Source organism: Choloepus didactylus, chromosome 21, assembly GCF_015220235.1.
Source record: "Choloepus didactylus isolate mChoDid1 chromosome 21, mChoDid1.pri, whole genome shotgun sequence".
NCBI classification, from domain to species: Eukaryota; Metazoa; Chordata; class Mammalia; order Pilosa; family Megalonychidae; genus Choloepus; species Choloepus didactylus.
In genome coordinates, this window is record NC_051327.1 from 9,336,707 (window position 1) to 9,408,453 (window position 71,747).

Consider the following 71,747-nt stretch of genomic DNA (forward strand, 5'->3'; position numbering starts at 1 on the left):
GATGGAGCCAGTGGTAGTCTTCCCATCCCCTTGGTGCTTAGTAAGACACTCTACTTGTTGGAGTGCAGAATGTAATTGGGGTATACTGAGGACCCCCCTCCCCTGCCACAATTGCCAGAGCAGTAACTTCAACCCTGAGTTGCTTCCTCTGGGAATGGAGGGGAAGATGGGGTTGCTCATGCTTGGCCTGTGAAGGACACCTTGTTCCCTGGCTGTTTCCTTAGGATTTCTTTCAAAGCAGATTCATCAGGATGAGCAGCCAGGCCCCACCCAGGCTTCTGGAACTGGCCAGTCAGAGCCTGCTAATGGACAAGGCCTTGGCCATCACAGCACTGGAGGAGCTGCCAACAGAGCTCTTCCTGCCACTGTTCATGGTAGCCTTCACCGGGAGACACTGTGAGGCACTGAAGGCCATGGCACAGGCCTGGCCCTTCGTCTGCCTCCCACTGGGAGCCTTAGTGAAGGGACAGTGGATTCACCGGGAGACCTTACATGCTGTGTTTGATGGGATCAATGGCCTGCTTGCCCAGAAGCCTCGCCCCAGGTAAGGGTGATGAGGTCACCTAGTAGGGCCAGGGGAGTCAGAGCAAGAAACAGGTGGGATCAGGGAGAATCAGGGAGGTCCAAAGGGTTGAGCAGAGACTTTGAGGATGCCATGAGGAAGTTAGGGGAGCCCTGGAGACATTGCAAGTCTCACTTAGGGAAAGGGCTTCTGGAAATGGAAGCAAATTGATATGCAGAGGTCACAGGAGGAACATGTACTCCCTTTCTCTCAGGGATACTTAAAGGTTCACAAAACGGGAATGTGGAAGGATCCCAGAGAGAAGCAGGAAGGGGAACAGCTGCTGTCTGGCTGGTCCTTGTCTATATCCTGACCCTATTAGTGTTCTATGTGGATCTGAGTGTCTCAGCCTATCCCCCATTTTTCTCACAGGAGACGGAAACTACAAGTGCTGGATTTATGGAAGCATGCTCATCAGGACTTCTGCAATGTTTGGTCTGGATCTGCAACCCGTGAGTTCTCATTGACTGAGCCAGGGGCAGCCAATTCTGTGAATAAGAGGCAAAAAGTAGAGGGTTCCAGGGTGGAGGAGGAGCAGCCCTCAGCTCCCCTGGTGGTGATCCTGAACCTTTGCCTCCGAGAGGGCACCACAGATGAACTCCTCACCTACCTCATTAAGAAGGTCAAGCAAAGAAAAGATTTGCTACAACTGTGCTGTAAGAAACTCAAGATTTTTGCCATACCAATCCAAAATATTAGAAATATCTTGAAGATGGTGCAGCTGGAGTCAATCCAGAATTTGGAAGTGAATTGCACCTGGAAACTGTCCACCCTGGGGAGGTTTGCTCCTCACCTGGGCCAGATGGTTAATCTGCGCAGGCTCCTCCTCTCCCACATCCGCATTTCTTCTGATATTTCTCCAGCAAAGGAGGAGCAGTATGTTGGCCAGTTCACCTCCCAGTTCTTCCATCTGCAGCAACTCCAGGTGCTCCATTTGAACTCTGTTCCCTTTCTGGAAGGTCGCTTGGACCAGGTGCTCAGGTGAGGAGTGGCAAGGCTTCTCTGCAGACCAAAGCCAGGCCATCTTCATTTCTTTAAGCAATATTCTGTATTGACTGTGTGCCACCTGCCAGTGATGTAAAGTTTAGGAAACATTTTCTCCACGTTGTCTTCAGTATTGTCTATAAAGTGGGATAGTTGCTTCAAGGACAGGCACTGTTAGGAAACTCTATGATGGGGCATTTGGGCCTAGGGAGGGCAGACTTGAGAATTCTGCTTTAGGAATTGATGTCTAAGTTAAGATGAAAATAACTGAGAGAAGAGGGCATTGGTGAAGGGAGAAAGCCCATCAAATGAGAGGTGTCAAAATATAAGCTCTGCACTCACCAGCTCTGTGAACATGAGCTGCCTCCTCCAAGCCTCCCTGTCTGTAAATGGGTTGCTTTGTGCTCCCAGTAAGTTATTAAGTAGGAAATACATGGTTCTGCAGGTCTGGGTGAAGATGCAAGAGCAGAAAATTGTAAAACTTAATAGTTGCTTTGCCCGTGACAAAGGGATATAGGTGAACCGCTGCAGGCTGGCAAGCATAGATGATTTGGCCAGAGTTGCACAGGTTTCCCTTTTATGCATGTCTCGTAGGAAACTCATCTGTCACAGATAGAGATGGTTGTGGCCCAAGCAGTGGCCCTAAGATAGCTGTGTTAGAAGTACTTTTATTCCTGTCTCCCAGGAGTAAAATTCACTGATGTTGACTGTTGATTGACACATCATGTCAGAGTGTTCTCTCAGCATGTTCCATTGTTATTGTGATTCATTCTTTGGACAAGTAAGAGGGGTAAGAGGAATAGATACATTGCACTGTTCTTGAGAGCTGAGGAAAGGTATGAGTAGAGATTTCATTCACTTGACTCAGTCATGAGATAATTAAAGTGATAGACACATCTCCACCTTGAATCAGACTGCCATAAATGCCCACCCTCACCATGTGGTATGCTGAGTGTTGACTATCATAAGGTGATGAGAATGGCCTTGGGCTTGGGTTAAACCAGTGTTTCCTCCCCTGTGCTGATTTGGATCTATTATGTCCCCCAAAAAAACCATGTTCTTTAAAGCAATCTCGAGGGGGGCTGACTTATTAATCTTTTGATTAGATTGGGACTTTTTGATTAGGTTGTTTCCATGGAGATGTGACTCACCCAACTGTGGGAGAGAACTTTTGATTGGATAATTCTATGGAGATATGACCCAGCCCATTCAGGGTGGGTCTTAATTAGATCACTGGAGTACTTTAAGAGGGCCCACTGATACAAAGAGCTCAGAGAAGTTGAGACATTTGGAGAGAAGCTAAGATATGTAATGAAGAGTTTGCCTCTGGAGAAATTAAGAGCCAACAGAGACCCAGATGCTTGGAGACACTGGGAGATGCAGGCATAAGGACATTTGGAGATGCTAAGCTAAGGTGAAGCCCAGAATTTGTCCTGGAGAAGCTAAGAGAGGACCCCCAGATGCTTAGTTACACAGGGGCTGAAGAAGCTAAGAGAGGCAGAAGCCCAGAGACATTTTGAAGAAAGCCATTTTGAAATGCAACCCAGGAGCAAAAGACCATCAGATGCCAGCCATGTGCCTTCCCCACTGACAGAGGTGTTCCAGACATTATTGGCCTTTCCTCAGTAAAGGTATCCTCCTGTTGATGCCTTAGTTTGGAGACTTTTATGGCCTTTGGACTGTAAATTTGTAACCTAATAACCCCCCTTTATAAAAGCCAATCAATTTCTGGTATTTTGCATAACAGCAGCATTAGCAAACTGGAACACCCGCCATGAAACCTGGGTCTTTCCCCACCACCCTCTACCTACCATGTCCATTCCCCAAAACTAACTGCTCTGTGTCTTCCCAGGTGCCTGAAGACCCCCTTGGAGACCCTCTCCATCACTAATTGCCTGCTTTTGGACTCAGACCTGATGCATCTGTCCCTGTGCCCAAATGTCAGTCAGTTGAAGGATTTGAGTCTGAGTGGTATCAGCTTGACCAACCTTAATCTTGGGCCCCTGAAGATTCTTCTCGAGAGACTCACAGCCACCCTCCAGGATCTGGATCTAGATGAGTGTGGAATCATGGATTCCCAATTCAGCATTCTCCTCCCCACCTTGGGCCACTGCTCTCAATTGAGGACCCTCAGCTTCAGTGGAAACCTCATCTCCATAGCTGTCCTGGAGAACCTGCTGAGGCTCGCGGTTGGGCTGAAGAAGTTAAACCACGTGCTGTATCCTGCTCCTGTGGAGAGCTACGAAGGCACCGATGGGACTCCCCACCCGGGGATACTTGCCCAGCTCCATGCCAATGTGAGGTAGATGCTACAGGAAGCAGGGTGGCCTGGCATGATCTGGTCCTGGCCCAACTCCTGTCCTCGCTGTGGCAACAGGACTTTTGATGACCCAGGACCCCTCTTATGCCCCTTTTGTATGCCAGTCTAGTTTGAGTGCATACACCAAAGGCATGATTCTTAGAACTAAAATCTAGGACATAAGTTCATCATAAAGAAACAGAGGCTGCAGTTTCAGACAATCATTCCATGGGAACAAGAAAAGAAACAGTGATTGGGGTGGGGTGGGGCTGTTGTGTTTGATGGGGCTTTCCAGGGACATGTGTCCCATAGCTAGAAATATGAATCTGACCTAGAGAGGGATTGGGGTTTGAGGCATACATCTGTGAGTTATCTTTCCATGGATGTTTATAAAGAAACACATAAAAATAAAGGTAATTTCATTGTAAACCATCTGGTATTCACCAATCTATATTTACCTGTTTTTCCAGTTTAAGAACCTCAGGAATCTCCAGTTACTGAATAAATGAAAGGGCACTGCATATCTATGATGTTTAGAAATTCAAAGTGCTCAAAAAGATTTGGTCCAGGAGCTCACAACATCTTCCTTCCCTCATGTTTGTTTCTTCTGTCTGAGGCATCTCTTACCTCAGTTTATTTTTGTGGTTATGTAATAGATCAGTGCATGCAAGGTACATACTTGGGATTCTGGAACATACTTGAGGAGCAGTGCAGTGAAGTGTTCTTTGCAAGGGCCCTTGGCACTTATTCCACTGAGACCCTGGACCTGAACACTCACCAGGGTTCAGCAGTGTATCCATGAGCCTCAGTCCCTGGCTGTGGCCTGAAAATGCCTGAGCTGGGTTTTATATAAGCCATGGTAGGGTCCAGCAGATGCTACATCTGTTGGGCCTCTGCCAGGTCCCCTCTCTCCTGTCCCTGATAAGCAACTGCATAACTTTACTCTAGTGCACAGCCTATCCAATTATATAATTTCCTTTGATAAGGTGGATCGGTTATCATTTTACCTCTGAGTCAATATGCATGAGCTCCATTTGCTTTCATCCTCTTAGGTCACCTCCCCTAGGGTTTTAGTTGAGGATTAGGGGATTGTTTCCACACAACACTTAAAGGGCCACAAATCAATCAGGACAGGGATGAAGCCTGATTTACCTATAATTGCTTCTTCTTTTCAAGCCTCCTGTTAAAGAGGAACTCTTGCTGCAAATTCGGTTTCTTGTTGCTGGGTAATAGCCCATAGGAAATAGAAAGATGAATCAGGGATGGGAAGTATGCTGGTTTATTTCTACAAAGGTTTGTTAACTATTTTCAACATGCAAGATACTGTGCAGGGTGCTGGGTGTTCCTAGGATGTAATATGGTTACCTCCCTCCCAGAACTGGAGAGTACATAAGGGCCTCGGGAAGAGATCATGGTGAGGGCTGAACATGGGTTGTGTTTATGAGTCTCATAGATTGAAACACATGAATGAGTTGATTCCTCATACATCTCATTTTCCTGGGGCCTTCTAATTTCAGTAATTTCTGGGGAAAAAAAAAAACATGTAGAGCCCATGGGATTAGAAGAAAGCTGAGATTATAGCTTCTTCATTCCATAAATTTTAATGTGTAAGAATAGATACCATTTATTGAACATAAATTCCTTTAATCCTTAGTATTTCCACTTGACAGACTCAAGGGTCTCAGAGAACCAGTACATGTAGGTGCTCTCGGCATTTTGGCCATCCTGGTTGAATATACTCTCTCCAGATGATCCCACTATATGCCCTCTCAGATACCAAGTGTAGTTTTGCTCAGATCCCAACTGGATGATAGTGGTTTCCATTTCACTCTTTAGCTATTCAGCACTACAGACTGTTGCTTCATATTGCAAAATGATTGGGTGTTATAAATACTCAACCATTCACCACTGACTTCATTCTCTGAGAATAGAATCAAGTATTGGAAGGAGCCAAACTCCTGCTGATCAAGATGATACCCAAAAATTCACCTTTCTTAAGATAAACAGGTTTATCATGCTGTAAAGAGATGTTTGGACCTGTAAGTGAAAAATTAGGCCTGACTATAGTGTATATTACTGAGCTTTGCAAGTTGAATAGTGTTCTGGTTTCCTAATGCTGCCAGAATGCAAAACACCAAAAATCAATTGGCTTTTATAAAAGGGGGTTTATTTGGTTACACATTTACAGTCTTAAGGGCATAAAGTGTTCAAGTTAAGGCATCAACAGTTGGGTACTTTCACTGAAGGATGACCAATGGTGTCTGGGAAAGCTTTGTTAGCTGGGAAGTCACATGGCTGGCATCTGCTCCGGAGTTCTGGTTTCAAAATGGCTTAGTCCCAGGACATTCCTCTCTAGGCTGCATCTCCTCTTCAAAATGTCACTCTTAGTTGCTCTGAGGTCCCTCTGTGAGCTCTTTTGATAGAACTCCAAGTAATAATCAAGACCCACCATGAATGGCTGGGGTCACATTTCTATGGAAACATTCAATCAAGAGGTCACACACTAATCAAAATTGTCACTCATAGTTGGGTGGGTCACATCTCCATGGAAACACTCAATCAGAAGGTTCCAACTTAATCAACACTAATACATCTGCCCCCACAAGAGTGCATTAAGGCATATGGCTTTTTCTGGGGGACATAATATATACAAACCAGCACAAAACTATAGTTGAAATTCTGGTAATGATATTTGCTAGAATTATTTGGATATTTCATGAACTCTGTTGGGACTTAATAGACATTTCTCCAGTGAAGATTAACAATTGGTCCATAAGCACATGAATAATAGCTCAACATCATTATTCTTTAGGGAAATGCAAATCCAAACCAATGGGTTTGCATATCCACTTCAGCCCTGCTAGGATGGATTTTATTTAAAACAAAACAAAACTGTTGGTAATAGTATGGAGAAGTTTGAACCCTCTTGCATTGCTGGTGGGAATATAAAATGGTGCTGTGGAAACAGTTGGGAAGTTCCTCAAAATGTTAAACATAGAATACTATGTGACCCAGCAATTCCACTTCTAGGTATAAACCCAAAGAATTAGCAGCAGGGACTGAAAGAGATACTTGCACACCAATGTTCATAGCAGAATTGTTCACAATAGCCAAAAGGTGGAAAGAATCTTAAGTGTCTATTAATAGATGAATGAATAAACAAATGTGGTGTATCCATACATGGAATATTACTCAGCCATAGAAAGGAATTAAGTTCTATTATATGCTACAACATGGATGTATCTTGAAAACTTGCTAAGTGAAATAAGCCAGACAGAAAAGGACAAGTATTGCATGATTCTACTTACATGAAATATGTATAATATGGAAATTCACAGAGACAGAAAGCAGATTACAGGTTATCAGGAGCTGGGGGAAAGGGAGAATGGGAAGTTATTGCTAAATGGGTACAGAGTTTCTGTTTGGGGTAATGAAAATTTCTGGAAATAGTGGTGTTGATTACACATTGTGAATGTAATTAATGCCACTGGATTGTACACTTAACAATGGTTAAAATGGTACATTTTGAGTTATGTATATTTTACCATAATAAGAAAATGAAAAAACTCTGAAGGGAACTTTCCTCCTCTACAGCCAACTTAATTCAGTGGGAGAAAAAACAGTTTAATATATAGAATTTTGTTTTCTTCACCAGTGCACTGGCAGGATGATAAAATATAAATATATGGTAATGTTCTACTAATAATTAAGTACCAACTATAAAAAAACACAGCTTTATAATTTAGTTGGTTTGAAACAGTATGTGCCCCCAGAAAACCAAGTTCTGAAATCTAATCCTTTCCTGTAGGTGTGAACCAACTATAAGTAGGTTCTTTTGATGAGGCTACTTCAGTTAATGTGTGAACTACCCCATTCAGGATGAGTCTCAATCCTCTTCCTGGAGTCCTTTACAAATGGAATGAATGAATACAGAGAGAGAAAGCAAAGCCAGAAGCTGAAACAATGAAACCCAGAAAGGGAGAGATCAGCAGATGCCACCATGTGCCTTGCCATATGACAGAGTAGCCAAAGATCACTGGCAGCCGGTCTTTGGGAAGAAAGCATCACCTTGATGATGCCTTGATTTGGAGATATTCTGGGCTTCAAACCACAAACTAATAAATTCCCACTGCTTAAGCCAACCCAGTCATAGAGTCTGCTTAAGGCAGCCTAGAAAACTAAAACAGTTATCTATTGCCATATTAAAAAATTACTCCAATGCTTAGTGGCAAAAAACATAAGCATTTAACATTTCACTGTTACTTTGGTTTAGCTGATTGGTTGTGGCTCTAGAGGCTCTCATAAGGTTACCCTCAAAAATTTTCACTGCAGTTGCTTAAAATGGGTCTGGAGGGTCTCTCATTTGGAAGAAGGCCTCAGTTCCCTGCTGACTGCATTCATGGATCCCAGAGACAATTTGAAAGTCCACGTGCAACCTCCTTGACTGCTATTCAGAGGGGCTCTGGCCATGGAATACCCATGGGAGTAAGGGGAGGGAGCAGGTAATTTCTTGAGCTGGGCCTCCTGTCAGAGAACATCCCCATGTTGGCTTGGGGGTGGAAGCCCCCATGGCTACAGGCTTTGATGAGGTCGAGCCTAGACATTACTCACTGGCTCCAGGGAGCTCCTGTCCTCACGGCTCATATTATGGAGGCTTCTTCAGGTGGAGAGGTCTGAGGACATTATATTCCCCCTTCCTGGTCCTCTTCTGGCTCATATTTCATTACTGACTGTATGCCCATATTCTTTCTGATAAGTTTGTTTTCTCTCAACCCATCTGCAAATGTACCTTGTCCCTCTCCATGGAAAGTACCTTGGGTAAGTACCACTTGCCCTAGCAGACCTTCCCAGCATGCCTCTGCATTTGTGTCAGGAATCACCTGGGAGCTAAGCTACCACCTACACAGTCCCTACCTGTCCTGGAGGGAGCCACCCCACTGGCTACTCATTGAGTTGAGCAAAATATTGCTCTGGTTTTGGGGGTGATGGCGAGAGCTTCACTGGTAGGACTTTACCTTGGGAATGCTAAGCAGAGATGTTACCCACTTACAGCATTGGCTTTCCATCCCGGTTAGCCATCTGAAGTACCTGGCAGTTTTAATAACACTGACTCCACCCCTGCAGAGACTGATTCAATTGGTGTGGGGGAGGGCCAGTATATGAGTATTTTTACAAGTTCCCTAGCCCTTGCAGCTCAAAATCTGGTTACAGTTGAGCTACATGGGATCACCTTGGAGCTTGTTGGAAATTCAGACTTTTGGGCCCAGGATCAGAACCACTCTACCAGAATGTGCACTTTCACAAAACTCACAGGCAGTTCACTTCATTCATTGAAGCTTAAGACTCAGGGCCTAGGTGACTCAAAAGTGCAGTCACAAGTGAGAAGTACAGACCCAGATCCCTGGCTTTGCTTGTATTTCCCAACCTCCCTCAACATTTCAGGACATCACACTCTCCTGAAAAGTGATGGTGGAGGTCCTGGAAACTATGAGGTAGAATAACTGAATTCCTCTGAAGAATTGAATTTCCTAGGTGTGAATTTCCTAGAGTCTGTATATTTAACAAATGTCCCAGGTCATTCTAATACTTGATGAACTTTCAGAAACATGGTCTAAAACTTTAGTGGTCACATTTTTTCCTTCTGATTCTCTAAATTATTTTTGCAAAGCTATGTTCATTATCAAACAGTTTTAAGTTGACATCCAAAATTTTTTATCTTGTAACTATAAACCCTGGAAAGGATGTCATTTCTGGCATTCTCTAAAAATTGACACTAAATAAAACGATTACAATCACTCATTTAAATGTATCCAAAGTCTGTAAATAACCTAGGGTTTTAATACCATCATGTTTTTTTACAAAACAAATTCACCAATGAGCTCTTATAAAACTTTTATTCTGTTGCTTTAAATCCATCAACTCTTGTTTCTAGTCTACTTCCCCCACAGGATTTCATGATATTGTGATGAAATTTATGCATTAAAATCTCTCCTTAATTACTCTCTCATATCTCTATACACAAAATCATATTTATAACTTGAAATTTAAGTTTTAAAAATAATTTCCTGGGAGCATAGGCTCAAAAGTTTTTATTGTTCTCACTAAAATTATTAATATATAACTGATAAAGTAACAAAAATATATCACAAGTTTTTATGTAACTTTTAAACAGAAATGTAAAATTTTGTTGGAAATAGAGATCTTCTTACCTGTGTAAAGGGAAAAAAAAGAAAAAAAATTAAGAGTATTCAGTTATCAGCACCTGTCTTAGTTTTATTACAAAGTTGCTGCAAGTGGAAAGTCATAGGCAGCCAAAACCAAGCCAAGTCAAACAGAAGATTTACTCTTGGTAGGGACATGTTGTAGAAAAACAGAAAGCTTAGTAATCATTTCACTAAATAAAAAAATAATAAAAATAATAAAAAAAAGAAAAGAAAGGGAAAGGCAAATAACTCCACTGAGTGTCACTGGAAGGAAGAAGTTGCTAGTTTTCAAATCTAAATCTAAATCCCATTAAAGTTCATCAGATAATTGTCTAAGCACTATTGTCAGAAATGCTTACTTCTTCATAGAAGGATGTTACCAAAAAAGCCATACAGACTAAGTATGGAACAGTTTAAACAACAACAACAACAAAAAAAAACATGGCTCTCCAAAGAAGCAGAACTGACAAAGAAGATAAATACTATCTATATAAATGTTTACAGGAATTGGCTCTTGCAACCATGGGGATTGGCTGGTCCAAAGTCTGTAAGACAGGCTGCAATTTGGGAACTCTGTAGAAAGTGACATTTACTTCTCCAGGAGATGTGGGCTGTCTCAAGTAGAAATACTCTTATTTCTTGTAGCTAAAATTCTCTATTCTCACTTTCAGGCCTCTAACTGATGGGATGAGGGAATTCCTCTCATTGCTGAAGTCACTCTCCCTGTTGATAGTAGATGCAATCAGCCATAAATGCAATCAACTAAGGATTTAAATCCATCTGTGAAATACCCTAGCAATTACAATCAGGCCACTGATGGCTTTAACAAACACCTGGATACCATAACCTAGTCAAAGTTGCAGGTTGACACATGAAATTAACCATCAAAACTCAACCAGGGTTTCTTAACCTTGGCACTATTGATACTTTAGGCCAGAAATTTCCTTGTTCTGGGGGGCTGCCCTGTGTGTTGTAGGATGTATGCATGGCATTTATCCAATAAATGCCAGTAGCATCCTCCAGTTGTGACAATCAAAAGTATCTCCAATCATTGCCAGATGTCTGCTAGGAGGAAAAATTGTCCCAAATGAGAACCATTGCTCTAGAAGGAGGCAGGGTTCAGCATTGATTCTGTTTTTAATTTTTCTAGGTGATAATACTGAGAAATATATAATAAATAAGTCAATAGGAATGGAGAGAATTTTGTTAAAAGCAGCTTTATATGTTTCTTTGTACATCTGAGTTATTTGCAAAAAACTGAAAGGCTAATTACCTTGTCATTAGAAACATTCATGTTCTCAAGAATATTTCAATCATCCCATTGTTTGGTGCCCTGGGAGGGTTTTGCACCCTGGCCATCTAACCAAGAAAGATTCAGCCTTTCCCCATCAAGGGTCCCACCACTAGCCTTTTCTCAGGTGGAGTGTTCATGGATGTTGAGGATCTGGAAAGAGATTCCCCTCGATTCTAATTTAACAGATGTGGTTTTGTGCTGGCCATTGGTGTTCCTAAAAGCCACTCAGACATGTCCAATGAGGGGGCACAGCAAGAGCCACAGACTTAAGCATCCTGTATTAGATGGCTTGTAAAAATGGCTTGATGACTACTTAGGGTAGGAGGTAGAAGATGGGGTATTTAATACTGAGTTACCAGAACTGCTGGAGGTCCTTCTGTGGAGCATGAGGGATTGCATCATGCCACAGCAATCTTCCATCAAGTCACTGATCCTTAAGTTCTGAAAGTAGTGAATTGTAAAAATATATCTCTCTTAAACCACAGATTGTTAATCTGCAATCCACAGGCCAAGTTAACATGCTGATAGCTTTATCGTATTTTTAAATTATTAACATGTTTTAACATTACTAATATTTTAAAAATGTGAGACAACATAAAAATTCAGGTTTTCATCTTTGTTGTGGAATTGATCAACAACACTGGTGTTGCCACCCAGCAGAGAAAAAATGAAATCAAGTAGCATCTTTTGGATGGCTCCTCAGTGAATCTGTTTTCTTAGGGCCCCCTTTCTCCTGTACTTGATCATCGCCTTGCAATATGTGCTTCCTGCTTGGCTCTTACAGACATTTGAGTTTAGGAATCCTCATCTGAATACTTCATTGACTTATAAAAATATGAAATATGTTAGGGAAACTCCAACTGGGAAACGCTGTATAGGACACTTTCAGAACAGCCCCACTTTACAGAAAAGTCTAGTGATTAAGTTAAAGCTTATCATTATCATATTACATGGTTTTCAAAAGATTGCTTCAATCATTAATTCAATCACATTTAGTATTTGTTATTGACCAATCATTTATTCATTCTAGGGACAGAATAAGAAGAGTGGATTGAGGGTCATGGAAAGACAGAGATGACTCACATCCACCATACTATGTAAAATGAAACAGACAGAAGCCTGAAAATTAAATTTGGAAGCTGCAGTGAGATGTCCAATCAAATGGACTCAGAGTTGGGACTGCTGTTTTGAGACAGTAATGCCAAAGGAAAGAATGAAGGAGAGAAGGGAGGAACAGAAGGTGGAAACCAGGAAATGAGTCTTCGAGACAGAAGAAAGGCCCAGAGGCACAGACATTCCTTGGCCTATAAAAAACTACAAAGCAATACAAAAATATCCAACACCCAGCAAGATATTATTCATAATATCTGGCAGCTACTAAAAAATGAACAAACAGGCAAGGAAAAAGGGAAGTATAATTCTTAATGAGAAAAAATAATCAATAGAAATAGGCTCAGAAACACCACAGATGTTAGGATTAGTGGAGAAGGCAATAAAAGCAGCTATTTTAACATTAGTATAACTATACTCCATAGGTTAAAAGAAGGTAGAGGCAAGATTGAGCATGTTAAGTAGAGACATATCAGATACAAAATAAAGTCTCAAATCAAACTTGTAGAGATGAAAACCACAATATCAAAGGCAGGCAAGGAGGGAACATTGGGATGCAGATATATGAGCTGGAGGCTGGCTTGGCCATGCTGGAGTCACTGCAGCTCCTGGAGATGCCTGAGCCTGCCCCCAGCAGGCCCCGAGCCCCGGGTAGCATGTGACAGTTGGCCTTCAAGGACCCACATTCCAGCAGCGGGCACAAGCTGTGGGCAGCTTGGCATTGGTGGTGGGGGGGACACCAGGGAGGGACCTAGTGGCCCTGGAAGGGCTGATCTAGGCTCAGCACCTTCTCCATCACCGTGGTTGGAGCTGGGTCAGGAGGGTGTGCAGCGCTTGGTTCTAAAGCATGGAGAGATTCTGTCCAAGTGGAGGAACTAGCTCACAGGTGGCCAGCCTCTTTGATTTGTTTTAGAGAATGGAATCCTATCCTACAATGATTCACAGGAGGATGTTTGCAAATGGAGCAGAGGCAGTATAATGATGGCAGATTGTGAAATTAAAGTCTATTCAGCAGACAACACAACAATGGAATTAATCATTCCAGAAGAGCAACATTTCCATATGAACGCTGCGAATGCAGCTGAAAGACAGAGGTTGCTGGTTGCTCTGGGGAGCTCCAAAGCCTGCCTGACTGATACTATGACTAAAAAAGAAAAAAGAAATAAGTGAAACCAGTGAATCTCTGAAAGCGAAACTGCCTGAACTTGGCTCTACTATAATCTCCTAATGCAGCAAGTCCATACAATGCAAGAATTTGATCACCATGATGAGAGCATTCACCTTCCAGCTTAGGGCCACCTGTAATACCTTAACCACAGTACTTGAGGAAGGTGTGAAGACAGAGAATGCCAAGTTTAAACCTGAGATGTTTCTCCTGCCCATCCAGATCCCATAGTTTCTCCTGTGTCACCTTCTGTTCAGATGATGAAATGTTCTGTTAGCCACACAGGTTCCTGCATTTCAGAAACAAGGAGCCACTGTGCAGAAGAACCAGGGTCCACACACTGATTATCCCAGAAACACCAGAGAACCTGTTCAGATACAGACTCTTGCAGTGATATTCCCCCTTAAGACCCAGATGGACCTGTTCACTACTCAAGAAATACTTAATGGAGATTTGGCATCTGTAGCCATTCCTGAAGAAAGCAGATCATTGGTGGGGAAAAAAAATCTGAGTCAGAAGATCCTCTTCTATCCTTCTCTTCCTGAGGAAACTGAAGTGTCTAACTTCTAAGTATTGCTGTGCAAAAGCGGCCGCAATTAAACTATTGTTATAGGGAATAGTTTTCCCCTTTACTTAGAATTTTTCTGCACTTTATTGGCAATTGTAAAAAAAACAAAAACAAAAACAAAACCCACATACCTTTGAAGTGAATTTTATCTTTATATAGTTTATTTGCAAGAGTATTTTCCTAATAACCTCAGTGTGAATGTGCATTTTTCTTTTCTTTTCTTAAACAAATGATGGTGTAACATTTTGACTCCATAAGGTCAAAAGTAGATATTTTTCTAAACAATTGTGAAGGGGCTGAGAGATTAGTCAGTGCATATTGTAGCTTACAAATGTGAAAACTTAAGGCATAAAGTTTCAGTTTGACAGAAGTGTGATATATACAACTTGTGGCATGGACCAAATAAATGATCACTTCACCCCAGCTAAAAGTAAGTTGCAATAGCAGCTTAATGGTGATTGTATTGTGCTTCTTTAAGCAAAAAGGAATACTTAATAGTCTAAACATTTTTAACCCAAATACCATGACACATTGAGGAATTTATAAACCAGACCATGCTGTCTCTTATATGTGAAGTTGACACTACTGATTTGTCAATACCAAATGTTGGGATAAAGTATTTAATTTTTATTTATTTATTTTTCTGTTGCATCAAAAAATGATTGCATTCTAACTTTTGGAACCTAACAAATTTAAGATGTATAGACACTGGTATTTGAGTTGTTTTAGAAGAGGTCAATGTGGTAGTGCCCTTGCTCACTTTCACCGGAGAAATAAATGACTTTCTATGGAACAGGATTTTAGTGCTTTTTTATTTTCTAAAATAGAAACTCAGCTGCTGTGGTAACATATTAATGAGCTATCTAGAGACTTTTTAAGATTTATGAATATTTATACAAAAAAAAGAGAAATTCTGTTAAGGTGATTCTTCTTCATCACTTTAGAAAATGGCATAATTTAAGAACAAATAACATTTTTTTGTAGTGTCTGCCCATATCTGTTGTGTTTGCCTTGTAAAATTTTAATTGACTTTGCAGTGACAGTTTTGTTCAAATTCTTGGATAAGGAGCACTTTAAAACAAAGTGGTTTGGTGTTTTAATGTTAATCAGATGATTAATAAATTTGTGGTTTCTGCCTGAGGGATGTGGGCAGACTCCAGAGCTGGAAAGGGCCAGGAGAAGGCTTCACAGCCTGGCCTTGGTTCCAGGCCATGGAGACTCCTGTTAGACTTCTGACATCCACAGCCTTAAGATGAGAGTTTTCTGTCATGTAAAATGCTAAGTTGTGGTAATTTGTTAAAGCAGCAGGAGACTAATGCACACAGGAGGCAAGATCCTCCCTCAGAAAGTCATACAGAACAAGCCCCCTGTGGGTGGCCCCATGGCCTGGGGGTTGATTCCATGACCCCAGATATCTCGAGAGGCGAGAGGACATGTTACCCTAACACAGGGCATGTCCTCCAGGACCCCAGCTCCCACCCCCTCCCACACTGGTGCTGGGAGGTTAGAAGGAAACTGGTCTTTGCAGCACATGCTGGTCAAAGATAGCTAAGCTGGGCTTCTGTTCTGTTGTGCTCTGTTCCTTTAGGAACTAGATGGAAGATTCCCAGGGGAGAGAATGGTCATCTGCCCGAGGCAGGGCTGGAGGTCACCAGGAGAAGGCAGTCCTGGGCCACAGGCCACCAGGCTTCTCAGCCTTTCAACAAAAGGCAAAAAATGCCACCAGCCCAGCTTACAGCACACCACATTCTCCCTCTGGGGAGTAAGAGAACTCCCAAGTGCCAGGATATTTGGCAAAAACAAGAACACACGTGGGAGAACTTTTATTGCTTGTGGCAAAAGAAACTTCACTAATATATAAGGATAAAGGATTTCACTCGGAGGAAAACCTCTTCCTTCAAAAAGTCAAAATAATAGGCAGATTCCTTGAAAAGATGTTTGCTTGCTCTGTCTCAGTGCGTGATTAATTATGGTATGTTCTTCACCATGCTTTGAAACAAGAGAGAAAAAGGAAGGGAAAGAAAGGGGAAGGGAGGGAGGAAGGAAGGGAGAACGTTCCCTTAATTTTAATTCACCTCCATAAGCTGGTGCCTAGCAGACTTCACAAAGCTTCCACATTTTGAAATTAATATCATGAGGCAAAGAATAGTTAATGACATACCAAATATATTTAATTAAATAAAATTAATAAATTAATAAATAAAACTTGCATATTAATTTCATTGTGATAAAATAACCTGGTAGGAGAGAAGTAGAGAATCACAATTTCCAAAACAAAGAAGTCACATGCCTTGGCGGCTTGTACTCTAATCCTAACCACCATATACTCATGGGCACACAAGTGGCCTTCGTGCTCCAGAAAGCCACCTGTGGCAGTGCAGGCAGGAGGAGGCTTGGCTGCAAGCATGTGACAGAGGATACAAGGAGGTCCGGGGGATCCAGAAGAAGTCACACATACCTGGGGAGCGCTGCATTCTCAGCGGCTTTAGAACTGTACCCAGTACCCTGCTCTCCCTAAACACACAACAAGAATCCCCTGCAAACACCCAGGCAGAGGCCTTGGGGACACACAGGCCCTCTCCATGCATGCCCCCTCAGAAGCAGAATCAGGGGCCCTGCCACCGGTGGCCTCTGTGGGACCGATGCCAGCTGGCTTTTCTCTCAATCCTGCTCCCCAGGTCACAAAGCGAGTGGTATATGATGGCCCCAGGCTCATGCTGAAATTGGATGGAACGTTCTCCAGTTTTCCAGAACTGGCTGGACCCTTCCTGGGGATTCTTCTCAGAACTGAGAGCTGAGGGAGAGCCTTGCCACAGGACTGCCGGCTGCCTGCCGAGAATGAGAGCACACGGCCAGCATTGCGGACCCTCCCAGGTTCACACACAGGACCACCTGTGCAAACCTGCCATGTCCTCAGCATTGGGACCCATTTCCGGTGGCCCTCAGGCACCAGCCTTTATTGCATCACACACACTTTCCTACACGGGGCCTCGGTTTATTGCCAACAACCACAGTGAGCAGTGATTAGCACATCTGTCTGCTTTACAACTGCTCACCTCACAACTCTGCTCCAAACATCTGCAGTGTCCTTCTGTGTCCTTATAATTTCAGCACTCTCAAAATCATCTTAGAATGTACCCAGGAGATAGAAACCACTAGAAACAATGGAGCTAGACAAAGAGGGGGAACTTAGCAAACAGCACAGTTTGGCTGGCCCCAAACCCTGTCAGTTTCTGATCCATAAAATGGGAACAACTTTTCTTCCTTGGAAGGGCTTCCATCAGGGTTAATGCACATGTGTAGGCAGGACGAGCCCCTATCCCGGCCCAGAACTTAAATGTTATTATAATTGTATTATGATGACCCAAAGCCTCACACCCCCTCATCTTAAGGCTCAATTAAACTGCACATTTCTAAAACCTAAAAACCTTGATCTTTGGCCACAAACATCGATGTGTCCACAGAGGCACTTCTCTGCATCAGCTGTGGGCAGTGTCTTAGGCAGTGAAGGGTGTTGTTTCAGTGGCAGGTGATCATGGCGGCTGGGAGGATGGAAGATTCCACGGTGGGGGCCTAGTCCTCTGACCTAGGGCCTGACCCTGGCCAGCCGCTGCCTCATCCCTGAGCCTCAGTTTCCTCATGTGCAACATGGCCAGAGAGCCAGAACCCATCACCAGGCTGCAGCACGGGCTGGGCGAAGCAGCACCACACAGGGGGCTCAGGACCCAGAGGCCACAGCAGCTGCTGGGAGCTGCTTGGTTCTGTTTTCAACCAGGGCTACCAGGACCTTCACTGCCTGGGCTTGGAGACAATGTGCAAAGCCAGGAGATTTATGCTTCATCTCTCAACCATTCTTACCTTCTTTCCAATAGAAGCCACTTCAAAGCATGCAAACTTCCCTTTCTAAACTCTTGTATTCTAGGGACCAGGCAAAATTATGACACAGAAAAGCTGCTGATGAAACCCAAGAAAAAGCAGCCACCCAAAAACGCAGGTACAGGCAGGTACAGGCAGGAAGATGCCAAAGAGGCATCCTGCTCTTCACCCCGGGCTTTGGGTGCTCATTGTCTGACCACACCTGGAGCTGCACCCAACATTCCCCTAGCTCCGAGAGTGGAAATCCTGGCTGAGTGCCAGGCCAAGCCACAGCTGGGTCTGAGTCCTGCTGAACCCTGACCTCTGCTTCTTCATCAGGACCAACTTCCCCTGGAGCCACTTGATGTTGCAGATGAGACAGCGTCCATAGCCTCTTCTCCAGGCTTCTTGGAGGACAGTCACTAAGAGATCCCACAGGGGTTTCACATTGTCTGATGGACACTTCAGCTAGATATCCCTGGCTTAATATATTTAATGATCCATTAGTATCCTGCCCACAAGAAAGAGTTTAAAGTGGTGACTGTTCATTTCTTCTGTTCAACAAATATTGACATTGTAGCCATGACATGCTCTTTGCCATCCAGTGCACTCGGCAGATGTTAACTCACAGAGGAGCAGAAGGCCATCAGAACTAAAGCAAGAGGCCAAGCCCAGGAACAAAGGATGTGTCGAGGGGGCCTGGAAACTGAGGCTGGGGGCAGGGGACCAGGGTGGCAGCTGAGCATGCTCTCACTTTCCGTAGGCTGGGGGCTGCATGGGGCTGCACCTGGAAATCAATTCAGCCATGGAGCTTTCACCTTATTTTTCTCAATTCTTGGGAAGCATCAAGTCCAGGGCTCTCTAGCTGTTCAAGGATGCCAAATGGGACCTGGTTCTTGTTCTACCCTCTACCTTCCCCGTAGTCACAAGATGGCAGTGCCACCCTGGGACATCACATCTGTGTTCCAGGCAGGAAGAAGAGGTAAGGGCAAAGGGCAGAAGACATGGCCTGCTGAGTCTGTTCTTCTTCATCAGGAAAAAAAAAAGCTTCCCCAGAAGCCACACCAGTAGAATTCCATTCAATCCCACTGGCCTGAATCAGGCCACATGGCCACCTCAGTGCAAGAAAACCCGGGGGTGTGAGTATCTGAAACTGGGCACACTGTCACTCCAGAAGGAGTTTTACAGAAATTGTTAGGAAGGAGGAAAGAATGGATATTGGATTGGCAACTTGCAGTGGCCGATCATTCAAGCACATGTGCCTGGACCTCCACAGCAGCTCCCACTCTGCCGCCAGTTAACCCTGGGGACCCAGGGATGCTGACAGTGTCAGCACCTTCTCACTCATTCATGGCTTCACCCAGCTCATATGACTGCACACCCACCACACGGTAGGCACACTGCGGACAGGCCTGCTTTTCTTCCCGTGAAGTTAGAGACTCCCTCCTCTCCTGTCCACAGAGATGGGGCAAAGCAAAGCTCAAGGGCAAAGAGGCGCCTCTCCACTCCCTCCTAAAAACAAGATGAGGGCACTTCCGGCCACGCCCATTACATCATGAGAAATTCTTAAGATTCCAATTCCTGGACCCTGCATTTGATCTCTCAACACTCTCTAGTCCTTTAGGCCTTGCTATGGAAATGCACCATTCACTCATTCATTCATTCAACAATTCCTAGCCTGTCTCCTCTGCTTCAGGTACTGTGCTGGACATGGGGAAACATGTCAGATGCTAATAATTGTCTACTCAGCAAAACCACTCCTCCCTTTTTCTTTCCTAAAACAGAACCCTGTTTCTCTTCCAAGTGGCAGTTTGCTCATCTATGAGGTGATGTATCATTATGGTTCTAAGCCAAGCATGACAACGCAATTCTCTGCTTTCCCAGAGCCCTCCTCTCTCGTAGCTAGGATTGGCACATTATCAAGTTCTAACCAATGAGACTTTCTGCAGGAGTTCTGAGAAAGCAACTGCATTCCTGATATGGGGAGGAAACAGATGATGCAGCTATCCCACCCCCTCCTTTCTACTCTGAACTCAGATGCAATGCCTGGAGGTACAGCAGCTATTTTGCTCAGGCCAGCACTCCCCTCCCTCCAGGTGGAAGGGCTTAGAACCTGAGCCGCACATCCACCCAGCCCACAGGCTGGTCCAGGTGCACCTTCCAGGACTCAGCTCTTGTCCCTCACTGGATGAAAGCCTTCTGGGGCAGGGGCCAGGCCAATGTTAGCCCAGCGAGGAAGGGTCTCCTGCCGCGGGGACTGAGGGCCAAGTACAGCTCCCGCTGGACATGCAGGGCTAAGGGCCGCCCCTCACAGGAGAGAGGAGTGCTGGTTTGAAACCTCACATTTTATCTTAAAAAAAAATATGATTTTCTGTTCTATTCTGTAGCAGACAATATCAGCCATTACCAAAAGAAGGGTTTTGTTTTGTGTTTTTTTTAAGTCCCTGAGTGTATTAGCTAGGGTTCTCTAGGGAAATAAAATCAATGAGAGATATCAATGGAGATAAGATTTATAAAAGTGACTCACACAACTGTGGGTATGCACAAGTCCAAATTCCATAGGGCAGTCAGCAAACTAGGAACTCCAATGAAGATGTTCGATGAACTCCTCAGGAAATGCTTCACTGGTCAGCTGAAGAAGAACTGAAGGTCCTCCATCTGTCTTGCTTAAAAGTCTTCAACTGATTGATTGGATTAGATCCAGTCAACTACATTCTCTCATTGTGGAAGACACGCCCCTTCATTGAGTCATCAGTCACAGCTGCAGCCAGTTGACTGATGATTTCATAAACCAGCCTGTTGGTTTATTAACCAGCCACAAACGTCCTTGCAGCAATGGTTAGGCCAGTGCGTGCTTGACCAGACAGCTGGGTACCATCACCTGGCCAAGTTGACACATGAACCTAACCGTCACACTGAGTAAACTTTAAGTAAAATTAAGTTTAAGTTCTGAGATACATCACGATTATCAAGACTCCACCACATACTTGGGGAGGGTGGCAGCTTCAGGAGGGGAGCAGAGGGGTCCAGGACAAGCCAGCAGGGGGGCTGCAGTGAGCACCTCCCACATGATATGTGACAGGCCATTGTCCTGAGCATGAGGGACCCCTCCAGGGACACTGCGGACACACAGGAACTCTCAGGAATGAAGGACCAAGGAAGACCACCAGCCCTTTCTAACTCTACAATGCATCAAAAGTGTAATTAAATCTTATCTTCTGAACACTCTCCATCCCCTATGCATACTTCTATGGCATATTAGTTCTGCTTCTAGGTCAACTGCCTAGAAGGTTTTGGTTTTGTTGCTTTTTTTTATTTTGCGGGTCATCAAAGCCAAGATTGACCTCATCACACAGCTGCCTCGGCAAGCGACAGTAACAGATAACAATAAATAAGTACCAGAATGCAGACTCAGTGTGAAATGAAAATTCTGATTCACATAGCCAGAAACAAACAAGTTAGGTCAACAAGCTCTGTCACAAAGGATGACGATTTGAAAAGTCAACTCACTCTATGTACATGCACACACACACAGGCAAACATACGCACACACGCACACCCACACATACACACCCTGTTGTCAGTTCTTGAAGGAAAACTCATTCTCCCCTCAGTCACAAAGTGCTAGGAGAGCTGGAAAATAAAACTGGGGAAAAGCCAGCAGGCTGGGGATGATTTCATTGTGAATGTTGAAATGTTGCTTTGATACTTTTATTTAAAGTTCACTCCCCCCTTCACTTTGAGATCAACTAAACGGCTCTCACTTCTGGGAAATGGCTGCAGGGAGGGAAGGCACAAAGGCAGGGTGCAGCTGTATGAGGCTAAAACCTCAGAGAAGGAAAAAATGATTTATTTTCCCTCCCATGCAAATATAAAGCTTAATTAGTTTGTCTTCTAAGGGAAACAGATCAACATGTATGATAATCTATTGTCATTTGAGATCTGAAGGTGTCTCTGAGATTCCCACCACAAATGTGGATATAATCCTTCAATTACAAAAGAGCTAATTAGTAGTTCCTTCCTGCATGTGTTTCCCTGTTGTCAGTAGGGCAATAATGAAAATGAATGCCACATTTGTGGAGCATGGCTGTGGGTTTATTTACTGCATTTCCAACAACATTGTCTGCTTCATTACCTGTTTCAGAGCCAGGATAATTTAAGAATCCAGAATCTCATACATAAAAATACTTGGTAAGAAAGTGTCTCTTCACATTATTTGGGTGACATTACATCCAAATTCTAATTTGTTGCCCAGAAGATGTTTCACCTCACTCAAAAATGACAGGGACTCTTAATCATTCACCTGTGATTCAAATGCCTTTCATGTCACACATCAGCACCCTGCTGAATTCACAACCTTCCTTTTGTTGACAGCACAGCTCTGAAACCAGGCAAGCCTTGACTGTTCAATCAAAAAGTTCTCCCCAATCAACAGCCTGACTTTTAAATTCACTTCCACCTGCCGTGCCCCTGTCCCTACCTCTGAGTAGCTTTTCTCCTTTCAGAATATTTTGGGAGATTAATGCTGTGCAATCTTCTTCTGAGAACCCAGCCTTACAGGTCAGTCTGGACCTAAGATCCGGGTATGGGCCCATGAGCAGAAAGCTAGAAGGTTAAAGCAAAAACAAGTCCACAGAAATCTAATGCAAACTTTTATGGAGGGTCTGCTGTGGGCAACATCTTGGCTGCCACAGAGACGCAGATGTCCAATCTCCTCCTGTCCAGGCCTCTGCCACTCTGGCCTCTGGGGATTTACGGGAGTGCTGGTGGGGACTGGAAGCCTCTCTCCCAAGCAACTGGGAGGATGTGCCACAGGGAGTGCAGGGCAAGCTGGCAGGAAAGGTGCGGACCTGCGGGCTTCACAGGGCAGAGCAGGAGTCCAGTCAGCCAAGGAAGCCCCTAAAGGGGGGGGGGGGCAGGAGCTGGGGAGCAGGGTCCAGGCCCGCCCTTTGCAGAGCCATGTTCCCCTGTGGACCCCATGCTCTGTGCTTTAGGGGAGGAGGACCAGCAGCCCCCTTAAGTCTCTTGTGGGCAGGTTCACCCCAGGAGGAAGGAGAGGAGGAAGAGAGCTACAAAGAGGAGTCCTGAGGATCAACTGAGAACTGGGCAAAGCAACCAGCTCTGATAGAGGCTGAAAGGAGACTGGGGTACACGGAAGGTGTGGGGGAGGGGCCCAGCTCCCTCCCTCTCCCCTCTTCCTTTGACACTCCTTGGCCCTGGGCGTCCCCACCTCCAGCCTCTCCAGGAAAGAAAGGGTGGGCAGCGTACTCCTAGGACGCTTGCTCTGTTTCCTGCCCACTGTGGAGTGGGGCTGCGGCTGCGCCCCAAGCTCCCTGAGCTCTTTCCCCTGTGGCCAGCTGGCTTCCCAGTTGCACAGGCTGCAGCCCCCAGGCCCCAGAGCTTGCCTGTAGCGCCCAGTCCCCGCAGCCAGGGAGGGGTCTTTTCCCCATCCCCATCCTCTGTCCTCGAGGCGCAAATCCACCAGGCTGCCAGAGCAGAACGCGCCTCCCACCGGCCTTCTCCTCCAACCCCGTGCTCCCGGGTTTCAGAGCCCCCGGCTCCCGGGCACCTTGACACTGGCCCTGGACTCAGGACACCTCCACCCAAAGGCCCCAAGGAGGAGGCAGAGCAGGCGCGACATCTTTGTAGGGAAAAACTCCAGATCGCCACTCCGTTCCTTGGGATCGCAGCTCCAAATAGCACTGGCAGCCCAGGAGGAGGCTAATCTCGTCCACGAAAAATTCCACCCACTCGGAGGCATTTGCCCGGGGGCATCCCGGGCTCGCCCTGCGGCCTCGGAGCCAACCTTGGCCACCTGCACTTTATTTCCGAAGTTACAACAGCCTGTCCCAGGGGGAGGAAGTCAGGCCGATCAGCCACGAGAGAGGGTACCTGTAATTCCCGAGGCCCGTCTGCCTCCACCCAGGGTTCCCCGCCCCCCAAACTCCAGCAGCGTGGCATTCGCCCCTCTAGGCCCTGCACCCCGCCAAATGCAGAGCGCGAGCTGGGGAGAGGCCTGGCGCGACTCCCCAGGAGGAAAGCCGGCGCCCGGCGCGCGATCCCGGGGCGCACTCCTCCCCCGTGCCCGCCCCTTACCCGGCTCCCCCTGCCCGGCTCTGAGCCCTGAGGGCTCCGCCAGCACTCTGGCTGCAGCCCTTGCAGCGGGGCCTCGGCGGCTAGGATGCCCAGCGGTCCACATCCGTCACATAGTAGCAGCGACGGTCCTGGCAGACACCTCGAAGAACGGGGCGGAGCTGGGCCTCGGGGCTGCGGACCCCCGGCCCCCGGCAGAGGCGGCAAGACCGGGAGGCGCCTGCACCCCAGTCCCCCACTCCAGGCTCCCCTAGCCCGCAGCCCTGGACCGGGCCGGCGCGCTAACTCCAGAGGCGCGCGGCTCCCGGGAGGTGGAGAGCGCGCCGGCTCCGCCAGCGGGCAGCTTGTCCCTGCGCTGGCGAGCCGAGCTCCGGGCAGCGGCTGCAGGCACCAGGCGGCGAGGGATGTTCGGCGGGTCCTGCTCCAGGCAGGGCTTCCGCTGGTCTCCCAACCACCCGCCGCCCACACTGTCGTCCCGCTCCGCTCCACGGCACCCCGGCGCTTCACCACTCCTGCCGACCGCAGGCGGCTTCGAGGAGCGCGGATGCCGGGCTGGGTGCCAGCAAGCACGAGAAAGCCCCGCACGGCGTGTGCGAGCTCCGCAGGCTCCGGGGCCGGCCCCGCGTTGCACCGCGATCCCAAGAGGCCGGCAGGGGACCGGATACTTACCCGGAAGCATTCAGGGAGCGACAGCAGCAGGAGGAGTGTGCGGGAGACTGCGGTCATCCTCCCCACCGCGCCGCGCCCCGGGGCCCGCCCGGCTCCCCGCCGCCGCAGCCACCGCTCCCCCGCGCCAGCCGCGAGTCTCCAACCTGGCTGCGTCCGCCGCACTCGCCGCCCGGGTTCCCCAGGCCAAGTGGGGACTGCGCCGCGCAACCTCTGGCAGGCGGGCCCGCAGGCCTCGCAGCATCCCGACCTTCGGTTCCGCGCGCTCTGAGATGCAGGTGCAGCCGCGCGCCCGCTACGCCCCGCGCGCGGCCCCTGCGCGCCTCCGCCAGACACAGACCTTAAAGGGACCGCGCGCCACACCCCGCGCCCCCGCCCCGCGCAGCCCTCTCCGCTTCCCCGCCCCGCCAGAATCAACTCCGGGCTAGGCGATCCCTCCAGGGCCGAAAGGCCGAGGACATTCCGCCTCCTGGAGCCAAACGGGGAGCTGGGTTAGCGGGAGGAGTGAGGTCCCCGCCCCCAAAGCCAAGCACCCTTTTGGTTGGGGAGCCCCTGCTGGCTTAGTCCGACTTCTGGCCAGCGGTGGGAGCGGGGACTTCCATTCTGCCCTTTCTTTAGGTTAGGAAGTTTGTCTTCTTACCACATCCCGCCCCCAGGCCTGCCTCAGAGCTCCAAACCCAGGTTCAGATCACTCTCCCCAAAGCCCAGCAAATTAATAAAGAGAAGATGGGGCCAAGGCTGGTCCTGCTCCTGATGTGCCCCTAAGGTTTGGGGATGGGACTAATGTCTGTGCGTCCATGCCCTCTCTTAGGGCGGAGAAGGAGCAGACACTCCCAGATGGATGGGCTGTCTACTGCCAGTCAGTAGACAGCTCTGTCTCCCAGGGGTATAAATCTTCCTGGCAATGCAGGATATGACTCCTGGGGATGAATCTGGACTCAGCATTGTGGGATTGAGAACATCTTGACCAAAAGGGGGATGCGAAATGAAACGAAATAAAGCTGCGGTAGCTGAGAGATTTTAAATGGAGTTGAGGTCACTCTGGTGGACATTCTTATGCACTATATAGATAACACTATTTAGGATTTCCAACCCAGTAGCCTTGACTCTTGAAGATAAGTGTATAACAATGTAGCTTACAAGGGGTGACAGTGTGATTGTGAAAACCATGTGGATCGCACTCCCTTCATCCAGTGTATGGATGGATGAGTTGAAAAATGGAGACAAAACCCAAATGAAAAACAGGTTGGGATGGGTGGATTGATTTGGGTGTTCTTTTTAAATATTTATTTTTTACTCTGATTCTGATTCTTTCTGGTGTAAGGAAAATGTTCAAAAATAGTTTGGGGTGATGAATGCACAACTATAGGATGGTACTGTGAACAGTTGCTTGTACACCATGGATGATTGTATGGTATGGGAATATATCTCAATAAAACTGAATTAAAAAATAGATTTGGGTGATGAAATCATAACTATATGATGGTGCTGTGAACAGTTGATTGTACACCATAGACAATTGTATGGTATGTGAATGTATCTCAATAAAACTGAATTTAATTTAAAAAAGTAAATCAACAATGGGAGGAAGAGGGGAATGGAATGTTTCGGATGTTCTTTTTTATTTTAATTTTAATTTTATCTTTTGGAATAATGAAAATGTTCAAAGATTGATTGTGGTGATGAATGCCCAACTATATGATGATGCTGTGAACAACTGATTATACACTTTGAAGGATTGTATGCTATGTGAATATATCTCAAAAAATTGCATTTAGAAGAAAAAAGCCCTTGCTAAAATAAGTTGGTGTTGCTCTAATCTCAATAACAAAAACCTTACTCTTTTGTTCCCAGGAACTTTCCCAGCATCACCTGCAGGAAAATGCAAGGGATATCACCAGACAGTCTGCTGGCCACTGCCTTTTTTCTTGAAAACAAGCCTGAATGAGGGGAGGACTCCAAGATAACAGGAGATATTTGGTCACAAACCGCTTTCTCTCTTCTTTGTTTTATTTCCTTCTGTTTTCTTCTGGATTCTGGCCATTTCTTTGTCTGTTTGGGGTTATAAAAGAACAAAAAACTCTTCTCACACTGAACTGGTCTTGGAAAGATTTTTTTTTTTCCTCCAGTTTCCTGGTGATGCATCTTCAATAAGCTTACCTTCTCACCAAAGCACAGACACTTTGTTTCTCTGTTTGATGCGGGATCAGGCAGGCCTGACTACTTAGAACCATGTTTTCTAACAGTATCAAGATCACATAATCTAAATACTGTCGATACTCTGAGCTTAAAGATTTCTGTTCATAGTCAAAATTAAGACATCATAGATTTAAAGACATATGCAATGTCTGAAATTTATATATGTGAAATGACATCCTTAGGCCTAACAGTAACTGCAGTATTTGTATTTTACTATTAAATAAACTCTAGTCTTTATTTGGATTTCACTGGTTTTTCCATCAATGACCTTTGTCTATTCCAGATTTCCACCCAGGATACCACAAAACATTTAGTCATCACATCCCTTAGCTTATTCTGGTCAGTGAACAGTTCATCAGACTCCTTGTTTTTCATGACCTTGGCAATTTTAAGGAATAACTAATGATCAGCTGTTTTGTACACTGTCCCTCAATTTGGGTTTGTCTGTTGCTTTTCTCATCATCACATTGGGGTTATGGGTTTTAGGAATACCACACAAGTGATGAGCCTTTCTCATCACTTCACAGCAGGGATACCCACTATCAACCTGACTTATCACTGGGGAGTTAGCCTTGAACAAATGGTTAAGAATTTTGTGACCAGTTTCTCCACTGTAAAGTTATTTTCCCCTTTTCATACACTGTTTATTGGAAGCAAGTAACTAAGTCCAAAACTACACTCAGGTAATGGAGGGAGGTAGAAAGTAGAAGAGGAGGGGAGTTAAATTCTACCTCATAGGGGGAGTGTATCTACATAAGTTATTTGGGATTCTTTGGTAAGTAAGATCAAAGTTAAATTAAGAACTCAATACCTCAATCACCCTAGTCACACAGCAAGAGATCAAGTCACATGTGTTTAGTGGCTATTATACTGGACAGTGCTAATACAGAACATTTCCATCAACTCAGATATTTTTCTGGAGAGCAGTGATTTGATTTGTCAACCTTTCTTCTTTTCAAACATATGCATTTAAAGAAATAAATTCCAAAAACTGCTTTAACTCATTTCCATAACTATTTTCATTTCTAAAATATGGACCTATGGATTATTTATAACCAGGTGCAGGACTAGAATGGGGAAAACAAGGATCCTCAATCACAAAATGAAGGAGCAACTCACTCTTAAGTCAGTGAAAGTGCAGGGACAAATGGCACGCTGCACCTTAGGCCCCTTGCTTGCCTCACCCTATTCCCAGCTCTGTTTAAAAATGTATTGCTTAATTTTCAAACTGTTGTTTGTTTTTTAAATTATATCTTATTGGGATTTCTAGTTCAATTCCACTACTGTCATGGGTACCTGCAATAAGCCCTACAACTGCTATCATAATTAATGGTGAAGTATTGAACATGAGTTTAAAAAGAAGATGTGGATGTCCACTACAATCACTTAAAGTCAGCAAATCCTCTGCAATAGCCAAAAAATTTAAGACTAAAGCTGCAGCACTTACACTCCCAGATACACAGACTTATATAAAGCTACAATAAGTAAGATAAGGTAAAATAGCACAAGGATAGAGAACTGGACAAACAGAATGGAATAAAATCCAGAAAAATATATATAAAGTCACTTACCAGGTTCACACAAAGGTTTTCTGTAATACAACGGGGGAAAGAGTTGTCTTTTTAGTAAATTGTGCTGGTTAATTTGGATATACATATGGGGATATATTAACCTTGATGTCTTAATTTCTTACACATTAAACAAAAAAATCAATTTTAGGTGGATCATAAACCTAAATGTAAAAAGTTTCATAGTAAAACTTCTAGAAGAAAACATAGCTGGAATATCTTGAATTTCTTAAAACAGATACACAAAGCACCAACCATAATGTACATAAATGTAACATATGCATTAAACCACCACCAAAAGAAGACACAGGACATTTCAGTGCCCCAGCATTTCCCTCAGCCCCCTCCCAACTGACAACTGAGTTTAAAAAAAAATTCAAAATTTAAACAGTCACTAAACGAGATACCACTACAACTTCAAGTGGATGTCAGTGCCAAGTGTTGGAAAGGATTTGTGTCAATGGAACTCTCATTATGGCTGGTGCAAATGTAAAGATTTTCTATTGCTTTTGAAAAAATATTTGATAGTGTCTGCAGTTTATCTGTAGTCCCAACACTTCTTCTCATAGCTGTTTGTTTATACCCATGAAAAAATGAGTCCATGTTCCCACTGAGAGGTGCACAAGACTATTCATAGCAGTTCATTATAAACAGCCAAAAAGCTAAAAGTCCATCAACAGTAAAATGGATACATAAAACTGTGCCATATTCATTTAATAGAAATCTGCCAAACCATGAAAAGGAATGCGTTACACCTACACATCCTGGATGCATCTCACAGACATTATTTAAAAGAAGGCAAAGGCAAAAAGATATTATGATTCCATTTATTTAAAGTTACAAAACAGACAAATCTAACCCATGCAAGGAGAGATTAGAATAGGTGTTACTTAGGGGGAAGGTTACTGGAAGGGAATATGAGGGAAACTTTGGGCTACTTCTTTTTTTCTTTTTTTTAATGCATTTTTATTGAGATATATTCACATACCATACAATCATCTGAAGTGTACAGTTATTCACAGTGTCATCATATTCTTGTGCATTCATCATCATAATCAATTTTTGAACATTTTCATTACTACAAAAATAAAAATACAAATGAAAGTGAAAAAGAACACACAGACATTCATACCCTTCCTCCCCCTATTAGTCATTTACTTTTTGTCCCCAATCTTCTACTCATCTGTCCATACACTGAGTAAAGGGAGTGTGAGCCACAAAGTTTTCACAATCACATGGTCACATCATGTAAGCTATATAGTTATACAATCATATTCAAGAATCAAGGATACTGGGTTGTTGTTTAATGGTTTCAGGTATTTCCTTCTAACTATTCTGTTACATTAAAAACTAAAAAGGGGTATCTCTATAATGCATAAGAATAACCTCCAGAATGACCTCTCAACTCCATTTGAAATCTCTCAGCCACTGAAACTTTAATTTGTTTCATTTCTCCTCCCCCTTTTGTTTCAGAATGCTTTCTCAATCCTATGATGCCATGGCCAGGCTCAACCCCAGGAGTCATGTCCCATGTTACCAGGGAGATTTACATACCTGGGAAGCACATGCCATGGTGGGGGGCAGTCAGTTTAACTGCAGAGTTGGCTTAGAGAGAGAAGCCCCATTTGAGCAACAAAAGAGGTTCTCTTGAAGTGACCCTTAGGCATAATTATAAGTTGGCTTAGCCTCTCCTTTGCAGAAACAAGCTCATAAGGGCAAGCCCAAAAAACAAGGGCTCAGTGCTCAAAACTGGTAGTCCCCAATGCTTGCAAGATAGGGAAGTTTAATATTTCCACATTTTCCCCCTGTCCCTCAAAGGGGCTTTGCAAATACTTTTTATTCTCTGCCCAAATTACTCTGGGATATATCAGGGCTTCAGACTAAACTTTAAAAACCAAACAGATCTCATCCACTATATTCAAGGTTCCATATACTTACGATGTTTGAATAAATTGACCATACAAGTTAAATAATACAGTGTGCTACAGAAAATATAGATTTTGCACTAAATAAATATCCCTTCCTTTGGTGTCACATAGAATTTGAAGTTTAAAAACACAATCAACATCATCCTTTACGATTTAGTCTGATTTACCTTGGTCACAAACAAATCAATTTTGTTCATATCTTTATTTGAAGTCTGTGCCAGTTTGAATGTATTATGTCCCCCCAAATGCCATTATCTTTGATGTAATCTTGTGTGGGCAGACCTATCAGTGTTAATTAGATTGTAATTCTTTGAGTGTTTCCAGGGAGATGTGCCCCACCCAACTGTGGGTGATGACTCTGATTGGATAATTTCCATGGAGGTGTTGGCCCGCCCATTCAGGGTGGGTCTGAATTAAATTACTGGAGCACTATATAAGATCAGACAGAAGGAGCAAGCTGCTACAGCCAAGAGGGACACTTTGAAGAAAGCACAGGAGCTGCAGATGAGAGACAGTTGGAAGACAGCCGTTGAAAGCAGACTTTTGCTCTGGAGAAGCTAAGAGAGGACAAATGCCCTGAGAGCAACTGAGAGAGACAGTTTGGAGAGAAGCTGAAGCCTAGAGAGGAATGTCCTGGGAGAAAGACATTTTGAAACCAGAACTTTGGAGCAGATGCCAGCCACGTGCCTTCCCAGCTAACAGAGGTTTTCCGGACACCATTGGCCATCCTCCAGTGAAGGTACCTGATTGCTGATGTGTTACCTTGGACACTTTATGGCCTTAAGACTGTAACTGTGTAACCAAATAAACCCCCTTTTATAAAAGCCAATCCATCTGTGGTGTTTTGGGTTCTGGCAGCATTAGCAACCTAGAACAAAATCTGATCTCCTTTTCAGCATTTTTAAAAATTCAGTTTTATTGAGATATATGCACATAGTATACAATCATCCACAGTGTACAATTAACTGCACACAGCACGATCATGTAGTTGTGCATTCACACCATGGGGTGTGAGTGGCCCATGCAGCAGCATTTACAGCTGCACACACCAGACAGCAACTGCTACACGGGGTGGTTTCCTTTGTCCAGGTCATCACTTCTCTGGTTTTTCTCTTCCTCTTTCAGTAACAGGGAATTGGTTCCCTTGGGTGGTTCCCACAGATCCTTTGATTTCCATGAACAGATGGCCCAGGTGAACTGGGAGATGCTGCGAGTGGGCTCAGGGGCAAGGGCAGCAGGGCCTGGGAATCTGGGAATGAGGGATGGGGGCTTTGGGGGGCCTGGAGGCAGAGCCATGTTCTGGGGTGTGGGAGGGGAGCACACACCTGGGCAGTGACTTGCTGAGGGAGGAGTGAGGAGGCTGGGCTCTGAGCCTGGTGCTGCGAGCTGGGTGGTCTCTGCAGATGGACCTGGCCCACTTGGGATCCATGTGTGATTTGTCACTCACAGAATAGACCAGCACAGGTAAGGGGTGCCATGCCTGACTCCACTCACAGGAACAAGCTCTCACTTAATGCACAAGCACCTGATAAAGATTTAGGAATAAGTACTCGTGGAACCCAGGGAAAAATGTTCTTGTTCAAATACTGTAATCTCTAGTGAACAGGAATTCTGTCAAGGTTGAGTCTTGTTTTAAATATAGCCAACAGGAAAGGTAGAGATTTTATCAGAGCAAAATGTTTCTGGACACCAATCTGGGCCTGGTCACCCTAGGCACAGTGATGCAGAGTGCATGGCAGAGGCTGGGCCCAGGGGGGTTGGTGGGGAAAATGTGAAGCTTGCAGAAAATATGTGAACAACCTTGGGTGAGCAGTGTGTGATGGAGAAAGGAAACTTGCTGGCATGGAGAGGGCTGGGTGAGCCAAGGAGGTCCTTCCAAGCAGGGGTCCTGGGAGACTGGGATGCCTGGAAATCAGCTGTCTGTGGACTGGTTATGCAGGGTGTACGGGGAAGCATCTTGTGTGTAGAGACTCAGACTGAAATGTCTGATCCAGATGTGCTGGGGGAGGAAGGTGGGACATAGTCCTGCAGTGACATGAGCAAGTCACCTTCTTCCAGCAGTTCTGTTTCACTTGGGGTCCTCAGGTGGATTAGAAAAGATGACCTTGGCTGACCTATGCAAAGGGGATCTCACCTGAAGATTGCCTGGGTCTTGCAACACTGAGTCTGGGGTCAGCCCTGGGAGTGGTCTGGAATTTCTGCCTGGAGGGAGAATCCATGAGGTGACCCTGCTGTCCTGGAGACACCAGCTAGGCTCCAGTCCCTGAGAGTGCCAAGCAGGTGAGAGAGCCACAAGCCTGCTCCCAGCTGATGCAGGGGAGAGGGGACTGACATTTGGGGCTTCCAGGTGAGGTGGAGGACACCAGAGCTTCCCAAGTTGGAATGGGGTGGGTGGTGGGGCCACACCAGACTCCTTTTACCCTGGTTATCCCTTTTGTAGGAGAAGATTATCCAAAGCCTTCACAATTTTTCATCCATAATACTCAGCATTCAAAGTTATGAAGCAAACTTTAAATGAAGATGGAATGACATGGTATTTGAATAAAAATGTTTTAAAAACCTTAAGGCTGTACAACGCAAACAGTAAAGCCTAATGTAAGCAATGGCCTCTAGTTGATAGTAGAATTATAATGATACTGTTTCATCAATTGTAGCAAAGGTCCCACACTAATGCAAAGTGTGGATAATAGGGAAAACAATTCTGGAGTAGTATATGGTAACTTTGTGTTTTCTGCATGATTTCACTCTAATCCTTTAAGTTCTCTAATAAAATAATACACATACAGCTTCCTTTTGAGTGGACTCAGAATGAACTGGGCAGAACGAACATGACTGGATGGAAGTTGTGGGAGGCAGATTTCTGCTCTTTGATGGTTGCCCAATATACCGTCGTGCAAGGAGGTGGCGAGCAGCCTGGGGTTGTGTGTGCTGAGACAGCAGCAGGGGCAGGAGGGTCAGACTCAGAAGGTCTTTTCCACAATCAGAGCCTGCAGTTCTGTGGCTTGGAGACCACAATTTTTTCTTTGATATAAAAATTAGATCCTGTGACTTGTTTCCAATTTTCCCTGTACTCACAGTAAACTTTATGTAGCTTTAAATCTGAATAATTGCTAAGGAGACCCCAGAGTGGGAGGGCTGAAATGGAAGCCCGGGTAGGCAAGGCTGGGGGACAGGGGGTAACAATGGAGTCAACAAAGAACTAGAGCAGTGAAATAGGGGTCAAAGAAGGAGGGGGCATTGGGGATCAGCAGACAGCAATGTCTAGCAGGAGGAGGACTACAATAGGTCCCTGCCTCCAAGGCTGAGGCAGCCAGCATGGCAGGCAGGACCATGAGCCAGTCCAGACAGATCTCTCCTCAGTGCAGCTCTCATCAGCTCAGTCCAGCTGCATTTCCCATTTCTGCCTCAAATGCCTCAGGTGGCTCCTTTGGTTCTAGCTCACTGCCAGGCCTCAGACCTGGGCCACATCCATCCAGCTGGTGGCCATGAGACACCATGCAGGTTGTGAGGGCCACCCTGTCCCCTTACTCCTCCTTTGCCCCTTCAAATGCAGGCTGAAACATTCAGTTGCTAGGAAAACAACCAGCTACAACAGGGCTCTTCACCCAGGAGCCAAGGCTTCCCCCTTGGAGGAGATAGTTGACTCTGGAAACAGACTTAACACTTAGCGGACACTTTCCCTGTGGCTGGCCGGGTACTAAGAGCTTTACAAACATTCATTCAATCACTATCACACCAGAATAAATTTATTATTTTATTATTATTATCCCATTTCACAAGTGAAGAGAGAGAGAGGGTAACCAGTTGTCCAAGGGCACACAGTTGAGAAGGGGTGGACCTGGGGTGTGGATCGTGGCAGCCTTGTTCAGAGTTCACAGGCTTCATGCTTCTTCTCATGGTGGTCACAACACAGAGATGGTTCTAATACAATTTAATCCTCCCCCATGGGTCTTCTCTCCATTCTACCCAGGAAGGATAATCCAAACCACTAGCTCAGGCCGGAGTGGAACATCCAATGGAAGGGACAGACTTGGACTTGGCCATGAAGGTTGAGGGTGCTGACACTGGACAAGGTGGGCTAGGAAACACTGATGGTGTAGGGCTCAGTTTTGAGGACCCAGCAGTACCCAGAAGTCTTCAGAGCACAGTCCACCCTCTGACTCACAGTGCTCAGGGAATAGCGTTCCCATGGCCAGAAGACCTCGGTCTGGGGACTGACTTCAACCTACTGTCCTTGCACTGTATCTTCTGGGGGGCCCTTTTTCTTCATTGGAGTTCTCTTCTTTAGAGAGTGTGAAGATGGCGAGGTCATGAAAAGCAGATGGACCTGGAGAGGCAAGAGTTCTCCAAAACTAGCAAGCTTGTAGTAAGTCATTTTTAGGCTGTGAGGAAGCTCTTGAAGACATAAAGACAAATTCTAAAGCAATCATGAGTGTTACTGACAATCTGTTGAAGGAGGTTTCTGAGCTAAAAGATGCACTCAGAGTGTGTGAGCAAGAAAACAAATGGTTGCTGCAAATTTGCCTTCTCAGCTTGGTGAGCCAGGAAGGACAGGATTTAAAGAACATCCTGGAGATCCAGATCTCCATGAGCACGTTAGCAGATGATAAGGGGAATTGGGAACCAGTTCCTGAAGAATCCCAGGCCCTGAGGATTATCATGCTGAATAAGGGAGTCCTTGGGTGAGCTTCACCTGGTCCAGCATGATCATCCCGAGGGCGTGGGTTTCCTCAGGAACTTGTTCACAACTCCTTTTGTTATAAAGTACACAGAGAGAACTGGCTCTCCATCATGACCTTTAAATCCTGTCCTTCCTGGGTCACCAAGCTAAGAAGTCAAATTTGCAGTAACCTTAAGTGTTCCTGCTCTCCCACTCTGAGTGCATCTTTTAACTCAGATTTAGTTCAACAGATTGTCAGTAATACTCATGGTTACTTTAAAATTCATCTTTATGTGTTAAAGTGCCTCCTCACAGCCTAAAAATGACTGAACTACAAGCTTGCTGGTTTGGGAGAACTCTTGCAACTCCAGGTCCATCTGCTTTCCATGACCACACCATCCTTTACACTCTTTGAACAAGAGAACTCCAATGAAAAAAACAGCTCCCCAGAAGATACAGCACAAGGACAGTAGGTTGAAGTCAGTCCCCAGACCAAGGTCTTCTGGCCATGGGAATGCCATTCCCTGAGCACAGTGAGTCAGAGGGTGGACTGTGCTCTGAACCATTCTGGGTACTTCTGGGGCCTCAAAACTGGGCCCTAAACCATCAATATTTTCTAGTCCACCTTGTCCAGGGTTCCTCAGCAGGCAGGTGTCCCTGGTACCCTGGGTATCAATTTTCCCATGGATCAACAGTGGCTGGAAGATGGACTGTGATGAGGGTTCCACAGAGGGGTGTGGGTCCATGGGGTGTTGAATGCAGTTCTGTGACTGCTAGTGGATCTCTGAGAGCTCAAAGATGGACTCTTGGAACAGGAGTTCTGCAGGCAGTAGGGGGTCCAAGGGTCATCGAGGGTGGATCCATGGCTACTGGTAGATCACTTGGGGCTTGACAATGGAGGCTTGGGACAGGGGTTCTGCCCACAGGAGGGGGTACAAGGGGCATTGAGAGCAGGACCACACCTGATGGTGGATTAGCAGGGGCTGGAAGACAGAAACTGGGTTAAGGGGTCCAGAGGCAGGAGATGGTCCATTGGGTTTGAAATGCAGGTCGGCAGCTGCCAGTTGATCAGCAGGGACTTGAAGTTGGATGGTTTGGACAAGAGGTCCTCAGTCATGATGGGGACTGAGGGGTGCCAAGTGCAAGTCTGCAGCTGCCAGTGGATCAGGGTAGGCTCAAAGATGGACAGTTGTGACCAGGAGTTGGGCTGGAGAGAGGTCATCCAAGGGGAATCGAATATAGGTTCACAACTGCTCAAAAGTTGGACAGTTCTGACAGGACATGGGCACACTGGAAGTCATCCAAGGGGCACTGAATGTGGGTCCATGACTTCTGGTTTATCACTGGGGGCTTGGTTTTGGACGGATGGGACAGGGATTCTGCAGGTGGGAAGTGGGCCAAGCATCGTGGTGTGCAGGTCCGTAGCTGCTGATGGATCAGTGGGGGCTTGAAGCTGAACAGTTCTGATGGGACTTGTACACACAGGGGGTCATCCAAGGGGCATTGAATGTGGGTCCATGACTTCTGGTTGATCGTTGGGGGCTTGAAGTTGTGTGGTCAGGACATTGGTTCCACAGGTGGGTGGTGGTCTAGTGGTCACTGATTGCAGGTCTGTGGCTGCCGTTGGATCTGTGGGGCTTTGAAAGTGGACAGTTCTAACCAAAGTTGTGCACACTGGAGGTCATACAAGGGGCAGTGTGTTTTGTTCCATGAATTCTGGTGGATCAGCAGGGACTTGAAGGTGGACGGATGCGACACTGGTTCTGCATGGGGGAGGTGGTCCAAGGGTCACTGCATGCTGGCCCACAGCTGCCAGTTGTTCAGCAGGGGCTTAAAGGTGGACCATTCTGACAAGACTTGTGCACACCAGAAGTCATCCAATGGGCATTGAGTGTGGGTCCACGACTTCTGGTTGATCAAAGGGGGCTTGAAGTTGTGCAGTTGGGACATGGGTTCCACAGATAGTAGGTGGTCAAAGGGTTGCTGATTGAAGGTCCATGCCTGCTGGTGTATCGGCATCTCAAAAGTGGACACTATTTATAGGACTTGTGCACACTGGAGGTCATCCAAAGGGCATTGAGTGTGGGTCCACAACTTCTAGTTGATCAACGGGGGCTTGAAGATGTGTGGTTGGGACATGGGTTCTGCAGGTGGTGTGTGGTCCAAGGGTTGCCAATTGTGGGTCTGCAGCTACTGGTGTATCAGTGGGGTCTTGAAAGGGGACAGTACTGACAGGTCATCCATGGGGCAGTATGTGTTGTTCCACCACTGCTGGTGGATCAGCATGGGCTTTAATGTGGATGGTTGAGTCAGGGGTTCCACATGCAGCAGGTGGTTCAATGGTTGCTGAGTGTGGATCCATGGCTGACAGTGGATTGGCAGAGGCTTGAATGTGGACAGTTCTGACAGGACTTGGGCACACTGGAAGTCATCCAAGGGGCACTGAGTGTGGGTCCATGACTTTTGGTTGATCAGCGGGGACTTGAAGGTGGATGGTTGGGACTGGGGTTCCTCAGGCATCAGGTGGTCCAAGTGTTGCCAAGTGTGGGTCCATATTTGCCAGTGAATTGGCAGGGCCTCAAAGTAGACAGTTCTGACAGGACTTGAGTGCACCAGAAGTCATCCAAGGGGCACTGAGTGTGGGTCCATGACTTTCAGATGATCAGCAGGGGCTTGAAGTTGGGCAGGTGGGACATGGGTTCCTCAGGCAGTAGATGGTTCAAGAGTTGCCAATTGCAGGTCTGCAGCTGCCGGTATGTCGGCATCTTGAAAGTGGACAGTACTGACAGGAGCTGTGCACAGTGGGGGTCTTCCAAGGTGCAGTGTGTTTTGTTCCACCACTGCTGGTGGATCAGCAGGGGCCTGAAGGTGGACGGTTGGGACAGGGATTCTGCAGGTGTGTGGTGGTCCAAGAATTGCTGAGTGCAGGTCTCCTTCTGCCCCTGGATCATTGTGGGCTTGGAGCTGGATGGTTGGGACAGGGGTTGTGCAGGGTGGAGGTCTATATTCAGGGACATTGGCTGTGGGTCCATGGCTGTCAGTGGGTTAGCAGGGGCTCAAAGGTGGACAGCTGGAACAGGGTTTCCCCAGGCAGGAAGGGGTACAGGGGCCATCGAGTGTGGGTCTGCATATTCCCTGGCCCATGACAGGAACAAAGGGGGATGCCATCCAGGGGGACCCCACTGTTTGGGTGGGTTTCCTGGTAAGGTGTGTGTGTGTGAGGGAGGACCCCTCACCTGACCTGAGCAGGTTGGCCAGAAGGAGCAGGAGCAGCAGCAGCCAAGTCAGCTCACTCAGCCTTTCTGCTCAGCCTCAGGCCCTGGCAACTGCCTTTTATCCAGGCCCCACCCCCAAACCCACCCACCAATCAGCTGGTGGAACTCAGCTTGGTTCTTATGACATCACCACCTTCTCTCCCTGTGAGGTCACCTTCCCCTCCCCCCCATGACATCTCCATGGAGGCATGAACACCCCTCATGCCAGTGCTACAGCCACTCCCTTTGCTGGTGGAGCTTCAGGCACTGACACTGGGTCTGTGAACTGAGAAATTCAGGGGAGGGGAGACCCCAGTGCAGAGGTGGGTGCTGGGGAGGCTCCCACACCAGGAGGAGACTTGCGCTAAGGAAATGCTTGTCTGGGCCAGTCACACTCACGCCTCCTGGGCTAGGCTGGGACCACTTCAGGGTGTGAAAGCAGCTCTGTTTCTCAATGCCTTCCCCTAACAGCAGGAGTTCACTGGGGTCTGCAGGCCCAGTCTAACGGGACAATGCCTCCCTGGCTCCCTAACCCCTGGGGACAATCATGTGATGAACTTTTAGCAGAGGGGCTCTGCAGTGTTTCCACAGAAGATCTGACAGGAAGCAGCAGCCCCATCACTGCCATTCCAGGGAAAGCTCTGCTGGGCTCTGTCCCCTGATGAGCTGCTGGGCTCCCAGGAAGGGGCTCCTCACCTACCCCACACCTGCCAAGGTCCCTCCTCCTCAGCCACTGTGACGTTTCTCCAGTTGTGGGAACTGGGTGTTCACACCCCCTGGCCAGTCCTGCTGTCATTCATGTCTCTGTCATCACCTCCCTGGCCCCAGCACTAGGACACACACCACCACCTCCCACTGCTTCCTCCTCTTTGTCCTCATCACACCCAGGGTGATGCCTGTGTGTTCTCATCAGATTCATGCCTGCCCTTCCCCGTGAGGGGGAACAGGGTCACCCTGGCTTTATCTGGTGCCTCTGTGCCCTGCTCCTGAGCATGGCACCAGAACAGAGAAGTGCTCAAGCATGTCCCTACCCGCCCCCCACCTTATATGATTCTGCTCCTGTGCGGTCAAGACATCCTAAGTCAGCAGATGTATCCCCAAAAAAGCCTGGGGTCAGACCACCCAGGACACAGTTTCTTCCCATCCATGATCTCACCATCCACCTTCAGGCAGGTGACTTCCACAGCCCTCTACTTTCAACTGTGCATGTGTTGAGGCTGGGAAGCAGCCCAAGCTGTGGGTCCAAGCTGTGGGGTGTGCATGCAAGGCCCTGGACTCGTGGCTGCCACAGCCACCAGCTCACCCACCCCAGCCCCACAGGAACTTCATAAAGCACCACAGAGTCCTCTGCCAGGTGCTTCCTAGCTTGAGAACCTTCTTTTGCTGTCCCATCTTGGAGGTGTCCGAAGGAGGGGGTGGCAGTCAGTCCTCCAGCCTGTCCATTCCAGAGCAGAGGTCCAGGAGAATCCAGGATGGAGGTCCTGTGGGACTGGACTAGATGGGGAGCAGCCCCTGCTGTGTGGGGGTGATGAGGGGGAGGGTGCTGAGCTCTGGGGGGACAGAGATGCCTGAGGGGTGGAAGGAGGAATTCCGGGTGGCCCAGCCTGAGGGCATCAGGGGGGAGACACAGACCAGGGGCAAGCCCAGGGTCCCCAGCTGCCTCCCTGGGAGCCCAGGCCCCAAGGCTGAAAATAGGTGGGGACTCAGCATTGCAGAGGTGCAGAGAGCAGGCCACCTTGACCTGTGCACAGGGGCCTGTGTGGAGAAGGACCCCCGCACGTGCACACGGTATCGGGGTCTACCACCTGCTCCCCCACCTGCACACACAGCCCCTCACTCTCTTTTGCACCCGTGCACCAGCTTCTAGGCCAGTTCCCACCAAATCCCACATGTTAGAATGTACCAATCCAGAAAGCAGGGGGAGGCATGACTTTGGTTTTCTTCATACAAGTGGATATGGCCGGAAGCAGGGGGATGAGGGACACAGAAGAGGACCTGGCATCTGTCATCCCATCAACAGTCCTCAGCGATTCTCCCAGAAACATCATGTGGGTATGCAGGCCCCAGGCCTGGTGTCCAGCACAAGGTGACAATGGTGGAGCATGTTGGGATGGCAGGTGAGGCCGAGGGAACCATGGCTACCTGGGCGGCCAAGGAGGGCTCACCCTCTGCCCTTGCAGGCAGGTGAGGCTGCTCAGACCACAGAGGACAGGAGGGCTGGGGCCTCAGGATGACAAGGTGGGTGAAGGTGGGGACAAGGGTGCTGGGTGTACCAGGGTAGGAGGACCTGGGTATGGGGGACGAGGGTGGGACCTGGAGGTTGAGACCCGGGAATCAGGGGGATTATGGTGGGACTGGGTGGGGCACCAGAGAGAGAAGACCGAGGATTAGGGGGACAAGGGTGGAGCATCAGGGTGGGCAAGCACCAGGGTGGGGGACCCGGGGCACTGGCTGCACCTTCCAGTCAAGGGGAACCAAGACAGGGCAGAGGCGGCCACGTGCCCCTCACATCACAGACAACACACACTGATGGGCTCGAGGGCCTTTCACAAACTGCCTGGGTGGTGCTCAGCGCTGGCTGTGGTTCCCCCAAGATGGAACAGGACAACCACTAGGGCACAGCTGGGCCAGGCCATACCCCCAAGTGCCAGTGAAACCCCAATGTGCATCCATGTCTGTGGTCAAGAAATGAGAAGTTGGTTTGCTGGGGTGGCCAGTGGCTCAGCCACACTTGCTGTCCCTCAGCAGAAGGGCTGCTGCCTTCCGCTCGCACATGAGCACTGCTCACCCTTGCCAAGATGTAGCAGGGAGGCTGCTCTGAGACGACAGCCCCGCATCACCCCAAGTTGGACTTAGGGCGGGCCTAGGGCCATGGCTTTGACATCTCTGGGTCAGCTAGGAGGGTCTCAGGGTGCAGGGGGAGATTCTTCTCTGCTTCCAGTGACATCATGTCTGAACAGAGGGCCCCACCTGTGCAAGGGAAGGTAGAAATCACCACAGGTATTGTGAAGGCTATGGAGCCACGCAGGCAGATGGCAGGTTGGTGCAAAGTGCCACAGAGAAGGGAAACCGAGGATGCTCCCAGGACAGAGCAGGACTCCTTCCAGCCCGGCTCCTCCAGGCACCACGGGCAGACACCAGCAGTACTGACAGGGTGGGACATGGGAGGAGGCAGGAGCAGAAGGATCCAGGGACATGGGGTTCACTTTGAAAGGCCCACACCCTCCACCCCCCACTTGCCAAATGTTTGCCACTTCCTCTCCGAAAGGGCACCCCTGCCCGGCAAAAGGTCACTGCTGGGGGACTAGGGCAGGCAGGAGGCAAGGCCGCTGCAGGCACCAGCTGGCTAACCTCCCTGCCCTGGGTGGTGGCGGCCATGGGCGACCCCTGTCCCTGGCATTACCGGCTCCCTGGGCTCTTGCTATCCCAGCACTTGGCTCCCAGATAACCACCTGGAAGGCGAGTCAGCAGGTCCCGTGGAGGGGCCTTCCCTCTGGTGGGAAGAGCAGGACGTCTAGACGAGCCCTGAGTTCAGCCTCTACACACACAGTACACTGGAATGTTCCCCCAGGCCCACACCCCCACAACCACCCCCAAGCTATTAGCACCCAAGTCAGATTCTGTCTCTTTCCTGGGCCGCCTCCTCCAGGAACAGGCCCTGGGCTCCTGGGCTGGCAGGGATCTGAGAGGGCTGTATTCTCAGCCTGTTCAACTGCACTTCCCTGCTTGGCTGGTGGTGAGCTTTGCTTTCTGTTTGGCAAGCACTCCTCCCCAAGATGGTTCTGGACGCTTGTCTGCTCCGAGTCCCCTCCCACTCAGGGGGAGCACGTGATACAGATCAGCCCATCAGGGCCCTCAAGAGAGAGGGCCTCCCCCTTTCCTGTGGACCCATGAGCAGGAGGGACTGAAAATCCTGGCCTCTGTGACTGACAGTCCAGGCTGAGAGGCTCCTGTCAAAAACAAAGCCAGTATCTAAGAGGGGCAGGGAGTGAGGGGTGGACACCCAGCACAATAGTTGGGCACCTGGATCCAGCCACACCTGATGCTATCACAGCTCATTCCCTTTGGCTTAAGCCACTTGGGGTTGGGTGTCTGCCCCTTGCATTGCAAGCCCACCTGCATCACCTCAGGGCCACCCAGGCTGCCCTGACCTCACCAGGAGCTTGTCTGTCCCTGGTGTACACTCCACACACAGTTTATGTTAGAAAGGGTCTCAGCCACCAGGAGCCCAAATCTGGCTCAAAGCCCATATACCTGTAGTGTAGACAGATCAATGTTGGAGCCTATCTCAGAACTCAGATAATTGTGGTGTAGACAGGTGGAGGCATGGGGCAGTTTAGAGCCCATATACCTGTGGGGTAGATGGCAGGGGCTAGGGCGCAGCTCAGAGACCAAATTCCTGCAATTTAGGCAGGTGTAAACTTGTGCCCAGCTTGGAGCCCATGTAGCTTTGCGGTAGATGGTTGGAGGTCGGAGCCCAGCTCAGAGCTCATATTCCCACAGTGTAGAAAGATGAAGGCTGGGACCTGGCTCAGAGCTCACATCTACACAGTGTAGACAGGAGGAGGCCTGGAGCCCAGATTTAAACCCATATACATGTGGGGTACACAGATGAAGGATGTAGCTCAATCTGATCCCATCTCCCCACAGTGTTGAGGGGTGGAACCTGTGGCACAGCTCAGAGCCCACATCCCCTCAGTCTAGACATGTGGAGGCTGGGAGCTGGCTTGGTGCCCATATCCCCACAGTAAAGACAGGTGGAGGCTGCGGTTTGGTTCAGAGCACATTACCCATCAGTGTATATGGGTAGGGGTGTGTGACCCAGCTTGGAGCCCATATACCTGTGGTGTAGACAGGAGCAATAGGGGTTTCCATTTAGGGCCCATATAACTTGAGGTAGATAGGTGGAAGCTGTGGCCCGGCTCATAGCCCTTATCCTAACAGTGTGGATGGGTCGAGGCTGGGTCCAGCTAGGAGCCCACATCCCCTCAGTGTACACAGGTGGAGGCGTGGGGCCCAGCTTGGAGCACTTATAACTGTGGGGTAAGTGGGAGGAGCCTGGGGCCCAGCTCGGAGCCCATATCCCCAGAGTTTAGTCGTGTGTAGACCTGGACACAGATTGCTGCCATATACCTCTGGTGTACACAGGTGGAGGCTGGGGCCCAGCTTCATGCCCATATACCTGTGGGGTAGACATGTGGATGCTGAAGCCTGTCTTGGAGACAATATTCACACAGTGCAGATGTGTGGAGGCTGGGTCCCAGCTTGGAACCCACATACCAGTAGGATTGTCAGGTGGAGGCTGGGACCTGGCTCAGGCCCATAAAACTGTGGTGTAGACAGGTCAAGGCTAGAGCATGGCTTGGACCCCAAGTAAATGTGGTGTAGACAGGTAGAGGTGTGAGGCCCCACTTGGAGCCCATATACCTGTGGGATAGTTGGCAGGAGGCCGGGGCCCAACTTAGAACCCGTATTCCTCCATATAGGCGGGTGCAGGCTTGGGGCATAGCCTGAAGGGCATATATCTGTGGTGTAGACAGGTGGAGGCTGAGGCCTGGCTCAGAGCCCATATTCCTATAATTTTGGCTGGTAGATGCTGGAGACCAACTCGGAGCCCATATAACTGTGGTGTAGACAGGTGGAGGCTGGGGCCCAGCTTGGAGCACATATACCTGTGGTGTACATGAATGAGGCTAAGGTTTCATTCAGAGCCCATATCCCCACGTTGTAGACAGGTGGAGGCTGGGGTCCAGCTCAGAACCCATATCCTCACAGTTTGGGTGGGTGAAGGTGAGCACAGCTTGAAGCCCATGTAACTCTGCGGTAGACAAGTAGAGGCTACGGCATGGCTCTTAGCCCATATCCCTGCAGTGTAGACGGGTGAAGTCTTGGGCCACAGCAAGCAGCCCATATAGCCATTGGGGGAGACAGGTGGATGCCTGGGACCGGCTTGGTGTCCATATACCCGTGGGGTAGACAGATGGGAGCTAGGGCTCGGCTCGGAAACCATGTCTCCACAGTGTAGACAGATGGAGGTGTGGGGCCCAGATTGGAGTCCATATAACTCTGGGGCAGACCAATGGAGCCTAGGGCCTGATTCGGAGCCCATATAGCTGTGGGGAAGATGGGTAGAGGCTAGGTCCCAGCTCAGAGCCCCTATCCCCACAGTGTAGACAGGTGGAGGCTGAGGCCCAGCTTGGAGCTCACATACCTGTGGGGTAGATGGATGGGAGCTAAGGCTCAGCTCAGAGCCCATATTGCCACAGTGTTTATGGGTGTAGGCTGGGGTTCAGCTCAGAGCCCATATCCTGACAGTGTAGATGTGTGTAGGCTGGGATGTGGCTTGGGGACCTGTTGCAGTTTGCTAATGCAGCTGTCATGCAAAATACCAGAAATGGATTGGCTTTTATAAACAGGGTTTTTTGGTTACAAATTTGCAGACTGAAGGCCATGAAAATGTCCAAATGAAGACATCAACACAAGTATACCTTCACTGAAGGAAGGCCAATGGCATCTAGAAAACCTCTGTTAGCTGGGAAGGCACATGGCTGGCCTCTACTGATCCCAAGTTGTGTTCCAGCTCTACTCTCAGCTCCTGTGCATTCTTCAAAGTGTCTCTCTTGGCTGCGGCTCCAGAATGTCACTCCTAGCTGCTCTCCAAAATGTCACTCTTAGCTTCTTTGAGGTCCTTCTCTGAGCTTTTTTTAGGAGTCCAGTGATTCAGTTAAGACCCACCCTGAATGGGTGGGGTAACACTTCCATGGAAATTATGCAATCAAAGGTCTCACCCACAGTGGATTGAATCACATCTCCATGGTAACATTCAATCAAAGGATTCCAACCAAATCAATACCACTACATCTGCCCACACAAGATTGCATCAAAAAACAGGGCATTTTGGGGGACACAATACATCCAAACCAAAACAAGCACATATAATCTGTTGTGTGGACAGGTGGAGGCTGGGGCCCTGCTTGGAACCCATATACCAGTGAGGTAGACATGTGGAGGCCATGGCCCAGCGTGGAGCTCATATCCCCACAAGGTAGACGGGAGCAGGCTGGGGTCCAACTCAGAGCCCAAATACCTGTGGTGTACACGGGTGTAGGTTGGGGCCCAGCTTGGAGCCCAGATACCTGTGGGGTAGATGGCTGGAGGCTGGGACACGGCTCAGAGCCCATATGTCCACAGTGTAGATGGTTGTAGACTAGGTCCTGGTTCGGAGCCCTGATCCACACAGTGTAGATGGGTGGAGGTGTGGGGCCCATCTTGGAACTCATATACATGTAGCATAGACAGGTGAAGGCTGGGGCCAGGCTTGAGCCCATATCCCCACAGTGTAGATGGGTGGAGCCTGGGCCCACACTGGAGCCCATATCCCCATGTCTTTATTGGTGGATGCTAGGACTCAGCTCAAGCCATATCCCCACAGTGTAGACGGGTATAGGCTGGGCCCAGATTGGAGCCCATATACATGTGTTGTAGACAGGAGGTGCCTGGACCCCAACTTGGAGCCCATATACCTGTTTTATAGATAGGCCAAGGCTGAAGCCTGGCAGAGCCCAAAATAATTGTGTAGATGGGTGGAGGCTGGGGCCATCATGGAGCCCATAAACCTGTGGAGTAGATGGCTTGAGACAGGGGCCCAGCTGAGAGACCATATTCCCACGGTGGAGATGGGTTCAAGCTGGGGCCCAACCCAGAGGCCACACCCAGACTGTGTAGATGGGTAGAGATATGGGGCCAGCTTGGAACCCATATATGTGTGGGGTAGATAGTTGGAGGCTGAGGCTTGGCTTGACCCCATATCAGTAGAGTGAAGTTGTATGGAGGCTGGTCCCAGCTCTGAGCCCATGTGCCTATGGTGTAGACAGTTGGAGATTGGGGTCCAGCTTGGAGCCCATATTCCTCTGGGACAGACAGGTGGACCCAGGGGCCAAGGTGAGAGCCCATACAACTGTGGTGTAGACAGGTGGAGGCTGGGTCCCGGCTTGGAGACCATATACCTACAGTGTAGACGAGTATATGCTGTGACTTAACTTGGTGCTCATATTCCTGCAATGCAGAAGGGTGGAGGCTGGAGCCAGGCTCAAGGCCCATATTCCCACAGTGTAAACAGGTGGAAGCTGGGGCCCAGCATGGAGCCCATGTAATTGTGGGATAGATGTGTGGAGGCTGGCTCATGGCTCTGAGGTCATATCCCTACAATGTAGACATGTGGATACTGAGACCCATCTTGGACCCCATATTCCCGTAATGTAGATGGTGCAGGCTTGGGAATGGCTTGGGGACAATGTAACTCTGGTGTAGACAGGTGGAAGGTTGGCCCAGTTCAGAGCCCATATTCCCACATTGTAGATGGTTTTAGGCTGGGCCCAGTTTTGAGTTCATATACCAGTGATTTAGACAGGTTGAGGCTGGTGCTGTGCTTGGAGCCCATATCCCCATAGTAAAGACAGGTGGAGGCTTGGGGCCCAGCTTGGAGCCCATATACCTGTGTGGTGGACAGGTGGACACTGAGGCCCAGATTAGAGCAGAAATTCCCACAGTTTAGACAAGTGTAAGCTGGGGCCCTTCTTGGAGACCATATAACTAGGGGATAGATGGTTGGAGACTATGGCCCAACTCGGAGCCCATAAACCCACAGTGTATACGGGTGTAGGCTGGGGCCCACACTGGAGTCCATATACCTGTGGGAAGGACAGGTGGAGGCTGGAGCATGGTTTGGAGGCAATATTGCCACAATGTAGATGCGTGGAGGCTGCAGCCAGTCACGGAGACCATATGTCTGTGGTATAGACAAGTCAAGGCTGGGGCATGGCTCAAAACTGAAATAACTGTGGTGTAGACAGGTGGAGGCATGGAGCCCAGTCTGGAGCCCATATTACCTTTGTGGTAGATGGTTGGATGTCAGGGCCCAGCTCAGAGCCTATATTCCCACGATGTAGTCGGATGTTGGCTGGGGCCCATCTTGAAGCCCATATTCCTGTTTGGTAGACATGTGGAGGCTGGGGCCTTTATTGGAGCCGATATACCTGTTGTGTAGATGGTTGGATGCTGTGGACCAGCTTGGTACTCATATACCTGTGGTGTACACAGGTAGAGATTGTGCCCCAGTTTGGAGCACATATCCCCACAGTGTAGAAGGGTGGAGACTGGGACTTGGCTCAGAGCCCATATCTTACAATGTAGACAGGTTCAGGCTAGGGCATGGTTCAGAGCCCACATCCTCACAGTGTAGACTGGTGGATATGTGTAGCCCAGCTTGGAACCCATATATGTCTGGGATAGATGGCTGGAGGCCGTGCCTTGGCACAGAGCACACATTCCCACAGTGTACGTGTGGAGGTGTGGGGCCCAGCTTGGAACCCATATACATGTGGGTTAGACAGGTGGACCCAGGGGCCTGGCTCGGTGCCCATATCCACACAGTGTAGAAGGGTGGAGGCTGGGGCCCAGCTCAGACACCATACACCTGTGGTGTATACTGGTGGAGTCTAGGTCCTAGCTTGGAGCCCATATGCTTATTGGGTAGATTGGTGGCAGCAAGGGCCAGGCTGGGGCCTATATCCCCACAGTGTAGACGGAGAGAGGCCTACGGTCCAGCTTGGAGCCCCTATACCTGTGTTGTGGACAGGGGGAGGCTGGGATCCAGCTCAGAGCCTTTATTCCCACAATGTAGATAGGAGGTGGCTGTGGACTGGCTTGGAGCCCATATACCTCTGGTCTAGACAGATAGAGGGTGAGGTCTAACTTGGAGCCCATATAACTTTGTGGTAGACAGGTAGAGATTGGGGGGTGGCTGGGAACCCTTATTCCTGCAATATAGAGGGGTGGAAGGTGGGGCCTGGTTTGGAGTCCATATCCCCACAGTGTAGATGGATGTAGGCTGGGTCCCAGCTTGGAGCCCATGTACCTGTGGTATAGAGAGGAGGAGATGGGGTTTCCACTTAGAACCCATATTCCTTGGGGTAGACAGGTGGAGGTTGGGGCTGAGAGCTGAGCCCATATACATGTAGTGTAGACAGGATGAGGCTAAAGCCTGGGTCAGGGAACAAATTACTGTGGTGTAGACAGGGGGAGTCATGGGGCCCAGCTGAGAGCCCATATTCCCACAGTGTAGACGGGTACAGGCTGGGGCTTTGGATTAGAATCCATTTCCCTACTATATAGATGGGTGTAGTCTGCGGCCTATATGTGGGGCCTACACTCGCATATACCGATGCGGAGACAGGTGGAGACTGGGACCTCCATGGAGCCCTATACCTGTGGTATGGACAGGTGGAGGCTAGCGCTCTACTCAGAGACCGTATTTCTGCAATGTAGACTGGTTGTGGTTTGGGCCCAGATAGGAGCCCATATACCTGTGGGTAGACTGGTGAAGGGTATGGACCACCTTGGAGCTCATATCCCCACAGTGTATAGTAGTGGAGGCTGGGATCCAGCTTGGAATCCATATAGCTGTAGTATAGACAGGTGGAGGCTAGGGGCTGTCTAGGAGCCCACATACCCACAATGCAGGCAGGTAGAGGCTGGTGCAAGGCTTGGGGCCCATATCCCACAGTGTAGATGGGTGAAGATATGGGGCCCAACTTGGAGCCCACATTCCTGCTGGGTAGATGGGTGGAGGCTGGCACATGGCTCAAAGCCTGTGCCGGTCTGGATGTATTAAGACCCAAAAATGCACTAGGGCAGATACTAGTGTTGATTAGGTTAGAATCTTTGGATTAGGTTGTTTCCATGGAGATGCAACCCCCCAACTGTGGATAATAGCTTTGATTAGATTATTTCCATGGAGGTGGGGCCCCACCCATTCAGGTTGTGTCTTGATTTAATCACTGGAGTCCTATAAAACAGCTCACAAGCAGAAGGACCTCAGAGCAGATGAGGAGGACATTTTGGAGATGGCTGCTGAAAGTAGACTTTTGCTATCGCCTTGCAGACGCTAGCCCAGTGTTTCCTCTGCAGAAGCTAAGACAGGACAAAACAACCCGAGAACAACATTTTGAAGGAAGCACAGGAGCTAAGAGAGGAGCTGGGACACAACCTGGGATCAGCAGATGCCAGCCATGTGCCTTCCCAACTAACAGAGTTTTTCTGGATGCCACTGCCCTTCCTTTGGTTGAGGTATACTTATACTGATGCCTTAAATTGGAAATTTTCATGGCCCTAAGTCTGTAACTTTGAAACCAAATAAACCCATAAGCCTATCTATTTCTGATGTTTGGAAAAACAGCAGCATTAGCAAACCAAAGCAGAGTCCATATCCACAGAGTGTAGACGGGTTGAGGCATGGAACCCAGCTTAGAACTCACAAACATGTGGCATAGACAGTTGGAGGCTGAGGCCCGGCTCAAGCCCATATCCACAGTGTAGCGGGGTAAAGGCTGGGGCATGGCTCAGAGCCCATATCTGTTTTAGATGGTTAGAGGCTGGGGTCCTGGCTCAGAGCCCATAGCTGCTCAGTGTAGACAGGTGGAGGCATGGGACCCAGCTTGGAGCCCATACACCTGTGGTGTAGACAGGAGGAACTTGGGGTTCTGCTTAGACCCCAAATACCTTGGGGTAGACAGGTGGAGGATGCAGCGTGACTCGGAGGCTAAATGCCCACAATGTAGATGGGGGGAGGCTCAGGCCCAGCTTGGAGCCCAAATTCCAGTAATGTAGATGGGTGGGGGCTGGGGCCTCACTCAGAGCCCATATAAACATGGTGTAGACAGGTGGAAGCTAGAGACTTGCTTGGAGCCAAAGTAACTGTGTTGTAGACAGGAGGATATGTGTGGCCCAGCTTGGAGCCCATATATCTGTGCGGTAGATGGCTGAAGGCTGAGGCCCAGCTCAGACCCCATATACCCACATTGTAGATGGGTATAGGCTGGGCCCAAATCAGATTCCATATCAACACAGTGTAGACAGGTGGAGGTATGGGGCCCAGCTTGGAACCCATATACATGAGGGGTAGAAAGGTAGAGGCTGGGGTCCAGCTAGAGCTTGTATCCCCAGTGTAGACTAAAAGAGGATGGGGCAAGGTTTGGACCCATCTACCTGTGGGTAAACAGGTGGAGGCTGGATCCCACTTCAGAGCCTAAATCACTATAGTATAGATGGCTGTAGGCTGGCATCCAGATTGGAACCAATATACCTGTGGGGTAGACAGGTGGATGCTTGGTCCTGGCTTGGAGCCCCTATTCCCACAATGTAGACAGGTGGGGGCTGGGGCCCTGGTGAGAGCTGATATTCCCTTAGTGTAGATGGGTGGAGGCTGGGGCCTGGCTTGGATCCCTTCTACCTGTGGTGTAGATATGTGGAGCCTGGGGCCCAGCTTGGAGCCCATATACCTATTGTGTAGACAGGTGGAGCCTGGCACCTCCCTCAGAGCCCATATACCTGTGGGGTAGGTGGATGGAGGCTGGGATCTGGCTCAGAGCCCATATCCATACCATGTAGATGTGTGGAGGCTGGGTTCAGCTTGGAACCCATATACCTGTGGTGTAGACAGGTGGAGGCTGGTGCCCGGCTCAGAGCACATATCCCCATGATGTGAATATGGGAAGGCTTGGGCCCAGCCTGGGTGTAGGATTAGAGAGCACAGGGCTCCTGAAATCCCCTCTGCCCTTGAACCCCCGACTCCTACAGGCTCTGAGAGTGGAGGCAGCGTGGTCTCCAGCCTCAGCCAGGAGGGTCCCCTCCTCCGGAAGTATCTCAGTTGGGGCCTCCTGACCCTCCCCCAACCCACGGGCACAGGTGAGTGGGCAGGGCCCATGGGGGCCATCCACAAGCCATGACCCTGGGACACAGGCATGTGTGTGTAATGGGAAACAGTTTTCCCATTCGATGAATATTTCTCAGGGTCTCCCAGTGCCAGAAACTGTGTTTTTCAATCCAAAATTCTCTTTATGTAAAAAAATAAATAAGAATAAACCAGTCTACATAAGAAATACATAAAAAGTACATTGTCTGCTACTCTTTTAAAGCCTTTGCCAATTAACAATCAGGGCACAGACCCACAAATAAAGCTGCACAGTCACACGCTTTTGCGAAGTTTAGCTCCCCACTTCCCACCAGCCATAGGTTTACCAAACAACACTCCACTAACCAAGTCAGTCACTAACTAACCAGCTTGGACACTGACCACTGGGCATTAAATCTACAGTCTGCCAACCCATACTACTGGCATGCAGTTCTGGGGTCTAGGCCCTTGGTGCACTACATAAGGACAAACAGATGAAAGTGCAGACACACATTTGTCACCCTGGCAAGTTCTCAACGAGCACCAGAAGTTTTATTTCTGTAGCATGTGCAGCCCACCCGCCACAATCTCCAGAAGCAAAAGGGTTGACGGATAGAATTTACCCTCCAGTCCACATCTAAATGAGTTTCCCTTCTATTCAGAATGGAGAAGGGGCTGGAATGATTTCCGGCTTTCCAGCACCTGCTCCAGGTCCCAAAGCCCACAGACCACCCTGCAGTCGTGGCCCAATGGAGTCGCTTCAGCTTTTTGTAGTTTTTTTTTTTTTTTTATTCTTGCAATTATGTTAAGTATCAACATGAAGGCCTGTTAACCTTCGTTGCAGTGCCATGATCTGTCAAGTTATTCAAAGATGCAGAGAAAAATGGGATAAAGTCTCTGCAAAGGCAGGTGGAAAGTCTTGTTATAATTCTGTGCTTTGAGACCGGATACACCTAAGGAGGTAAAGTCACAGCTGCCCTCTGCCCCCTCGGGGCACACCGACAGGATGCCCTCTGCTCCCCAATTAAGAGAGTTGGTTTTAAACGAGGTTCCCTTGTCCCCCAGGGCCCACCCCAGCCCACGTGCACTGTGGTCACAAAAGCAAAGCACCTGCCCTCCCATCAGAAGCAAAGGAGGGTCCCTTGCAGCAGAGGAGGGTGGGGGCACCCGAAGGAGGCAGAGGGGAGGATGGCGTGCTGCCCAGGGCCCCGGCAGGCCACATGCGTCCTCTGTGTCCCTGCCCACTGCGGCCCATGTGCAGGTTGGACTGGCCCGCAGGGCTTCTGCTCACCCAGCCAGGCCCCGCTGGCAGGGAGGCCCAGTATCAGCAGAGACCCCCCAGCTGGTGCCACAGCCCCAGACCACAGCAGGCTGCTCCCTGGGTTCTGCATCGGGAACACTGACCGACAGACTGGCCCAAGGGGCATGGATTAGCCATGGGGTGGCCTGCAGCTCCACACAAAAGCTGAAGTGTGGCGAAATGGCTCCCTGGGTTCCCCATTCTTCACCAATGAAAAAACAGACTCAGGGAAATGGCTAAACAGCTCTTTCCACTCATCCCCAGACAATAAGTAACAATTGTCCACCTGCCACCTCCTCTCCCTCCCGCTGGCTGGGCCATCGGGGGAAGCAGACTTGAGCCAGCAGGTGATCAGCCAGGAGTGGGTCCCAGGGTCTCTCCTGGGAACCTGGATTCTAGAGAGAGCCCCTGGCTAGGGTCCCTGCCACCCTCCCCAAAGCTTCACATCCCAAGGCCTCTGCCAGGGCCCCTGAGCCCAAGCGTCATCTCAGGGAGGAAGGGATGAAACTCAAGTCCTGACTTTTCTGAGAAGAGCCAACGCTACAGGAATCCACTGGAGCAAGTGAAACTTACAAGGATCCTAAAGGCCTGCCAGGCCGCACTTGTGCCCCGCCATCAAGCTGCCTTTTAAAAGGCACCTGTGTCTTCGCAGAACGCACCTGACAGCAGCCCCAAGGCCCAAATCCCCATCAGTCACCAGGGCACATGAAGCGGACCCCCATGTGGCTGCTTTGGATAAACACTGTTTCTGCCAAGGGTGGTCAAGACATCTTTCCTCAAAATCCACTCCGCGCACGCACACAATTATTCTTTTAAGCATTAACATGCCCCACCCTCCACCCTCCCGTCCAACAGACAGGTAGTCTCCCTTCCTGACCAAATAGTGCCATCTCCTTACAACTCAGACCCCGGGAACGTGGCAGCTTCCCCAACACACCCAGGGGGGAATCCAAGAAAGCCCCTGGCCTGCTCCACTGGATCATCTGGTGGCTCTGCTCCATCACCAGCCACAGCTTACAAGTGGAGAGAAAATCCTGGCAGCACAGAAAACTGTGAACTGACCAGGGCTTCCGACCTCAGAAGAAAGTGCCGAGACCTGAGCATGGCCTCCTCCAACAGTTCATTTCCCACAGAAGGAAAGTTCAACAGGAAGGGGCAGTGAGAACTCAGGCCTGGTGGAGGAGCCCGGCAGCACCGCAGCCAGGAGATCTCCAGGTGGGTCCCATTGTCCACTGGGCGTGGGCACTGGCTGCCAGCTGAGGACAGCCCTCTGAGACTTGGGGCAAGTGACTAGGGAACAGGAAGGCTGGAGAGCCAGCCCTGGGGGGCCCACTGCTGAGAGGGTCAGAAAGCTGAGGATGGGGGGTGGGCAGAAAATTTTAGGCAGGACTTGTCCACCCTTGCTGGGCAGGGCAGGAACCCTCCCATTAACGCCTCCCCTTTCCAGGCCTGCTCCCGCCTCAGCCTGCACCTGCACCTGCACCAACAATGGGACGCCGCCTGGCGCCCCCTTCCCACCCCTACCTCCTTCCCCAGGCAGCCAGCAACTCCTTAATTAGGCAGAGAAGCAGCTGAAGTTGGCAAAGCCCTTTGGAAGAACAGGAGCTAATGATAGCAGGCGCCAGACACCCGCTGCACCAGCTCTCTCTGTGCTCGGCTTTCACTAACAACCTGCCAGCGTTGGCGTGGCTGGCGCGCGCAGGGAGCATTGGCGACCACAGGCGGTGGGAGACTCCTGTCTCAGCTGTTCAGCGCCAGCCCTTCAGGCTAAGGAGCGGTGCCCTGGGGATGCAGAGAGGGGAGCCGAGGCTGGGACGTTTCCGAGAGTGCGATCTGGGTCCCCTGCGAGAGCGCCTTGTGCCTGGAGCTCAGTGCGGGGGTCTCTACGCCCAAGAGCCCCTCCAGCCGCAAGGGTCTTGCCGACACCGTGCGCACCCGCAGCCTAGTCCCAAGCATGGGGACCCGGGAGCCCCGCGCTCGGACGGCCCAGAGAAGGGAGGGGACCAACGTGGTCCTGCTCCCGGGGAAGCGCGACTTGGGGCGCGAGTTGCGGGCGCGCAGGCCTCGCCGCCGGCTCCAGCGAATCCCGGAGCGGCCGGCTTGGAGCGCTGGTGCAGGGGACGGGCTTAGGAATGGCGGCTTCCCTTTGGGCCGGGGCTCGCGGCTCGATGCGGGGGGGGGGGGGGGACGGCGGGGACAGGGACCCCGCACCCGGACCCCAAGTCGGCGGGATCCCAGAAGGGCGCGGGGACGACGGGCTGGCGACTGGTGGCGCCATACCGGGAGGCGACCTGTGTCTTTTAGGGCACGGGGAGAGGAGCGGAATGTGGGGGGCGCCGGGGAGGGGCGGGCGTGGGGCCGGGAGGTTAAAAAAAATCTCGGGTCGCGGCGGCCGCCACTCTGGCCGCTCCACTACCACCGCAGGCGTCTGGGCGCAGGCCTGGGGGGCGGCCCGGCGGCCCCATGAATCGGACTATCGCCCCCGGAGCAGCGCGCCGGCCGGGCCCCCCGACCGCCCTGGCTGGGCTGCGCAGCCGCTCGGCCGCGCTGGGTGTCCCGTCGATCGTCCCGGCTCTGCCGTCGCCTCCCGCGCTCGCTCCGGCCGTGGAATCAGGGGCCGCCGCGCCGCCGCCGCCGCCAAGAACCAGGCTCGAGGCTGAGCGCCCGGCGCCGGACCTCCGCACCATCGCCGCAGCCGGAGCCGTCCGGGCCGCGCGAATTGGCGCTCCCGGGAGTAGCGGACGGCCTCCCTGGGTGGCCGCCCCGGGCCCGCCTCGCCGCCGGCGGCTGATCAAGCGCCGCAGCGGCAGCGACGAGCCCAGGACGATGCCGGGCGCGAGCCTCCCGGGGCCGCCGGGTGATGGCGACGCCGGCGGTGGCGCCTACAGGTAGGTGGCAACGCGGCGCCGGCCGCCCACTGGCCCCGTTGCCCGGCCCTGGCAGACGCCCGCGCATTCTGGGGGCCCGGGCCTCTCGGAAAGCGGCGGCCGCAGCGCGATGCAGTCGCGGCCACTTCGGGCTGCCAGGGCCGGCGGTGAAGGCTCGGACCCGGACATGGATCCGGCCACGCCAGCGTCTGCGCTTCGTTCGAGCTGCGGAGGCGACCCGGGGGAACCCAGAGTCCTGCAGCATCCCCTCCTGATGCGCCGGTGGGTCCAGCTGAAGCCTGCGGGTCGGACTCCACCTAGTCGCGGGGGGTCTTCCCTGCAGAGCCTGCGGCATGCTGGACTCTTGTGCCTCCTGCCCCTGCGTGGTCAGGGCGCCCCTTTCCCCTGCCTCGCCCCGGGGTTCGGGAGAGGCGGGAGACCCGGACCCAGGACCTGGCTGCCGCGCTGAGGGCTCAGGGCCAGCTCTGCACTTGGGAGGGAGTGCCAAGGGTTCTGAAACAGGCACATGGGCCTAAAAACACACTCAGGCAGGGGTGCGCACAAGCCCACCTCCTGGCCCTTCTCAAAGAAGATGCCTTTGAGACAAGAATGCTGGGCCAAGCATAGCACACTCCAAACAGAATTGATCCAAATAGACCTACTCCAAAATACTAAACATCTTCAAATGTCAAAGAGAAAGAGAATTCTGAAAGCAGCAAGAGAAAAGCAATCCATCACATACAAGGGAAGCTCTATAAGACTAAGATCTCTCAACAGAAAACATAGAGGCGAAAAGGCAGTGGCATGACATACACAAGATACTGAAAGAGAAAAACTGCCAACCAAGAATCCTATATCCAGCAAAACTGTCCTTCAAAAAATGAGGGAGAGTTTAAAATATTTACAGATAAACAGACACTGAGAGAGTCTGTGAACATGAGACCTCCTGTACAGGAAATACTAAAGGGAGTGCTACAGGCAGATAGGAAAAGGCAGGAGAGAGAAGTTTGGAGAAGAATGTAGAAATGAACGTATGAGGAAATAGAGGGTAGAGATCAGACTTTTGATGTTGAAGGAGTATAGAATGTTCTAGAGGGTTGATTGCGTAGATCTATATATAACACAATGTTGGGTGATAGTGGCACAATACTGTAAGTGCACTGAACAACCATGACTGTGAATATGGTTGAAAGAGGAAGGTTAGGGGTCTGTATGACATCAGAAGGAAAGGTAGAAGATAAAGACTAGGAATGTATAACTTAGTGAACCCTAGAGTGGTCAATGAGTGTGATTAAATGTACAAATACCAGAATGTTTTTGCATGAGGGAGCAGCAAGAAGGAGTAAAGTTATGAGGTATGCAACAAAGTGAATGGACCATGAGGTCAGTAGGTTGAGTGAAATAAACCAGAAATGAAAAGACAAACATTATAATGCCTTATTAACATGGCATTAATAACAATGTGTAAACTCTGAGAATTGAATCTGGGAGCATGGGCTATAAGGGGAAGGCTTATGTAAAGGTTTCTAGATTGTAAGCTCTTAAAGCAGTCACATTTATTCATGAGTTGTAACAGTTATTTCTAAATTTTGAGAGTCTGACATGTTTGTGTGTAACATGGTCAGTCCCTGGAGCTTTGGGTGTCTGTGTGGCACCAGGAACTCAGAGCCAGAGTATGGCAGCTGGGAGTGTCAGCATTGCCCCATGAATCAGCTGTTAAAAGAGGCTGAAAAGGAGATCAGACTTCAATTGGAGATATAAATGAACTGGATTTGGTTGAAATTGGGGTATATCTGACTAAAGGGTACGGGATGATACTAACCATGTTTTAAAACATTGACTTCTTTGTGGGACCAAAGGGAGAGATATTTATTTGGTCCAAAATCTATATTTTCTGTAGCACAGTATATAATTTAACTTGTATGGTCAGTTTACTCAAATGCCATAATTACATACAAACTTGACTAGGGAGTGAGACCTTGTTTGTACAGGATGGCATGAAGCCCCAATACAACCCAGAGTAATCTGGGCAGAGAATAAACTGTATTTCCAAACCCCCTTGAGAGACTGGAAAAATGTGGAAATATTAAACTTCCCCAGCTGGGGGATTCCTGATATTCTTGCAAGCATTGGGTACCAGCAGCTTCGTAGGCCGAGCCCTTGATCTTGGGGCTTTCCCTTACAAAGCTTGATACTGCAAAGAAGAGACTAATCCTACTCATAATTGTGCCTAACAGTCACTCCCAGAGGCCCAATTTTGTTGCCCAGATATGGCTACTCTCTCTAAGCCAACTCAGCAGGTAAACTCACCGCCCTCCCCCTTACATGGGACAAACTCCCAGGGGTATAAATCTCCCTGGCAATATGGAATGTAACTCCCAGGGATGAGCCTGGACCTTGCATGCTGTGATTGAGAAAGCCTTTTGGGCCAAAAGGGGGAGGAAAGTTGAAACAAAATAAAGTTTCAATGGCTGAGAGATTTCAAATGGAGTCAAGAGGTCATTCTGGAGGTAACTCTTATGTATTATATAGACATCCCTTTATAGTTTTTAGTTTATTAGAATAGATACAAGGAAATATCTGAAATTGTTGAATTGCAATCCAGTATCCTTGATTCTTGAAGGTGATAGTTTAACTATATAGCTTATATGGTGTGACCAGGTGATTGTGAAAACCGTATGGCTCAAACCCTCTTTACTCATTTGTATATGGACAAATGAATAGAAAAAATGGGGACAAAAAGTAGATGAATAATATGGAGAAGGGGGATATAGGACATTTTGAGTATTCTTTTTACTTTTATTTTTATTCTTTTTATTTTTTGAAGTAATGAAATGTTCAAAAATTGACTGTGGTGATGAATACACAACTGTATGATGATACTGTGGACAACTGTTTTATACTTCGGTCACCGAATCCGTCTCGCCTCCCCTAAGAGGACACTTGGGGTCATTCTTGGTGGCCACACATCCCACACCAGCGTCCTTACCACTCCCCTTCCATGTCGGCCCTAAAGCCGGGGGAAACTCAGCAGGCCCAAGCGCGCCTCAGGCTAAGCCTGCAACGAGGAAGCCGCCTCAGGCCTCGGGCGCCGCCAACACCTCCTCTAGGGTGCTGCGGCCTCTGATTGGCTGCCAGGTCCTGGAGGGAGGCCAGGCGCGGGTTGGGCGCATGTGCGCGCTCTGGTGCCCCTTGCGGCGACCTGGTGCTGTGCAGTCTTGCTGCGGGGAGCCAGGAGAGTGGCAAAGACTCAGTGTCCCTGGAAGGGCCTGGGTAGCTGAGGTTGGGGCCCTCAGGGAATGTGTTTCCCCTCCTAGAATCCAGCTCTCATGACCTTCAGGTGTGTCGCCTGTTCCATAAAAGCCCTACTGCGTGCTCCATGGTTATGGAACTTGACAATGCAACTGGCCCTTGATGCCCCTCCCTTGAGGATGCAACTGGGGGTGAATCCAATCCATCCCCCCTTCACCTGGTTTTGCACAACTTGCAGCTATGTAAGAATGATGCATACAATTTTAAGTGGTGATGGAGGGGAATTAAAAGGAGAATATTATTTTGTTGACATGAAATTTACATGAAATTCACAATTCTTTCCATAAATAACGATTATATTGTAACACAGACAAGTCCCTCCCCTTCGGTATTGTCTCTGGCTGCTTTCCTGCTACAACATAAGGATTGGTTAATTGCAACAGATACTGCCCTTTACTGCTGTCAAGGCATAAAATATTTACTACCTGGCTCTTCATAGGAAAAGTTTGCGGTTCATTGGTTTACTTGTACTTTTTCTTCTTTAATTTATTTACCAGTTCTGCCAGAAATTTATCATAATAATCTTGTGAAAGAGCCTGCTTTTTATTTTGTTAATCTTCTGTAAAGCTATTTTGTTCTCTATTTCATTTATATTTCCCCATTCTTTGTAGTTTCTTCCTTCTTGACCCCTATGGTTTTGCTCTGTTGCTACTCTTGCAACTTTTTAGCAAGAAGCCTAGCTCATTGTTTATAACCTCCCCATGTGTTTAAAGCTATAGACTTCCCTTTAAGTGCTGAGTAAGCTTTTTATTTTCTCTGTCTCTATGGATTTATTTATTCTGGAAACTGCCTATAAATGAAATCAGACAATAGTTGACATTTATTGTCGGGCTTGTTTCATTTAGCATAATGTACACAAGGTTCATCAGCATTGCAGCATGTATCTGTACTTCATCCCTAATGAGTAATTATTTTGAGCATCTTTTCATGTGCTTATTGGCCATTTCTGTGTCCTCTTTGGGAAATTGTCTATTCAAGTCCTTTGCCCATATATTTCATTGGATTGTTGTCTTTCTGTTGTTGATTTGTAAGCGTTCTTGTTATATTCTGGATATTAAACCCTTATCAGTTACATGGCTTCCAAATAATTTCTCTTATTATGAAGGTTCTCCAGTCACTCATTTTTTAAATAGAGAAGATGTAGGTTCACAGAAAAATTGTGCATAAAATAAAAGTACCCAAACATCTGCTTTATTATTGTCACCTAGTTTTGATCTGGTAAATGGGTCACAATTGGTCAATTATAATAGCCCTTTGGAACATAGGACAGGGTTTACATTAGGTTTTCCTGTTTGTGTTGTACTGTGCTATCGATTTTTTTTTCATTATCCTTGTAATATATATACAACCTAAAATTTCCCATTTTCATCACATTCAAATATATGTAATAAATTTCATAATATGCATTTTATGTTTATCCTTTGAATTGTTGGGATGTATGCCAATTTTTGAAATGTTGCCCTGGGAACACATTCATAAAGATGCATTCTGACTTTATGAGAATGAAATCAACTCAAAGATTTCCCCACTTTCATCTGAGTCACTTTCCTCACAGTCATATCTAGTTTACTGAATTTTTCTACTCACCCCAACTTATGTTTCGGTTTTTCAAGATTGTATATCATCTCTCTTGGTAAATGCAATGTCGATTACAGATCTTGTATGGCATTTATGCTCAGATAATTTTTGTTGAATGGAGTGACAAATAGATGGGTGAATGATTAAATATCCAGTGGAGTCTGGACCTCATAGGATGAAGGAGTGCTGTTGAATTAAACTCCTGCTTCTTGAAGGATGCTCCCCAAACAAGGAATGTTCTGTTTCTGGTGGATGTACCTTCTGATGAGGCCTTGGACAGAAATGATTAATGTGTCATTGCAAACTGGAAGGAAGGCAATCCTTGTTTTAAAGTGGTGGAGAATTTGGCAAAATCAAGTCCTTAAACCACTACCCCACAACAGACTGTAGGGACAACTCTGTGCCTCCCACCAGCTGGAAGCAGATACTGAAGCACCAATCTGCATCCTTCAGGATCCCTTCCCTGGATGAAAAACTTATCACCAACCATCCTTTATAAGCCCTACTGTCCCTTGGGTTCAGGGCTGTCACCATTTTCTTAGGCTTTAGCCTGCCTGTGCACAGCTGGACAATAAAACTCCTTCTGATAGAGTTTTTGTCTCTTCTCAATTGAAAAACCTAACAGTTACTGTGACTGAGAGCATTACCCATTGTTCTGCCAACATGATGGTGGTGACTGGAGCCTTTTCAGTACCTGGGCATTTTCAGTCGTCTATGGTGAGCCCCAGGAGACTGGGGAGCTGGGGCCATGGATTGAATTGAATTTGGAAGTTTGATGTTCTCTGGTTAGGAGGGGCCTGAGAGTGGCCCCTGATTAAGCTTTGACTCACAATTTTGACTGTAATATGTAATATGTTCATTATCATTCAATTCTATATATCCCCTAATTCCCCTAGTGATTCTCTTTTATTGTAAGGGTTATGTGGTAATATTTTATTTATTTCCAAAAATGTGGGATTTTTTTTTAAAAAATATTACTTTATCAATAATTTCTAATTTTGTGGCATTATGGTCAGATCACACAATCTAAGTATGAGCAATACTTTGCACTTGAAGATTCCTGTTAATAGGCAAAATTAAGAGATCATAGTTTTAAAAATATTTGTAATGTCTAGAATAGATATGTGCCAGTTTGGATGTATTATGTCCCCCAAAACACCATGTTCTTTGAAGCAATCTTGAGGGGGCAGATGTATTAGTGTTGATTAGGTTGGAACCTTTTGATTGAGTGTTTCCATGGAGATGTGACTCAATCAACTGTGGGCAAGACCTTTGACTAGATAATTTCTATGGAGGTATTACCCTACCCATTCAGGGTGAGTCTGAATTGAATCACTGGAGTCCTATAAAAGAGTTCACAGACAGGAGATACTTCAGCCAAGAGAGACTCCTTGAAGAATGCACAGGAGCTGAGAGTGGAGCTGGAACACAACCTGGGATCAGCAGATGCCAGCCACATGGCTTCCCAGCTAACAGAGGTTTTCCAGGCACCATTGGCCTTCCTTCAGTGAAGGTATACTTGTGTTGATGCCTTCATTTGGACATTTTCATGGTCTTCAGACTGTAACTTTGTAACCAAATAAACATAAATGTCAATGCTTTTCTGGTGTTTTACAAAATGGCAGCATTAGCAAATCAGAACAATATATATGTGAAATGGCATTCTTAGGCCTAACAATAACTTCAGTATTTGTATTTTACTATTAAATAAACACTAGTCTGTATTCAGATTTCACTAGATTTTCCATTAATGTCCTTTGTTTGTTCCAGAATTCCATCCAGGATACCACAACATATTTAGTCATCACATCCCTTAGCTTACTCTGGTCTCTAATAGTTTCTCAGACTCTCCTTGTTTTTCACAACACTGGCAGTTTTAAGGAGTAACTAATGGTCGGGTATTTTGTAGACTATCACTCAACTTGGGTTTGTCTGCCATTTTTCTCACCATCACACTGGGTTTATGGGTTTTTAGGAATACCACAAAAGTGATGAGCCCTTCTCATCATTTCACAGCAGGGATACCCACTATCAACCTGACTTATCACTGGGGAGTTATCCTTAAACAACTGGCCAAGGATTGTTTGACAGGTTTCTCCACTGTAAAGTTATTTTCCCCTTTTTATATACCATTCCTTGGAAGCAAGTTACTAAGTCTAATCTATACTCAGGTAATAGAGGGGGGTTGGAAATGGGGGAGGAATGGAGTTAAATTCCACATCATTGGGGGAGTGTATCTACATAAGTTATTTGGGATTCTTTTGTAAGGAAAAACAAAGTTAAAAAAATAAAAAAATTCACATTAATAACACTAGCCACAGTTCAAGGGATCAAGTCAGCAGCTGCTGGCTGTTATATTGGACCCAAATATAGAACATTTCCATCATCTCAGAAAGTTCTCTGGATAGCACTGATTTGATTTTCCAACATTTCTTCTTTTCAAACATATGCATTTAAAGATTTAAAATTCCAAAACCTGCTTTAACCCATTCACATAAATATTTTCATTTCCAAAATATGCACCTATGAATTATTTAGAACCAGGAGGAGGACTAGAATGGGGAAAATAAGGAGCCTCAAGCACAAAATAAAGGAACCACTCTCTCAGGTCTGTGAAAATGCAGGGACAAATGGCACTTTGCACCTTAGGCTCCTTGCTTGCCTCACCCTATTCCCAGTTCCATTTTAAAAATGTATTGCTTGATTTCCAAACTATTGTTCATTTGTTTGTTTTCAAATATCTGTTACTGATTTCTAGTTCAATTCCACTGCAGTTATGGGTAGCTGCAGCAACAAGCCCTATAGCTAATATCATAATTAATGATGAACTATTGAACATAAGTTTAAGAACAAGACACAGATGTCTGCTATAACCACTTCAACTCAACAAAGCATCTGCAATAGCCAAGACAATTGAAGACCAAAGCTGCAGCACTTAAACTCTCAGATACACAGACTTATGTAAAGCTACAATAGTTAAGATATTGTAGAATTAGCACAAGGATAGAGAACTGGACAAAAGGAATAGAATAACATCCAGAAACACATATATAGTTACTTACAAATGTTTTCCTGCAATACAGTATGGCAACAAGTGGTGTTTTTAGAAAATGATGATGTTTAATTTGGAAATGCATATTAGGAAATATTAACCTTGATGTCTTAATTTCTCACACATTAAACAAAAAATCAATTGGTGATGGATCATAAACCTAAATGTAAAAAGTTTCATAGTAAAACTTCTAGAAGAAAACATAGCTGAAATATCTTGAATTTCTTAAAAAGAATACACAAAGTGCCAACCATAATGGACATAAACATATGCATTAAGCCACCACCAGATCAAGACACAGGACATTTCAGTGCCCAAAGCATTTCCCTCAACCCCCTCCCAACTGACAACTGAGATGAAAAAAAAAAGGCAAGACTTGAACATGCACTATATGACATACCACTAAAACTTCAATAGTATAGCTCTAATTAAAATGTCTGACACAACCAAGTGTTGGAAAGAATTTGTATCAGTGCAATTCTCAGTATGGCTGGTGGGAATAAATGGTTTTTATTACTTTTGAAAAAAAATTTTAAACATATTACAATTTATCTTCAGTTCCAGAACTTCTTCTAATAGCTATATATAACCTAGAAAAAATAAGCCCATGTGCCCACCAAGAGGTGCACAAGAATGTTCATAGCAGCTTCATTAGAAACAGCCAAAGAATCAGCCAAAGAAACAGCCAAAGAATCAAAAAGTCCATCAACAGTAAGATGGATATATAAAGCTGTGCCATATTCATTTGGTGGAAATCCACCAAACCATAAAAGAATGCATTACTGCGTCACATATCCAGGTTGCATCTCACAGACATTATTTAAAAGAAGGCAAAGGCAAGAAGATATTTTGTGATTCCCTCTATTTAAAGTCTAAATCAGACAAAACTAACATATGGGTGTAGAGAGAGAAGAGGTGTTACTTAGGGGGAAGGTGGCTGGAAGAGTGTATGAAGGAAACTTTGGGCTACATCATGAAACCAGAAAGCTGAAGAACTGTCAATGTGTCATATGTGATGGCATTGCTTGTGAGCATGAACAAATTAGATGCACAGATGGCCTAGCCTAACTTCTTTCTTTCATAATTTTTGTAATTGGGCAGAGAAATTTCAGCCAGAACACTGGGTGCAAGGGAGTCTGGAAAGTCTAGTGTTCATGGCCGTTCTCTTTTTGGTTTTAGCAGGTGACAACCTAGAGCCAGTTATTGTGACTGATGCTGACAATAACAGATGCTGCACCTCTTGATCCTGGATGAAATAAAGTCTGAATAATAACCTCTGCTTCAGGAGGCAGCCCTTCCGGTTGCTCTGGCTTTTTAAATGTTTGATGATTCTTGGTTCTGTGCTCCATTTTCTCCTTCAGAGTCAGAAACTACAGCTGGTTGGAATTTTGAAAATGGCTGTGTCCCAAGAAAAATGGCACATGGAACCAGGTATCAACTTTGGTTTGACTGTTACTTAATTAATGGTTATTGAAATTTATCATTAATTAATTACTAGTGATTTATATTTATTGTCTGCCTCCATTCATAGAACTTAAGCCCTAGGAAGAGAGCAATTTTTTGTCTGTTTCATTTGCTAACATATCCCAAGTACATAGAATATAGCCAGCATTCAAGGACATTTATTAAACAAACAAAACCTATCTGGATGGATTTAGAAATAGATTCAGCAAAAGGATGTAAAGCTGGACAGTGGGTCAGAGCATTCAGACTAGGTAATCAGCCAGATCCCTCAGTTATTTTCAGTTCACTGAGGTGTGTGCTGTGCGATGCCCGTGAACTTGGAGCCAAGAAGAGGAATGCCTCCCCCGTGATGTCGTCACTCCTTTGCAATCGTGGGGTCCAACTGTTGGGAGGGGGACTACACAGTCGGGACCTGGCAACCTGAAGCTCCTTACTCAGTTTGTTTCAGGCCGCAAGCAGGTTTGCCGTTCTCCAAAGCTGTTCTTCACCCCTCCTTACTTTCAGAAGCAGCATCCTGGTGAGAAGATTACAGGAAATGTCAGCTTTGGAAGGTGGTGGAAATGATGCTTCGTGAAAGTGGTCAAGGTGATGTTTTGAAAGAGGCAGAAACACCTCAGAGTGACTGTATCTCATCACCTGCTGTTGTTCCATTTTCATTCATTTTTTTAGAGCAGTTGTAGGTTTACAGAAAAATCATGCAGAGTACAGAGTTGCCCTATACACCCCTCTTACAGGCAGCTTGCCCAATTATTAATATTTTGCATTAGTGTGCTATATTTGTTATAATTGATTAACCAAATCATGATAATTATTAGCTAAATCCATATTTTACATTAGAATTCACACTTCGTGTTGCACAGATTGATTTTTTTTTACTTTACTGTGAAGCCATATATGCAATATAAAATTTCCCATTTGGTTTGGCCACTTTGAAGTCTACAATTCAGAGGTGTTAATCACATGCACAATGCTGTGCTCCCATCAACACCATCCACCTTGGATTCCCCGCTGGCTGCAGCTGCGCCTCCCTCTCCTTAGGGCCTGGTCCTGGCAGGCGGATTTTGCTACAGGTATTAGCAGCAGAGAGAGCGGTGACGGCTGCGTGTCCTGGGGGCCGCCGCCCCCGCAGTGTCCCTACTGCTGCTGCTGCTGCTGCTGCAGATACTCGCTGTGGGCGCCGTCGCCTTCGCCGCCCGCGTCCAAGCAGCCATTTCCTCCTATTTGCCGGGCTTTTCGGGAGCGGCCCCAGTATGTTTAGGGCCCCTCGCGCGGGGCTGCCGCCGCCCTACACAGGGTGAGGAGCGAGTGAGGGGCGGTGGACAGGGCTAGGGAGGAAGGGGGTCCAGGGATTTATTTTTCATTTTTTGATTGACTGTGAGGGAAACACAAAAGGTCAAGATTTATTTTTGATAATTAGTAAATTCTTCCTGCAGATGACTCTCTGTGGAGTTACTTATCTTTCCCTTTATTTTCCTTTTTTGATTTAGTGAAATGACTTATAACCCTTTCTATTTTTCTACATGTCCCTACCAACAGTAAATCTTCGATTTGGCTTGGCGGGATTTTGGCTGGAGTTGTCTTTCTCCTTGCAACAAGTTTGTAATAAAACTAAGATTAAGTGCTCATATATGAATCCTCTCAAGTATTTTTTTTCTTTTTTTTCCTTTACAGTGAAAGAAGAGCTCCATTTCCAATAGTTTTTTTACATTTAAAAATTATGTATAAAATTGTAATGTATTTTGTTTTATCAATTCTATATTATTAATAATTTTAGTGATAACAATTTAAAAAAGCATTTAAGCCTATGGTCCCAGGAAATTATTTTTAAAACTTAAATTTCAATTTATAAATGTGTTTTTGTGTAGTCAGATATGAGAGGGTAATTAACAAGAGATTTTCATGCATAAAATTCATCATATTATCGTAAAATCCTGTTGGGGAAGTAGACTAGAAACAAGGGTTAAGGGAGTTAAAGCAACAGAATAAAAGTTTTAACCTTTAATAAGAGTTCATTGGTGTGTTTTTTTTTTTTTTTGTAAAAACAATGATGTTAAGTATCAAAATCCTATGTTATTTATAGACTTTGGAAATATTTAAAACAGTGATATTAATTGATCAATTTAGTGTCAGAATTTATAGCATGCCAGTAATGACATCCTTTCCAGTGTTTAAACTTATGATGAAAAATTCTGGATATCAAGTAAAAAATGTTTGTGATGAACATAACTTCGCAAAATATTTTAGGGGAAAAGAAAGAAAAATGTGATCACTACAGATTTAGATCATGTTTCTGAAAATTCCTCAAATATTAGAATGGAATGTCTAGTCTTGACCTCATCAAAGCCTGTAGCCATAGGGGCTGCCTCCCCCCAGCCAGCGTGGGGATGTGCTCCCACAGGAGGCCCAGCTCAGGAATTACCTGCTCCCCACCCTTTCTCCCATGGCCAAGCAGAGCCCCTCTGAGGAGCAGTGAAGGCGGCTACCCCTAGACCTGCAAATTGTCTCTTGGATCCTTGGATGCAGTCAGCAGGGAACTGAGGCCTCCTTCCAAGTGAGAGAGCCATCTCGTGACAGGATCTTCTAGCCCCATTCAAGCCACCCAAGACAATATTTTTGAGGGTAAACTTATGCCAGGCTCTAGAGCCAGAACCACTCAACTATACCACAGTAACCATGAAATGATAAATACTAATTTTTGTTTACAGCCATTAAGTTTGGGGATAATTTTTAATGCAATTTTACTGAGAAATATTCACACACCATGTAGTGCATCCAAAATACACAGTCAGTGGCTCACAGTATCATCATATAGTTGTGCATACATCACTACAATCAATATTAGAACATTTTCATTACTACAAAATAAAGAAAAACTTAAAAAAGAACAACCAAATCATCCCATACTTGGGGTAATTTTTAATGTAGCAATAGATAACTACTTGTTTCTTCCAGCCATTCTTTCCCTCATGCCCCCACACCTGAACCTCCTGTCACCTTACAATGCAGTGACACCTCCCCCCTCTGTCCATCTCTGTGGCTCTCCTAGACAGTCATGCCTGCTTATGGTTCTCTCTACTCCACAGAGGCTCCCACCAGCATCACCCAGGTGAGCTATAAAACAAGAACCTGGACTTGAGATCTCTGGATCCTATTTTCATTTAGCAAAACACCCAGCCCTCTTCTCTCTTCTCCCCCATGATCTGTGGGCTTCCCTGCCCCTCTCATCTCCCTCCTCTCCACCCTCCCTTCCATGGCTTCTTCCTGTTCTTAAACTAGCCAAGGGCTTTACATCAGAACTTGAGCAGCCTGTCACGATGTCCAGAACGCCACTCCATTATATCATGCCTTTGCCACTTCCTATATCATGTTGCCTATTCCTATATCATGCCTTTTTCTATATCATGTTGCCTATTTCTTCAAGAATTAGATACAACTTGCTACTTCAAAACAAAGGTCTTGGTTTTTTTTGCATTTTTTTCCTGTGTTCTCAGCTAAGCCTCAGCAGTCAGAGGAGGTGTCTCTTTTGAGCACTGCATCTGCGACCACTCAAGGAAAAATGTTTGTTGAATGAATCAACGAGGGAGGAGGCAGCTGAGTGTCTCCATCCCAGGTGAGAAAATGGAAGTTTGTATATAAGCACCCCAGGTCTAATGGGGATAAATGCTATTACCTCATTTATAAGAATGTATTCAATCATTCACTCCTTTCATTCATTTACGGTGTAGCTGGGAGCCTGAAGCTCCGCAGCTCACAAGCAGGAACATGTCTGGGGGAAGAGCAGGGCAGGTCCACAAAGAAAAGCCAGCCTGACAGCCCCGCTGTGACTCTCGGGGGCACCATGACCGTCCTATGGCCTGCGGTAAAAGATCTGGGGTTACTTGAGATGACAGGGTATGTACCAGACCACCCTCCCTCCCATCCCTCTCTGAAAACACAGTGCACAGTCCAACCACGCAGAGTGTTTCCCAAATCTGAGTGATCCACAATAAGATCCCAATAAGACCCAAGGAAGTCCCCCATCCTGGCTTGAATGGCAGGGCTGGGCCCTCACTTTCCTCTCACTCCTGTCTCTCCACCAGGAAAGGATCTGTACCCATCTCACTCTCCCCATCTGTCCTCAAGCCTGACTTTCCCCCCATGACGGACCCCACAGCAGCAGGCGCCAAAATCTGGCTCAAACAGGTTCAAACAGCCCCGGTTCCGGAACCGCGGGGCCCCCTGGTGGCCGCAGACGCGAGGCCCGACTGCGAGGGGGCGCAGCCGGGGAGACCCCGCTCCTCCCGCCCCCTCTCCCGGCGCCGCGCCCCCTCCTGCTGCGCCGCACGCACCCCGCGATCGGTTGCCCGCTCCCTGTGGCCCCTCACAAGTCCCAGTTTCCTGCCAAGGTCTGACTGAGAAGGAATTTGTTGGTGAGGTAAAAAGAGGGCAAGAGAAATCTGAAGTAATCAGGGTTGCGGGAGGCTGCGTAGAGCAAGGCAGGAAGTTTTGGCTGCTATGGAAACTTCCGAAGAACAAAAAGCCAGGGGGTGGCTGAGGAGAAACATTCTGTAGAGAAGCGAATCTAAGGGAATGGCCGCTGGGGCAGGGCGGCTGCCACTTCCGGTGCAAAACTGGGTGAAGAGCAGCGCACAGTGGAAGGCCTCACTGAGCGAGGGCGGGCGTCTCCTCTGGAGGAGGGCGAGGGACCCCGGGGGCCGAGCTTCGGCCATTGCTGGCGGGCTCAGCACACCCCCACAGACCAGGCCCTGCACCCCAAATCTGAGGGAGGACAGTGGACCCCGGAGGAGTAGGCCTCGGCGGTGGGCCCTGGTCTCGCCCCCTCCCTCCTCATCCCAGAGCCCCGCAGTTGGGGGGTGAGCTCGGTGGGTGTGGTCATGGGGGAGCAGCGACACCCATCTTGGAACCCCCAACCCTCACAACAGTCCCAGACCCCTTCCCGCCGCCTCAGTTCCGGCCCCCTCCCCTCACCCCAACCCAAGCCCGGTTCCTCCAGCCCCTGAAGTCCAGCCCGGTCCCCAACCCCCGCTGCAAGCCCAGATCCTCCCCGACCCCAGGACCAGCCTCCCCGTGGGCCCCAGGCCCAGTCCCACCCACCAGCCTCACCGCGGTGCAATGGGCGCCACCCGCCCCTCCCCACCCTCCTTCCAGGGGCCGTTCCCCTCCCCCACCCGCGGAAAACAAACCCCTTTCGGGTTCCCTGGGCAACCCCTTTTGAGAGCCGCAAGATCTCGTGAGATTTCGCCTCAGAAGCCAGGTTTGGTCAGGCAGACAAGGCCAACACTGATAACAGCGTTTCTCTTTTGTGGAGCCCCGGGGAACTTGCTGAGTTGGCGCCTCATTCTTTCCTTTCAGCTCCTGTGCAACGGGAGCGCCGTGCTGAGAGGTGTGTGATTTGGCCGAAAACCAGGTAAGTTGGAACTCTGATTTCTCTTTTTGTGCACAGAGTGACTTTTGGCTCCATCCCGATTACTCTCCTAGGCCTCTGTTTGCCATCTGTAAAATGAGGATATAACAAGGTAGGGTTCCTGTGAAGGCAAAACGGAATATGTGCTCGCCACATGTCAGCCCGGGGCTTCTGCTCGGTAAGAGCTGCAGTTATGATTTATTGACCTGAGACATCTGTATTGATTGATATCATTAGCTAACTGGGTTACTGCCTTGAAATTAAGTGGCCTGGCCCTAGGGGTCTGGCTGTCTTGCCATGCAGGAAGGTGGGCGGCCAGAATAGGGGAGGAGGTCCGGGGTGCAAGTTCACCAAAGGCCTTGTTCCTGGAGGGACAGAGAGATGCATCTTGACAATGAGGGAACAAAGGGGCACGAAGAGGTGGAAGGACAGTAGTCAGTCACTTTTGATGGGGCATAGGGTGTGTCACCCAGATTGCCCCCTGGTTCAGCCAGTAAGGACCGAGAGCTCACACTGAAAGACAAAGAGGACAGACACACTGAAAGGGTAGGACTGGGTCTCTAGTTTTCAATTTCCTCAGCCCATTGGCAGAGGTTTTCACAAGAGACCGTTTATAAATAGATGTGTTAAAAACACAGTCTTGTTTTTGGAACACTGTGGTAACTGCACTCTGGTTTGGGTGGAAACGGGCCATTGAAACCATAGGAGACCTCAGAAACAAAGTCTTGCAAGACTTGAGGCCGGCCTGAATTCGAGCAGAGTGAGCAGAAGACGTCTTGACCTAAGACGGCCCCTAAACCGTCACTCCCTCCGTCCTTGTCACTGAGGAGGTAGTCTGTGTCTGCCTGCTGAGGCCTCTGGCAGGGGAAAGAAGAAACAGGTGCATTTCTCCTGCTGCCTCTCAACCACAGTGTATTAGGGTGTCCATTCCAAAGCCACTGTCATGTTCAGAACTTCTGCTCAGGATGAAGGAGCAGAGCTGACATCAGACACCAAAGACTCAACCTTGTGTTTGCAGGCCAAGCAGGGGATGAACTATGAGCTCAGGTGGGGTTTGGGCTCGCTTCCTTCTGGGATTGGAGCTTAGTGGGAAGGGAGATGTTTGGGAAAGGACAGTGAGAAAGCACAGGCTTGTGCTGCAGCTGCATCATGGGTGGCCAGGGAGGCCAGGTGGCCCAACTTGGAGGGGGAGAATCAAGTTGGGACCCAAAGTCTGAGAACAACACCATGCGTTAGTTCTTTGGGGGCTGCTGCTGGTACCAGGATACATGGTTATAACTGCCATTGTCACTGCTGCTTCCAGTGACAATGGCAGTTATATTTCCTGCTTTTGTCTCCACAGGAGATGGTAACTGTCTGTCCCAGAGCCCCAGATGCTGAGGGAGGCTTTGTCAGGGCAGACAGGCCAGGACCCTGAGAGGAGGGTACATGCAGAGAGGGATATGGTCAGGGCCATGACCCCAGGGGTTCCTGGGTAGGAGAGAAGAGTGGATAAGCCCTGGATGCACAGAAGTTCCCATCCCTAGCATCTCTCACCTGTGAAGAATGTGAGGACGGTGAGCAGAGCCCAGACCATGGTCAGGACACCCCAGAGCTCTACCTCCTGCAGCCCCAACCCTGGGGTCTCCTCTT

General features: G+C 48.0%; 2 protein-coding genes and 1 pseudogene across 2 annotated transcripts; all 3 read left to right on the plus strand.

Annotated features, from left to right (window-relative positions):
* Positions 1 to 230: 230 nt before the first annotated feature.
* LOC119518112 (melanoma antigen preferentially expressed in tumors-like) lies at positions 231 to 3,975 on the plus strand. Its single transcript, XM_037815170.1, is given in 3 exon segments — positions 231 to 544; positions 935 to 1,543; positions 3,399 to 3,975. Coding segments are annotated over 3 exon segments (1,479 nt in total). The 5' UTR covers positions 231 to 251.
* A 9,031-nt stretch (positions 3,976 to 13,006) lies between these two features.
* On the plus strand, positions 13,007 to 14,162 carry LOC119518113 (annotated as a pseudogene).
* Positions 14,163 to 18,970: 4,808 nt separating this feature from the next.
* Positions 18,971 to 25,227, plus strand: LOC119518115 (basic proline-rich protein-like). The gene is made up of 4 exons (XM_037815171.1): positions 18,971 to 19,022; positions 23,398 to 23,685; positions 24,014 to 24,336; positions 24,388 to 25,227. Exons 1-4 carry the CDS (start codon positions 18,971 to 18,973, stop codon positions 25,225 to 25,227), a joined length of 1,503 nt encoding a protein of 500 aa, XP_037671099.1.
* The last annotated feature ends 46,520 nt before the right edge of the window (positions 25,228 to 71,747 follow it).

Bases quoted from the DNA above. Each gene is read 5' to 3' on its own strand.
- LOC119518115 (XM_037815171.1), top strand. From the start codon at position 18,971: ATGGCAGTGCCACCCTGGGACATCACATCTGTGTTCCAGGCAGGAAGA. The intron at 19,023-23,397 runs GTAAGGGCAAAG...CCCTGTGGCCAG, and splicing joins GTTCCAGGCAGGAAGAAGAG to CTGGCTTCCCAGTTGCACAG. The intron at 24,337-24,387 runs GCAAGACCGGGA...AGGCTCCCCTAG, and splicing joins CCCGGCCCCCGGCAGAGGCG to CCCGCAGCCCTGGACCGGGC.